The 64,585-nt window shown below is 33.8% G+C and overlaps 1 protein-coding gene and 1 long non-coding RNA gene across 7 annotated transcripts; one reads left to right on the top strand and one right to left on the bottom strand.

Annotated features, from left to right (window-relative positions):
• Positions 1 to 10,323: 10,323 nt before the first annotated feature.
• On the bottom strand, positions 10,324 to 15,042 carry LOC107469383 (uncharacterized). Of its 6 annotated transcripts, none has more exons than XR_002368509.2 (7): positions 14,942 to 15,042; positions 12,936 to 14,057; positions 12,360 to 12,419; positions 11,697 to 11,762; positions 11,533 to 11,619; positions 11,297 to 11,316; positions 10,324 to 10,480 (listed from the first exon to the last, which is right to left on the bottom strand). It is a non-coding gene; the product is annotated as an uncharacterized LOC107469383 (long non-coding RNA). The 6 variants fall into 6 exon arrangements; XR_008003709.1 differs by having other exon boundaries at positions 12,360 to 13,066; positions 13,995 to 14,057; XR_008003713.1 differs by lacking the exon at positions 14,942 to 15,042 and adding an exon at positions 14,786 to 14,927 and having other exon boundaries at positions 12,360 to 13,066; positions 13,995 to 14,057.
• A 1,209-nt stretch (positions 15,043 to 16,251) lies between these two features.
• Positions 16,252 to 21,839, top strand: LOC107469364 (SNF2 domain-containing protein CLASSY 1-like). Its single transcript, XM_021133911.2, has 6 exons — positions 16,252 to 16,280; positions 16,587 to 16,860; positions 17,457 to 18,387; positions 18,893 to 19,371; positions 19,466 to 19,615; positions 19,905 to 21,839. The coding sequence occupies exons 1-6, from the start codon at positions 16,252 to 16,254 to the stop codon at positions 21,837 to 21,839; spliced, it is 3,798 nt and encodes a 1,265-aa protein (XP_020989570.2).
• The last annotated feature ends 42,746 nt before the right edge of the window (positions 21,840 to 64,585 follow it).

The raw sequence follows: 64,585 nt of genomic DNA, 5'->3' as shown, positions 1-64,585 counted from the left end.
ATTTCAAATTCGCGTGTCCGTGTGTTCGTGTCAGTTAGGGGTGGCAATTGGGCCGAAATTCGCTGGACTAGCTCGCGTAACCTGCCAAAAAAGACGGATGGCTGAGGTGAAAATTTAAGAACGCCAAACTTTAAAAGTCAACCTAGCCCACACTGCCTAATCTGTGGGCATTGGTGTTCTAAGTTATATTTTGGATTATGTTTTATGTTTGATTGATTATAAACTTGGAGATGTTTAATTATATGTTTTCGACAATGTTTATTTTGTTTTGGACAATATTGATTTTATTATTTTGTTTCAAGAAATTTGGTTTATAATTATGTTTATTACATATTTATGATTATAAAGACTTTAATGTTTGTGAATTTAGAAATTATAATTTTTTTATGTTTTTAAAAATAATAAATTTATTGAACTGGTTATAAAATTATATATATTGTTTAATATTTAATAGTTTATAAAAAGAAAAAAATTTGAGAGACTTTGCCTACCAACTCGTCAACTCGCCGTTAGGCAGGAGAGGAATTTACCTAGTGTCAATGTCTGTATATCATACGTACCCGCAGTAGAGTAGAGTATATCTACACTTCTAATATATTATATAATATATATTTAAAAAATATATATGTAGTGAAGGAAGTGGATATTGAATCCACGACCTCCTTTTTGTAGATACTCAAAATAACCACTAAACTAATCATTTAAATTACTAATTTAGTATGTTTTTTTTAAAGTTAACCTAAATTAAAAATAAAACTTAAAAATAAAATTCATATATCACAATTTCACAAACTAGCAAGTAAATTCAAAAATCCTAAATTAATTTTATCATTTATCAAATTCTCTTCACTCAGAAACAATAAATTCTTCCTTCTTCCTCGATCGCTGTAACTCTAAGTTTTTCTTCCTTCCTCCATCAGTGTAATTCTACCGGACCTTGCTGCAACTCTCAGCATCACTACAACACCCCTCGTTGTTTTCCTTATTCATTGCACTGTCACGTCTCACTGCGTCATTCTCTCTGTTTGAGGTGTCCATTCTCTTTTATGCCGTTGTTCTGTGATCTCCTTTCTACTATGTTGTCCCCCACCTCATTTGTTGTTCTATGCTCTGCATTGTTGCTCGTTGTTTGCTCGATAGAAGTTGCCGTCTGTCGTCAATAGCATCGCCAACTAGCCGTCGGTTGTCCCTCCTCCTCCACTTCAGGTAAGATACTCTCGCCCTCTCTGTAATTTATTGCGCTGAATGTTTATTCTGTATTTTTTGTACTTGTTTATTCTGAATCATGGTAATTTTTAGCATGCTTGTGCTCTAATCTTGCTTGATTTTCCACATTCGCTGCAAGCTTGGGCAAATTTTGTGCATCTTTTGTTCTTGTTTTGTTATTGATGCTAAGAACGTAGAATGCCTAATTTGTAAACTTGTAATCATGTATAATAAGTTATTAATTTTGTCTCAATTAATTTTTATTATGTTTTACTAATTGTGTAAACTTTTAATCATGTATAATAAGTTATGGAATAATTGAATTTTATATTTATTTGAAAAAAAATTATTTTTTTTGCGGATAGAGTCATATAGGATAAGGTTGAGAATTTTAGGATGCGGGTAGAGTTAAGGTTGAGAGATTCTTAACCCACAGATAGAGTATAATTAATTAAATTTTAAAAAAGGTTTTCAACCCACAAAATTAAAATAGAGTCTAAATTCTACCTTACCTATTACCAGTATTATTTATGGCACTACTTGACAATTTTAGGGATTAATGTAGTGAAAAGACATTAACAAAGGCACAGAGAAAAAAGAACATGGTTAATTTTAGTTAAGATAATAACACAATTTTAAAATTGAAGAGTATTAAACTCGCTCCCAAATAGCAACTACAAAAGAAAAAAAATTAGTATCAATTTATTTTTCCTTTAATGGTAATAAAAATATCTGCTAAGATTTTAATTTTACAACTAATAATTATTCATTATTTGTGTTATATATTGTTATTAAAAATAAATTTATTGACAATTATAATATTCATTGGTAAATATTCAGTCTATTAATTTCATATTAAGCTTTAATATACCTTCTTTTAGTCAACAGAGAATTGTAGGCTCCTGCAACATTAAACTTTTTCTGATTTTTTTTAACAAGATGAATCAGGTTATTCTTCATATATAGTACCAATTATTGCATAATATCAAATTATAGTTTTAATATATGATTCTTTTAAGCCATACAAATTATTTTTGTGTGAGAATAATGAAATTAAATTAGAATTTTTACCAGGACCTACAAGAATAGTCATATTGAACTAAAGCCAAAGATAAAGGTTCGATTTTGTTTCGCTCTTCTTTTTTCTTTTAATCTTATTATCCATGGTAATTATTAATTTCATCGTCATTATCTTTTACCTATTTATTTTTTTCTTGAATTTTTTATTTAATTATTTTGTATGACTTTAACTTTATTTATAGATATTATAAAAGTATCTTTTTTGGTGTCCAACATGCCAAAAGATTCGATGATCCCAAGACGTTTGAACCATTAAATGGTTCTATAATAAAACATGTTTTTTAAGTGTTTTAATAATTGTTAAATAGTCTTTATCTAATTTTAATTACAAATTAATCTCTTATATATTATTTAATTATAAAATTTATTTTTTATTTTATAAATTATTATTTTATCATTCATCTATCACAATCAAAAACAAAAATAATAACAAATTAGATCTTCCATTAATCGTAATAACTTTTTGGCAATCCTAATCGATTAAAATTGTATCTTTAATTCGTTACATCCGTATAGGGTTGTGAAATTGTGTTTCTTATAAAATCAATCGATTGAATTTTAGATTTCTCATAATTCAATCGATTGAAATTCATGTTTTCACAAACAATCGATTGAATGTTGGACGATAGTATGGTTTTCTCAAAAAGCAATCGATTGTAACTTTTACACAATCGATTGAACGATGATTAGAATGTGAGTTTTTTCTAATTCAATTAATTGTTCATGTTACCCAATCAATTTAAGTCTTCAAAGCAATATGAATTTTCACAATTCAATCGATTGGATTGTGCATTACGTTATATGTTACACCGTTCTCAAGTTTTCTGCTCATGTTTATAAATTATTATTTTATTATTCATCTATCTTATCTTTAAAATTCTACCTTCAACTTTTAAGTTTTTATTTTGATTTAGATACTCTAATCTTATCTCTTCATTAATATTAAGATTATAAATTGATGAATGCAGAATTTTCACCTTCAACCCTAACTTTTTTTGTGTTTTTAGTTCTGGCCATTTTGGGGATATTGGTTCGATGAGTTTTTTATAGGGATTTGGATGAGGATTAATAATATATATGTAGTTTAGAGTGGATATTGATGAGATTGAAGAAGAAGAAGAGAGAAGTTTTCTGGATTTAAAGAGAGAAGAGAAGTTATGCAAAAATAGAGTTGTAAAATTTAAAAAAGGGGAGGGAGGTTGAATACGGATGGTTATCAGGCTTAATATATAACGCATATCAAAATTCAATCGATTGTATTATCATACCAATCGATTGAATGCAGGAAAAAACCTTATTCACGTCACATTTAAATCGATTGAATGCTCATACCAATCGATTGAATTGAAAAATACCATTAGTTGTCTACAAACTTCAATCGATTGTATTATCATACCAATCGATTAAACTTTCATATATCATTCTAATAGCGTAAGTCAATCGATTGGGTAATAGAACCAATCGATTGAATTAACTAAACCCAGATTGCTTTGATGATTTCAATCGATTGGGTAATATGATCAATCGATTGAATAAGAAAAACCCACATACCTTGCAAAATTCAATCGATTGAATTTTTAACAAACACAATTTTTCCAATCAAATACGTATGTAACGGATCAATAATAAAATTATGATCGATTAAGATTGTAAAATATTTATTACGATTAATGGAAGATTTAATTTATTATTGTTTTAGTTTTTTATTATTAATAAATATGATAGATGAATGATAAAATGATGATTTATAAAGTAAAAAATAGATTTTATAATTAAATAATATATAAGAGACTAATTTATAATTAAAATTAGATAAGGACTATTTAGCAAGTTATTAAAATTTTTTAAAAAATATGTTTTGTTAATGGTCCCTAACAAAACATATTTTTTAAGTTTTTTAATAACTACTAAATAGTTCTTATTTAATTTTAATTAAAAATCAAATCTATTTTTTATTTTATAAATTATTATTTTATCATTCATCTATCATGTTTATTAATAATAAAAAATAAAATAATAACGAATTAGATCTTCTATTAATCGTAATAAATATTTTACAATCTTAATGGATTGAAAAAATCGTATTTGTTAAAAATTCAATCGATTGGATGCACAAATCAATCGATTGAATTTTGCAAGGCATGTGGGATTTTTCTTATTCAATCGATTGGTTATATTACCCAATCGATTTAAGTCTTCAAAGGAATATAGATTTTCACAATTCACTCGATTGGTTGTGTTACCCAATTGATTAAATTGTGCAATGCGTTATAGGTTACACTTCTCTAAATTTTTCTGCTCGTGATTATAAATTTTTATTTTATTATTCATCTATCTTATCTTTAAAATTCTATCTTCCATTTTTAAGTTTTTATTTTGATTTAGATACTCTAACTTTATTTTTTCTTTAATATTAAGATTATAAATTGGTGAATAATCTATCAACAATTACTCAATCCTACAATTAGAATCGTTGATCAATCTGATTGATTATCAATTTTTTCATTGTTTTTGTTCATTGTTTATCCATCTACTTAATATCAAATTTTTTTTCATTGTTTATTCATCTCTTTAATATTCAATATTTGCTCATCATTAATTGATAATCACAATTGACAATAGAGATCCAATCAATTTTTTCACGGTAGTGTTTAGAAAACAATCCATTATTTTTATTACAAAATCAATATTAGTAAATATAATCTCTAATTTTACAATTTTTTATTTTAATTTTTTATTCATGAAATTGATTGTGTAATAAAAAATATATTTTTTTTATCTTTTAGTAATGGATTTTTTTCTGAAATAAAATAAAAAATTATTATTTTTCAAAACCCAATTTTTTAACTTTAATTTCTCAATTACTAAAACTTTTTATGCAGAGCAACGCAAGTTTCACTTCAAATTTAAAAAAAATGACTAACTCAAATTATTAAGCTTCACAATAGACAATGACAACCATTATTATCGTCTCCAGAGTATATAGGAGTACAATAATGAGTTTTTTTAATTTATAATAAAAAAATTCTTGTTAAATATGATTTATTACCGTGTATGTATGTATTTCTCAAATTGCTTTGATAATTTTAATCGATTGAATAAAAAAACCCCACATGCCATACAAAATTGAATCAATTGTGTATCAATTCCAATCGATTGAAGTTTATGAAACCGAAATTTCAATCCATTGAATTTCTAACAAACATGATCTTCCCAATCCAATATGTATGTAATTGATCAATAATAAAATTATGATCTTAAGATTAAATAATATATAAAAAATTAATTTGTAATTAAAATTAAATAAAAATTATTTAACAATTATTAAAAAATTTAAAAAATATGTTTTGTTATGGACCAAATATTCTAGAACATCAAATCTGGTGCCGTTAGACATAAAAAAAACACCTTATATAAAATCTTACACATTATTATTCTTGTCAATATTAGATTTTTTACGTTAAATACGTGAGATTCGAAAATAAAGGTTAAAATCATATTTTTCATATATAAAGTAATTGCAATCAATTTTTTTTGGTATTTGCTCTATGGTCTCTCTAATGTCTTCTCCGCGATCTCCATCCATCATCTCCATAGCTCTAAAAAGGAACCAGGTACAAACTAAATGCTCAAACTCTGCCAAATGTCTGCTGATTTTAGGTAACTAATTAAACAATGGCCAAAAAAATTGAGATTAAATCTAAGTCCACTTTTTATGTTATTTAACTTAAACACCAAAAATATATTTGAAACTTAGTTTCTGTAATTTTTGTTAAAACGATATTATGAATTAATTGTCTCGTAACGTCGGAATAGAAAACAGAGCAGAAAAAAAATTTTGCACCACTATTATATACTGCTTCAACCACTTAGTGCGTGTTTGAATTTACGTTGGGCAAATTAAAATTTAAATAAAAATAATTTTATAGAATTAATTTTGGGTAGAAATGAGTTTGTGCCAACATTATTTATGTTTGATCATTTTTTACTAAAATTGATTTTAATAAAATAAATATTGTTTAGATAATATTAGTTAAAATCACTTTTAGATAAATAATTAATTAATTATTAAAAAAATATAATATTAAATTATAATATTATTTTTTAAGTATATTTATTTTTTTTATTTTTTTTGGTATATTTAACATAAAAATTAATAACTTTTTAAGTATTTTTTATAATAAAAATTAATATTTATTTATTAAATTAAAAATAATATATAAAATAACATATTTTAGTACTCTTTTTAAGTACTCTTAATAATCTTATTTTTATTATTATTTTAGGTTCTAATTTTTTACAAGTTATATTTTTATTATTATTTATAATTAATTTTTTATTTAATTTATCATTTTTAATAGGAATAATAATACATATTATAAAAAATTAAAATAGTAAATCGTGCACAAAAATTAGAATAATTGTTTTAATATTCTCAGTATTTATTTTAAAAAATTATGGAAAAATCAATAATAACTAGCAACAAACCTAAATGCAGACGTTATAATTTCTTGCTTCTAGTGAATCAACTTTTGGGATGCAGAATCACGTTGGTGTTTAGAGAAGAAAAGTTGCCAAATATCAAAGAACAGCGTTCAAAGCATTGAAACGCCATTTTTATCCTCTCCAATATATTTCACAAACACACTCTAATGCAATATAATTTACATCTAATCTCTATTACAACAATAATAGAATTTTCATTATAATTTTCAGAAATTACAAACACCAATTTTTTAAAATTATTCCTAATTCTATCAAAAAACACACAAATTTTTAACTAAACTTATATTTTCAAGTTTTCTAACCTAAACTTTAACATTAAGTACTCTACCAACTTAATAAGAGAAACTTCTATATATGTTTTTTTTCATTGATAACAAAAAAAAGATGAATATATCAAGTCGTATTTAAAATATTTTGAGAATAATATTTTTTTGTTAACAAATTTAAATTATAAAACATCCTTTATCAATGGTTTAACAATTTGAACTTTGAAGACTTGTGATTTATCCTTTTGTTTTATTTCTTTCCTCTTTCAAGTCGTTGACATTTTATCTCAAAAAATAATTAAAAAATATCAAAAGTCAAACTGTGTGCTTTAGCGGATTCTCATAGGTTGTTATCCCCCGAATTTATCTCCCAATATTCTTGGCGAATTTTTTTTAGTTAGTTTTGCTTATACCTTATATACCATACCATTTTATTAAAAAAATATAATAATCCCAAATTAATGCACCACTTCTTCCCTCTTACTAGTCGATCATTCTCTTAACCTTCCATTCCATGGAATTTGCAAACAACAACAAACAAAACAAGCACATGTGAAGTACGTTTTATTATTCTAATTCCAATGCTTGGTTTATATGTTATTGTAACCGGTCATGTTTTACATACATTTTCAGTACCATATTTAATCCTACCGAGCCAAATAATTAATGTCTATATTTTTTTTCTTTGGTACTGATGATCAATCCAATTTTAACTCAGTTCCTATGTTATAGGAATTAAGTTATGTTCTGATTATCTAGTAAGAGATGTTTACTAAGGCGTAATTGTGAGAGTGCGTTAGAGTCCAAAATGAGTACTTGTTATTATTAATTTATTTTATGATCAGCATCTTCACTTGACAAAAAAAATATAGGATTCACAACGATAAAAAAACTCAAAAAATCTTATTTAATTGATGTTTAGGGTTACAATTTTTTATATTTTGATACCGTTTTTATTTCATTAGGTGAAATTTACTTTTTTTTTTCTTTTCTCTTTTTTCTCTTTATTTCAGTGATTTTTTTTCCCCAAGATCAAGCTATTTTCAAAGTGAAGGAGCGGCTGAAGGAAAGAGTTAGGTCTAATTCAAAAGTGTGATGAATTAGGGTTCGAATAGCAAAACATTATTTTGGAGGACGAACAAGTAAGTTATAACTCTGAATTCAAGCCTTGAAGTTTTTTTTATGTTCTCACTTTTGATAAATGTGGCATTCATTTGTTGATGAAAGAGTAGTGGTTCCTATTATTATATTCACTTTTTATTAGTTTGGTTTTCAAAAATAGAAAGAAGAAAATAGATATGATATTTGTATTTTTCCATATCTCTTAATATAAATAGATGGTGCTTATCGTATGAAATGAGTTCCTATCACAAGGTATTTGTTCTTCTATTTTATTAGAAATTAATTTGTTTAATATTTTAAAATTTAAAATATTAATTTATCAGTTTTTTATTAGATACTAATTTATCTAAAAAAAATTATAAACCAATTAAAATATCAAAAAATCTTAAGAGTCAGCAATTTTTTACTAATTTTGATTAGTACTTGGCTTGTACAAGCCCCAAATTCTCTGGTTGCATAGGAGCCAAATTATCTTTAAAATTGATTTATGTGTACGAATTTTAGTAAATATAAATATAAACTGTATTAATTTATATGTACAAATTTTGATAAATATGAGTATAAATTATGTATCTTATGAATATATATTTCTTATAAATATAGGTAAAACTATTATTAGTCCATTGCTGATCCAAAATAAAAATATTTACTGACTTTGGAATATTTTTTTAAAATATTACTTTAAAATACTTTTTAAAACTAACAATTAAAAGGAGCTTATCTGTTATTTTCTACTAACAAAGAGCTACGAAATATTCATAGCTTCTGACATCTTTGTTATGTTAATAGGTAATAATAACCAAGGTTATAAAATAGTGTTATGATTTGATTATTACTTATGAAATTTCTGCAAGTATTGCGATTCTAAAGATAAACATTATTGTGATGATTAGTGTAACGTAATTTTATGTGTGTATTCGCACAACTTGAATTTGAGTATATTCTTTGGTCAATACTCACATAGAGATTAATAATATATATAAAATACAGAGACCAGTTATATTTGATAATAGAACCATATTTTATTCAAATAAAAACTAATAGGACTTGCATAATTTATCATTTTCTCTTACCTTCTCAGTATTTTCTATATACAAACTTTTATTATGTATCAGACAAAGACCGATATGGACCCACTAACAACAATGGGACTATGTTTTCAATTTTTTTTATTTAAAATATAGTTATATATAGACTTAGTTTGATAAATTTTTTTTTAAAAATATTTGTTCTTTTTAAAAAATATAAGCTTCTTATTTTGTGTTTCATAAATAAAAAAATCATATGCTTGTGTTTGTAATTTTTAAAAGATCGTAACACTTTTAAAAATAATTAAGGTGAAATTTTTTAAGGTTAACTTGTATTTTTTAAATTTTAAAAGCCTAATATAACCTTATATATTAACTAATTTTTAAATTTAATCCTTAAATTTTATGTTTTTTATAATATTTTTAAATTTTAAAAGTTATTTTACCAAACGTAATTATTATTGCTTGTATTTATTAAAAGTCATTTTTAATTTGATTTACCAAATATAAATGCTACACTTTTTAAAAAGTAAAAACTTTATCAAACTAAGCCATAATGTACTTCCACTTCAAATTTTAAATGCATTATAACAAACTAGCATTTTGGCGACACCTTTTTTTAATGTTTAGTGTTAGTTTTTATCGTCGCCATGTGACATAGTGACAGTTTTGGACTACTGTTGATAAAAGTATAACTAAATTGTTTGTGACGATTTTTTAAGTACAATTTGACCACTAATTTATAACACTTGTCAAGGTGTTATTTTATGCTAAATTTTGCGAGGGTTTAAAACCGTCACTAAGTTAACAAATTCTGTGACAATTTCTCCTTATATTTCGTGACTTTTTTAAATCATCACACTATTTTTTCCGACGGTTTAAAACCATCATTAAGCTATTAATTTTTACAATTTTTTCTTATATTTTGTTACTGTTTCTTTGGTATCAAGTTTATTATTTTTTAATGCTTGTGGCACTTCAAAAATGGCACAATCTTTATAGCAGCATCATTTTCTTTTATTGATTTTTACCAGAATTATTTTCATTGTAAATAATAATAATTTATATATATATGTATATAAATACTTTAATATCAAAAATTTCTTTCACAAAAATAGAATTCCACAAACATACCAACATTGTATTTCATAACATAAAATAAAAAATAAGAAAAACTTAAAAATAAAAAAATTCCTCTAGGATCAACAACATTTGGTTCGAGGTGTTCATCTTCTTCCTCTTCGAATTGTACAAGCTTTCTCCTTTTAATACCTGCAATAATATAGAAAAAATAAGAAAAAACTGAATATATGTCAATTCAGTACACTCTAAACAAATTGACCTATAATATGAAAATTTTATCATGGATGTTAGACTCCACTAAAAAGATAGAATCAACCCAAAAAGAAGTGATTCATCATCATCAGTTTTAAGTGATTTCAAGTATTCAACTATCGAGGCTACTTGGTTTTGATGTTGAAAACGCTTTCATAGCGAGAGAAACTGCATTACATTGCACGTCATCTGCCGGCCTCTCAGAGTCAATAGCGACACGTTCTATAGTCGAAGAGACAATAATTTCTTCTGTTCCTGAATAACTCAATCTACAATAGACCATTTATGCACCAAGCTCTTAATTAATTTTGAAAGAAAAAGCAATACTAGCTCTCACCTTGCTAATCTAAAATTTTCTTATTCTAATTCTTTGAGAAGCTTATCCCAATAAATTACACAAATTCGAGAAGCATAAACAAAACACAATCTAAACACGCAATTGCTTCCTAAATCATGCACTAATTGCTCAGCAGTGGCAATGTCATTCTCTTTATCAACCAGGGCACTATCCAACTGCCTCGCATTTAATTTTAAGAGCAAGTTGGTGAATTTCATATAAACCAAAAGGAATCATTACATTAGACAAAAATATAAAAGTATATCAACAAAATTCGGACATGAGATGTCTTTTCATCCTTATACATACATGTGCAGAAGAGATTTATATTCATCACACAGATCTTGTAAAAGAACTAAGGTAGGAAATTGTTGTGCTGAAATGCTAGAAGAACAAGAGAAAAATGGGAGACTGACCTGTTCGCAGAGCGCCAGAACTGCACATTAAAGAGCACAAGCATGTAAGAAGACAATTTCAACTCACACAAATGCATTAAGTAAATCAAAGAGAAAGGTTTAGGTGACAATTAGGAATAAATCATATCCACAAATTAGCAAAATCATTATTAAGACACTTGCAAAATAAAATAATTATATAAAGTAATTTTCTTTCAAATATGATTACTTGCTATGCAAATATATAATTAAGTTACATCATCTGCCTCTTGAGATATATCAGCATCTTTTCCCCTAAGTGTTCTCAATGCTGCCTCGAATTCTTTTCCTCAGTCTCTCTTCACCTGCAGTAGATTTTTGGTCAGTATTCTCTGGTGTTTTCACTTTTGAATGACAATGTAACTGAAAATTAGTTTCTTACCAGCCATCTAGGAGACTCTGGAATGATAAAAAAGACCCAAAAGCAACACAAAAGTGGGTATGAGGCCTGCAAAAAGGTGCAAACACTAACCTATTGAGTCTTCCAGCATAGTATCTTATGTTTCAATTTCTAATCTTCTCGGAATTAACATTCAAATAGGGAAGTAAACTAACCAATTAAACCTAAAATCTTTCATGAGAGTACATTTCCAATTACAAATGAAACAGATACTGCACCACAAATCATGAACTACAATAATTTCAAATGTCCCAGTTTGAGTTCCCTTTTCTTTACTTTACAGTAATTTTTATCCATATATTAACAATGAGCCAAATGCACTCCAAGACAGAAAAATGGGAAGATCCAACAGTAGATTAATTAATTAATAATAGTAATAAATAATATATTATTAAATAACTACAACAAACAAAAAAATGACAAGCATATTCTATCCTATGAAAAAAACTATAAATATAATACACAAATTCAGATATGCAATAAAGCTTCTATGTCTCTGTATCACAATTTCAGAATTACAATCTAAAATAAAATTCTCTTCATTATTTTCTTTTTCCTTTTATGATTTTTCTTTTCCATACACAAAACCTAGCTAAGAATCAATCATAGTAAAGTGAATTACTGCTGTAGGGTGACAGACCAGACCTTCAGAGCTTCACCATGGAGAACTAGACTTTCATTTTCTCGCAAAGCTCGATTCAGCAACTTGGAAAAGTCAAAGTTCCAAATCCAAATAAAAACAAAACAAATTAAATATGGTCAAAGCTCCAAATCAAATGAAGCAAAGCAAACGTGTTTGAAGTTTGCATTACTATTTTGTTTCAAGTTTTGTTCATTCGAACTTCAATTACACAATAAACTAGTTAGCTATTGTAATAATAAACTTTCCTATTCAATTCAATCCTATATGCTACCTTTATATCTCTTACCTATTATTAGGATAAGAAACAATGATTTGCTTTTAAGAATTAAAATAAAAGTACAAAAGAATTATTACACACAGCAGCAGAGGATTAATTAAACATATAAATTAAGAATATATGTACACCTTATTCTTTCTCATAATAAGCTTTTACATTTTCATGACTCTCAAACTATAATGCAGGACAAATATTAAGTTTACAAACAAATGAATAAGAATTTCATGATTGCACAAACCCTAAAATTGAAACTTAACATACACTAAGATAGAGACTCAAAGGAATAAGCATAAAGGTTTACCTTGATTTCCTTAGATGGACGAAGCATTTCGCCGAACAGGTCAGATGCATAAAGACACAAATGCAAAAGTTCAACCATAATTGTTTCACTTAGCTGCTCTGTTCGTGATGGGGAAAGAGAAGAAAGGTTTGCTAGTGGAAGGCAGAGAAGATGATGGCATGTCGAACAGATTTCACAGTAAGTATAATTCGAACTACTAAATACTAATGGTAATGGTAACCATTATTTATTGATTTCAATGTGCTGACCTTAGAGCTCTTGTACATTAATTATTTCAAATAAAAATAGAGACTATAATTAATAAAGTATACCAATCCAACGAACAAGAAATAAGCAATATGAGATACTAATCTTAAGATTTAAGATCCTTTGTTAGGGACCAAACAATAAGCAGTCTTGGTTTTCTTATTAAAAAATAAGAAAAAAGACATGGAAGCAACCTATAAAAGTCATCAATACTGTTATAAAGAATTAAAGATTCAGGCTAATGAATATATTATTATTAAGAAAGAGCTGAAAGTTAATTAAGTTCTATCCTAGTTAACTAGATGAAGAACAAATTAAAAACAATAGTCCAAAAAGTTTAATTAAAAAGGAAAAGTTTAATTTATTATTTTATAATAATTATCAACATTCCAAGATATATACATGTAATTTTCTAGTTCACCTGGCCCTTATTATTTTATTTCAGTTTACATATATAGCTAAGATTTTTTCTGTTTTGAAATTATTGAAACTTATGGTTTGACATTGACTATTTTACTAGCTAGTGGATAAATGATCATGTCCTACTGTTAGCTAGCAACAGCAAAGTAATTCAACAGCAAAATAATATAATAGACTAACCACAAAATTTAACCATAAAAGGACAATTCACTATTGCTTCCAATCTCCAAAATTTAATCATAAAGAGACTAACCACTATTTTATGGAAGGCATCAGTTGAAACAGTATAACTTTCTAGCCATATAACCAATCAGATGTAAATTGCTGATATAAATAGATTAGAGAAGTAATTCAAAGCTCAATGAGTTAAAGAACATATAATAGTAATTTTACCTCCCTGTATGCACAAATGCATTGAAGAAGTGGCTCCTTAGCCTCGAGGTTACTGTTTCCTTCCTGCTTTGCAAAATAACACCAAAAATTATTTTTGTACCTCATAAAAGTAAAATCCTAGATATGTACTAAGGCTTAGAAACTAGTTTGAGATATGTACCATAAAATTGTTCTATTGCCATCATGCTCTGCAAGCCTAAAACTTAATTTCTTACAGCATAATTAAGTTATTTTCTTTCTTTTTATTTCTTTGCTTTGGCTGACAAATGTCTAGTAAATAGAGAGACAGTCCATCAAAAGTAGATATCACAGAAATTAAGTTTTAGAAAAATTAGATACAAAAAACCAGCGAGAAGATGAAGGAACAGCCACTAAGTTCATGAATCAAATTCTACTTGTCCTTAAAGCAAGAACTAGAATAAGTCAAGGGCATTATCATTAAATTGGCCCTTCTACTCTAAGTCTAACAATTCATTCATTAAACAAGAGAATTTAGTATGCAAACTTGACCAACCAGAAATAATAAAACCAACTAGAAATTTGGTTAAAGCATTTCATCGAACATGTTGAGTGCTATTAAAACTAAAAAGAAATAAGAGAATTTAATTAACCAGGAAAATCAGATTTGAAATGCACCAAACCGTCAATTACAAAAATTGAACAAAATTGAACCAGAAATCGAAAGAGCAAATGAAGAATTGAAAATCGCACAACTGCATAGAGGTTGATTGAATTGCTAGTAAAATTAAAATGAAATCAGAGAAACAAGGAGGGAAAAAGAATCTACTTACCCTTACAATATGTGATATGTGATAGGTGAATACGAAGATTTATCCCAGAATATAACAATCCTAACCTTTAACTTCAGTCTTTGAAAAAATCAAAATCATTATCAAATCAAATAGCTAAGGGTCGAGGAAGAAAATGAAGAATATAAAGAACCTTACCCCCAAAATTGAAGAAATCGGAAGAAGGAGCCTTGTCGGAAAAAGGTTCTACCAACACTCTTCCCGGTGGTGAATGGCGCAGCTAGCTTGAGTAGTAATTTCAATGGCTAAAAAATTTAGATGAGAGCGGGATCAGCGATATATTTTAAAATTGTAATTTTTTTATTTTTTTTTGTTAAAAAATAAAAAAAAATTGGAGTTAGATCCTCTAATTTGTATTCTCTAAATTAAATTATTTTATATTTTAAAAAAATACTACAACAGTTCATCATTTAAAAAAATATCATTATTAATTTAATATTAAAAATAAAAAATAAATTTCAATCACAGGAGCTGAAAAAAAGACAGAGCAAATTTTAGTTTGGACTAGTGAGCTATCCACTAGACCAACCCATTACAAATAGATTAAGGCCAACTTCTAAAACCCTGATTCACTTTTTTATTTTTTTTGTTCTTTTGACTATTAGTTAACCTAATCAACTTTAGTTCTTGTGCCGTCATTCTCTTATTCTCTTAAACATTTCTCTTAATCTCATATTTTCAATTTTCTTTTTCTATTCTTTGTCTAATAGTCATCTTCTTTTCATCAAAAGGTAAATTTCAAATTCTTTATATTTTTTATATAATTCTCTATGACTCTGTATCTTTTAATTTCATTGTTTTTTTTTAATTACAAATTTTAATTCAAACAATTATGATTTAGGTATTAATTTAATTTTTAATCCTCTCTTAGCATATGAAAATTATGGGCTAAATCGATATAACTTGTATCAATTTATTATGGGTGAAGTCAAAACAACGTGCTCTCTTGGTAAATATAGTAACACAAATTGAGACATTCACATAAGTTTTTGACATTGGATGATCTATGTAATATTTGCATGACTTTGGTTTATTGGAGTACCTTACCCAAATCTTTATTACTTGTTTTTTTTTATCTTTTATTTTATTATATGTATTTATATTGCATATAAATTTCTAAAGTGAATTTTTATCTCTACTCTTGAAATATGCTGTAGCTATCGTCATTTATTCCTATGTTAATGAATGAACCTGAGACACATTTGCCAATGACTTTGAAAGACAAATAAAATATAAATGCCATGATTAATTTATATCTATTCATGCAAAGAATTTTCATGTTGGTCTTGCAAAACTTGTTATGGAAGGAACAAAAATTCATGTCAAGGGCTATTTTTTCTTTTCATATTTTGCTACATAATGCAGATGCACATTACAAAAGATCACTGAGTTGGTAGCTGTTAAAATCGAATCCAAGAAATGCCACAAAGGAAAAAGCCTATACATCAATGGAAGCATCCAATCCATGCTTATTATCGTAAGCATTTCCTATTCTCTCTGTTTTAATCCATAACCATGCAAAAAATTTCTCTCATGATAAAACAAAAGAAAGAAAAAATAATGGGAACAAAACGTCAAAGAAACCAATGAATAATATTTACACCAACAAATTAAGTTTGGATCAAGAGAAGAGGAAATAAAGCCAACAATTTAATGACTATAATTAAAATAAACATTTAAATAAAGTCTAAAAATAAAAAAAAGAATATTATGTAAACATTTTTATAATTTTACTAATAATATAATAATACATTATCGAATTATTAAATCGTATTTTTTACAGCATAAATCCCTTAGCAAAATCTTCTTTTTCAACAGCTTTTGAAGGATTTTTGTTTGGATCATGGCAACCAGTGGAGCATATGAAAATAGAGTCAGGAACTATGATCATATATTTTAAGGAAAACCAACGTTTGGTTTTGAAGAGAGGCCCCACTTTAGACATTCGGATAAAGTCAAGAAAAGCCACTTCATCAGATTGTTCTTCTTTTCTACGGCCTGGAGTTGATATATGTGTTCTTTCAACCCCACAATGCACTGCTAATAATAATGATCCTGTAAGTTGAGACAATTTTTCATTCAACTAGATTTTCAAAAGTAGTAGTCTTTGAACAGTTGAGTGGAGTTTACTAATTGACTTTTGATGATGCATTAGATTAGTACAAATTTTTGTTTTATTTTTCAATTAATTTTGATATTCATGTTAATTAATCCTCAATTTCATCCCCAGTAGAAATATACGGATATTCATGTGAAATACTATATTAGAATTTCAGATTGCTTTAGAGAATGGGAGATATAATAGAACAAATATAAATATCCTCTTGATGTACTTTTGCTCACATCACATCACTTAGCTTGAGTTAAAAGCTCTCTTAATGGCCATCTAACTTGGATTGGTCTAGTAGTTAGTTTACTAATTTTCGCAAGTGTGGAGACTTTGAATCTCGCTTTGTGTATGCAGCAACTCATTGGCCAACGACAAACTTTTAAATAAAGTTCTGATCCGCGACAGATTAGTTCATAGTTTGCCACACTGAAAGATACCATAGGCAACCAAAAAAATCTCCCTATATGGCCAAATTTAGGTAAATAATCTGCTGTTGTTTCAAGGCATTAAATCTGACCCTTTATTCCTCTTGTTAAAATGTAGGTGTGGATTGATGGTAGAATAAATTCCATAAAGAGAAACCCCCATGATTCTGATTGTTCATGTCAATATTATGTCAACTTCTATCTTAACCAAGGTTCATTTGGTACACAAAGAACACTTAGCAAGGAAGTTAAAGTAATTGCATTGAATCAAATTTCAATCCTCCAGAAGATTGACCATAATAGTTTCTCTAAAGATAACTCTTCTAGGTGGGATTCATCAATGGACTGCTCCTCAGTACCCCAAAGTAAATTACTCTTGGGGAAATTCTTATCGGATATTTCATGGCTAGTTATTGCATCTTTTTTAAAGAAGGCTAAATTTGATGTAAGATCTGTGGATAACAAGATTGTGTATCAAGTTTTGGGAGGTAGTAATGCTAATGATTCTTACATAGATGTTGTGAATTTCAAAGTAGATGATGATGGCATTGTGCAATCCATGGTCTCTCAAATTGATACACATGATGCTATTAAAAGAATTGGTCATAAAAGATGTTATGATTATTCCCCTGAAGATGAGAAAGCAGATCCATCCTGTAATGTTGAGGGATTAAGGCGTTCGAAGCGACGGCATGTACAACCGGACCGGTACCTTGGTTGCGAGGTTCCTGTGATGGATGTTAGTACTCTTAGAACTTGGCCTCCCAAGATGAGTGTATCGAAAGACGAAGACAAAGAAGAAGAGCCTGTTCCATTAGCATGGGAGCCTTGCTTCCAAGAAAAGTGTAATAAACAAGATGTTAACAGTGGCAAGAAAATTGTAACGTACCAAAGAAGGAAGAAAAGAATGGAAGGGAAGTTAGGTGATGCAGATCAAGATGGAATTCAACCTCCAATTCTTGTTCTTCCTCCTCCCAAGAAAGATGAACCAATTCCACTTCCCCAGAGCCGTTATAATCTCAGGAACAAGCAAAACACGCAAGAAACCGGTGAGTTTTCTCTAAAATATTTGGCTATATTTAGTAAGATTTTAATTTTGATACACTATTAGTGTAATTTTACTTGTGTATTCGTAACCCCACCTCATCAAAAATAACTATCTTTTATGTTAGAGATAATAGAGAAAGACATTGAGATAATACAAAAACATTGAGATAATAGAGAAAGACATGAGACTGAAATGATGCATCTCTATAACAAATATTTCCAGTGTTTAAACAAATTTTAGCACAGAACATTGCAAAATTTCATCTGTCTTTCTATCTGTCTCATTTTCTAAACAAATACCTGTCTCATTTTCTAAACAAATTTATGTATCCCATTATCTTGAAAAGAGTCTTGTAGATCTTGTTTCGAGACTTTTGCAGAAAAAATAGTACAAACAGCAAATGAAAATTAAAAACAAGATTTTGTATCTTGAGTAATTTTTCTATGGTAAATAGGAAAAAACTTTGATGAGTTAACTTTTGATCCATACAATGTCTTCAATTTCAGGGAACGAAGAAAAAGTGGAAGAACTTTCTTCAAGAATCTATAGCGGTTATGGCGCCGCAAAGTTACACAAGAAGAAATCAGTTGATCTAGATGATATAGACATCGAACTTGGATGGGAAGGTTTAAGTTCGAAAAGAAGAGTTCAAGAGAAAAGAAACCACCATTCAAGTTCAACAACATATTCAAAAAGTAGTAGGAATCTTGATGATGAAGAAAGATCTTACAAAGACAGAACCTTAAACGCAGTTTCATACAAGGAAGTCATAGATTCATATCTGAGGCAAATTGAAGAGGCTTCTAATATTGAAAAAGAGCAACCAAGTATAAGGGAGCAGTGGATGGCTACAACAAGAGAATGTGAACAAAAGAATGAGATGGCAAAATCTCAAGTGGAGAAAGAAGAAATTTCTGAAACGGCTATGTTATGGAGAGAAATGGAAATGTCAATGGCATCAAGTCATCTTGTTGAAGAAACAAAGGTGAAGAAAACCAACACTCTTTGCTACATGTGTTCTATTATATATAAACTTTTTTTTCTTAATGCTTATGTATTCAGTTCAATTGTTGAATCAGGATTCAAGTTCAGATGCAGTTCTTGCTGAAACTACAGGAAACTGCAACAAAGTTTGCCAACATGATTATAGATCGGATGATGAAATTGGAATTTACTGCATTAGATGCGGCGTTGTTAGGGTCGACATCAAAGACGTCGCAACAGAATTTGTGAGTTGTTTTTCTTAATTGTGTAAATGAACATGTTTTTTCAAGGAATTATATTAAGGTGAAAATTCACGTCCAGTTGTCTTCCTGTAAAGTTGACAGCTGAGAATGGTTAGATAATTTGACAGGTTTGATTAAGTTATCATCTAACGATTCTTAATTGTACATGAGTTTCACCTCGTCATAATTGTATAAAGTAGCTTCATAAAAAAATCAATTTTCAGTTTTTCTACATAACTTTTATGTTTCTTTTTTCTTTTAAATTATAATATGACCTTGTTTATGTTGACAGTTGCCACAGAAAACAAGGCACAGGCAAGAGGAGAATCAGCGGAGTGATTCAGAGAAGCTGGAGGCTGAGGAAGACTCCAGCGACTCCAAGTTTTTCTCAACCGTTGATGCTTCTAGAGATGAACCTATGCATGAAGAAAATGGCAATGTGTGGGAACTAGTTCCAGATTTGAAAGCAAAAATGCATGTCCACCAAAGAAAAGCATTTGAGTTTCTTTGGCGAAACATTGCAGGGTCAATGGAACCATTACAAATGGAGTCACAATCCAAAAGCATTGGTGGTTGTGTGATATCTCATTCTCCGGGAGCCGGAAAAACCTTCCTCATAATCGCGTTTCTCGTCAGTTATCTGAAGCTTTTCCCAGGGAAAAGGCCATTGATTCTTGCTCCAAAAACTACACTCTACACATGGTACAAGGAGTTCCTCAAATGGGAGATTTCTTTACCGATTTATATCATCCATGGCCGCTCGTCGCAGAAGCAGTTCAAGGAGAATACCGTGTCCATTCCTGGCATTCCAAAGCCAACGAATGATGTAAAGCATGTTCTTGACTGTCTAACAAAGATTCACAAATGGCATGAGCATCCCAGTGTCCTAATCATGAGCTATACTTCGTTTCTTTCGCATATGCGCGAAGATTCCAGATTCTCTCACGGAAAGTATATGGCAAAAGTCTTGAGAGAAAGCCCTGGGATCTTGGTTCTCGACGAAGGGCACAATCCTCGCAGCACGAAATCGAGGTTGAGGAAAGTTTTGATGAAGGTAAATACAGAGCTCAGAGTTTTGCTCTCTGGAACCTTGTTTCAGAACAATTTCTGCGAGTTTTTCAACACGTTGTGCTTGGCCAGGCCTAAGTTTGTTCACGAAGCTTTATCAGAGTTGGATGGTAAATACCGGACGAATCAAAAGATTGCCGAGAAAGCAAAACATTTGCTCGAGTCACGGGCGAGGAAATTCTTCCTGGACCAGATTGCCAAGAGAATAAACTCAAGCGATGACGAAGACACGGAGCAGGGTCTGAATTTGTTGAAGAAACTAACAAATGAATTCATTGATGTGTATGATGTCGGCAACTCTAATATTACTATGCCTTGTTTACAGATCTATACATTGGTGATGAACACAACTGATATACAGTTCAAGATTCTGTTTGAACTGCACCAGAAAATGGGTGAGTGCCATGGCTACCCTCTGGAGTTAGAGCTTCTTATAACACTTGGATCAATCCATCCGTGGCTGGTGAAAACGGTGGAGTGCGTAGCTAAGTTCTTGAGTGTGGAGCGATTGAGGGAGTTAGATGAAGTCAGGAATGATTTAAAGAAAGGCTCTAAGGTGAGATTTGTTCTTAGCCTCATAAGCCGCGTTTTCGCGAAGGAGAAGATCTTGATCTTCTGTCACAACATTGCACCAGTGAAGTTGCTTGTGGAATTGTTTGAGAGAGTTTTTAGTTGGAGAAAAGACAGAGAGATATTGGTACTCAACGGGGAACTTGAATTGTTCGAACGCGGGAAAGTCATCGATAAGTTCGAGGATCCTCATGGTGTTTCGAGGGTGCTTCTTGCCTCAATCACGGCCTGCAGCGAAGGGATTAGTCTAACTGCGGCTTCTAGAGTGATCATGTTGGATTCGGAATGGAATCCTTCCAAGACGAAGCAAGCGATTGCGAGGGCTTTCAGACCGGGGCAGCAGAAAACGGTTTATGTGTATCAGTTACTAACTTCAGATTCATTGGAGGTAGATAAGCATAGGAGAAACAAATGGAAAGAGCGGGTTTCTTGCATGATATTCAATGAGGAATCTGCGGAGGCTCCTTCGCAGTGGCTAGCCGAGAATATTGAGGATGATGTGCTTAGAGATATGGTTGAGGAGGACAAGTCTAAATCATTCCATATGATCATAAAGAATGACAAGTATTCAGCAACTATTGATCGGTAATAAGTTGGTAAGAAACAATGCTGTCAATGCCGCATTCCTACTTTGATAGGTCGTAATTCGGTATTTTTATAAGAAAAAAGTACAGAGAGATAATGAAAATATTAAATAATATGAATAATGAATGTATGGAATATTTATTTTATTAGTTGTGTGAATGATTATTCTAATATTAATATTAAAATTTAAATATATAATTTAAAAATATAGTGTATTTTAATTTAATTAGTAATTATTTATATTGTTCAAAAAAATTATTGATCTAATATAACTTTTTATAAATATTTTTTAGGATATAAAATATAGGCTCGACAAAATAGAATAGCTGCGTATAGTTTTTAATAAAGACGTTTATACTTTGACCCTAGTCAAATGCTTCGTGTCTAATTTATCTAAGTTTTATTTATAAAAGCTTATGTGTTAGATGCTTTTTTCAAGAGTTTATTTAGTTTGGATTATTGTTTAATTAGATGCAAGTTACATTAGTGTCAAATGCATTACTAAGTGCTAACTGATGATGTAGTAAAAGTTAAATATATTTTTGGTAGTTAAAGTATACAGAATCTTAGGAACAGACAGTTTTTAGTAATTTTAGTTAGTGTTTAGTTAATATAAATATTAAATTATTTTAGTTAATATAAAGCAAATATGTCAGGCTCAGGCCAATTAACTACATGATAGGTTAGGCATTTTTGCTTTAAACAGAAAGTAATAACATATTTGAGCGTTTTGATATTTATTTTGATGTCTGTTATAGCCGATCTATAACGTTTATAGCCAAATTATAATGTATAACCGATTTATAACTTTTATTGAGTTGTAACTTAGCGTTTTGATGTAAAAATATGAAGCCCACAGCTCAACATATTTTATGAAAATAAATATAAAATCTGAAACAATAAAATAGAGAAGTTTTAGTTTTTCTTGAAAAAGAAAAAGAAAAGGTCTTTTTATTAAATAAAAAGTGGCTAGCGTTTCCATTTCTAATGTGATTTAGTGCCGTTAGTTTTGAGAGAAACAACGGTTGTGATTGATTGGATGGAACTGAACCAGTTTTTATTGAATGTTGACATATTTATTTGGAATTCTAAAGGTTTTTATTAAGGGAAGTGTAGTTTTGTTAAGATGTTTGGGAAGAGTAAAAGCATAAGTAAAAGAGGTTAGTTTTCTCTCTCTTTTCAGTTCTGATTTTCATTCCTTCTTCTTCTTTTTTGTGTTGTGAAAAATAATGGTGGAGAAAAAGGGTAAAGAGTTACAAAAGGATGATGATGATTATTCGTATAAGTGGGTGAGTGAGAATGTTAAAATTCATAGGTCTCTTTTCGTAGACAAAAGATAGCGTTGATGAAATAGATGATTCAAAGATAGTAAGGTCTGGGATTCAGATATAACTATTACCATGTACAAGGATTGAGCGTGTCTTTCATAAGGAGAACCATTTTGAGTATTTTTATATGTATAGCTGTGTCTTAGAAAAGTTTCGGGTGAAGCTTTCCATTACAGAATTTTGAGTATAGTGTGCTGAAGTAGTTGAATTGTGCTCCGTCTCAGTTGCACCCAAATGGTTGGGCATTTTTTAGGTATTTTGAAATATTAATGGATTTTTTGGAAGTTAAAACTTCATTAGAGTTGTTCTTTTCTATGTTTCAAGCTAAATGGGTTTAGATAAATTTGAATAGCACCCTTGACTTTGCGATTTTCAAACTTTATAAATCTTCATTAAAAGATTTTAAAAAAATATTTTTGAAAGTATAATCGGCGAAAGAATATTTTTCCTTTTATCTCGATGAATATCTCGGTGAGAAGTTTTTTCTCTGGTGGTGTTCACAACTACAACACGTTTTGGGTCTAGAAGAAATAAATCCGAGAAATAAGTGTATAATAGACTATCTGTTGGATATTGTTAGTAGAAAAAAGTTAATTTTTGTTTTTGATTTACTCCCGTGGGAAGAAGACAAAATGTCAGTGGTGAACTACTTCGGAAAGGTTTAATAGAAGATGTCTTTATGATTAGAAATATCTTGTATTTGTATCTTAATGTGTGTTTTTCTCTTTTGTAGCTGAAAAATATCTAGGAGTTTTGGTTGCGAGCCTAAAGGCTCATCTCAAAACTAAAAATTTAGAAAAGGAGAATTCGTCATCAAACCCTGGCAAAGGGGATGGAAAAGGGGAGGTTAATCAGCCAACTCAAAAGAAGAAGAAGATCATTTTTAAAAAGAGAAAATCCGACCTTATTGATGTAGATTTGTCGGACGACTTAATAGAAAATGCAAAGAGATTCCTCTGGAAGAGCTAACTACCTTTGTGAGTAATCAAGAAAAATTTTACGATTTTGTTGAGGATGGTGATGGATCCTCGGTATGGAACAAAAATTTTCCTTTCATGGTTGTTACTGATGAGACATTGCAGTCATCATCGGAGGTGAACTTAGTGATATGCTTGGAGATGTTGCTATTGACCAATTCTTACAGGTACAAGGTTATTGATATATGTAGATTAGATTTGTAATATTTTGGTTAGCTTATACATCTACTGTTTTGTAGGTGCTTGGATTCTGACTGGCGAGCATTGGTCAGAGTCGGGAGGTAAAGCATAAAAAGTTATTAGAAAAAACTGATGAGCTGGCTAGTTTGAAAAGTGATATAGATGCGAAGAATGATTTGATAGCTGAGATGAAAAAGAAATTCTCGAAAAAAGAAGAACTCAAGTTGGTTAAGAGCAGATATGAGAAAGAGTCAGAGTTGCTGAATAAAAAGGAGAGTGATCTCTCTAATATGAATAATCAAATGGTTGAAGTTACTGTGAAGCTAAAAAATTTGGAGAATAGTAGGCAAACTGAGATTTTAGATGCCTTTGCTGAAGGCTTTGAACGTGCTGTTACTGATGCGTGAGCATCTTGTCTATCTTTTCCTAGTGAATTTGCATCTAAATTGTTGAGTTTAATTGAGAATTAATTATATTTTAGCCACTATGGATGCTATTTTGAGTTCTGGGTAATTTTATTTATTTTAGGTAGCATTTGGATGGATTTGATGAAATTTCTGCAGAGAAAAAGAAGAAACCAAAGAGATGACCAGCGAAGACCGATGCGGACGCATGGCTCACGCGACCGCGCGGAATGGAGAAATCGCAATGACGCGATCGCATGCCTGACGCGAACGCGTGGACTGGAATATGCACAAATGATGCGAACGCATGGATGATGCGGACGCGTCACATGCGCGATCTGCAAAAATACAAATGACGCTGGTTACGAATTTTGGGCTGTTTTGACCCACTTTCCAGCCCAGAAAACACAGATTAGAAGCTGCAGAATGGACAAATCAAGTGGTCCCCAACCATCAACTGAAGATCTGTTAATTAATTCGAATTTAAATTCAAATCTTATCTTTTAGGAAAAGATATTATTTTTAATTAGATTTTAAATTAATTAGGATTAGTTATAAAAATGGAGACTTTTCTTCTATTAGGACATTAGACTACATTAGGGGGATTCCATTAGGGAATTCTATACAAATTTACATTCTACATTCCATGAGTAACAAAACCTCTACTGTTAAGGTTAGGAGCTCTGTCTATTTGTAATGGATTAATTCGTTTGATCTTTCTAATTTATTCCATGCTTTGATTTATATTTCAATAATTGTTTTCGCTCTTTATTTCATGAATATGGGTGGAACGGAAGTATGACCCATGTTCTAATTGAGTTCTTGTAAAACTTGGAAAAGCTCTTTACTTGAACAACAGCTTGAAAACATATTCTCCTAAATTTTAATTATTTGGATTTAATGGGATACGTGACATATAATCCCCTTATTTTTGGGTAATTAGAATTTTTGTGGCATATAAACTGAAAATTGATTTTTATCCTCTAATTGGAATTAACTGACCAAGGAATTGGCAGTTAATGAATTTTAGAGGAGACTAGGAAGGTCTAAGGAATTAGAACCTAGTCACATATAGTTTGCCATGAAATTATATCTTGCATGATTAAATTAGTTAGTAAAAAAAAATTAATCCGGAAAAAATAGATAACTCTGAAACCTTAACTATCTTCTCATTATATTATTCCCAACTTATTTATTTGTCTGTGTTTAATGCTTTTTGATTACCAAAACACTGTTTTCTGCTTGCCTAACTAATCTTATCAAATACTATTGTTGCTTAATCCATCAATCCTCATGGGATCGACCCTTACTCACGTAAGGTATTACTTGGTACGACCCGGTGCACTTGCCGATTAGTAAGTGTGGGTTATAAAATACCGCATCAAGTTTTTGGCGCCGTTGTCGGGGATTGATTGTGATTAACAACTATTAGTTGTTTGATTGCTTAGATTAGGCGTTTTATTTTTAATTTTATTTAAATTTTAAATATTTTCAAAAAAAATTATTTTAATTTTCTTGATTTCGCTATTTATTTATTTTTTCCTTTTTTCCATTTTTTTCCCTTTCGTTTCCTGTTTCCTTTTCTTTTCTTTTTTTGTTTGTTCGTTTCGTTCCCTGTTTCTTTTTTTATTTTACTTCTTTTTATTTTATTTTTTTCTTTTTCAAAAAAAAATTTTACGTTCTTCTTTTTAATTTTTTGTTTTTATTTTCAGTTTGTTTTTTTTAAAAAATTCAAAAAAAATATTTTTGAAATTTTTTATTTAAATAAATAGGACCAATATTTCTTTTAATTTCTGAAATTAAGTTTGGTGTTGACTATTTATTATTTTATTCAATATTTTTATCTCTTTACACAGGTTACCTCACTGGAAATTCTCTACACTCTTACGTAGAGATTCCCACTCTTTCTTGTTTTCTGTTTGTTTATGCGCAGGAACAGAGACAAAGAACATCTCTTAGACTTTGATCCTGAACCTGAAAGGACTTTCAGGCGGCGTTTACAACAAGCAAGAATTTGCAAGGCTGCAGAATCCACTATGGCAAATAATAATGCTAATGCCAATGTGGTAAATCCGAATGGGGATGATAAACAGAGGAGAGTGCTTGGCTCTTATTCTGCCCCTACTGCGGATCTTTATGGAAAAAGTATTGTGGTGCCTCCTATAAATGCAAACAACTTTGAGTTGAAGCCACAATTGGTCACCTTGGTGCAACAAAATTGCCAGTATCATGGACTTCCTCATGAAGATCCAAATCAGTTCATATCTGATTTTCTGCAGATATGTGATACTGTGAAGACACATAGAGTGAATCCAGAGGTGTACAGACTCATGCTTTTTCCGTTTGCTTTGAGGGATAAAGCAAAGCTATGGCTAGATTCCCAACCAAAGGAGAGTTTGGATACTTGGGACAAAGTTGTTACTGAGTTTCTCACAAAATTTTTCCCACCTAAGAAGCTGACTAAGCTTAGGTTGGAGGTTCAGACCTTCAGACAGAAGGATGGTGAAACTCTGTATGAAGCTTGGGAGAGATACAAGCTACTGACTAGGCAATGCCCTCTAGACATGTTCTCCAAATGGACCCAACTGGATATCTTTTATGAAGGCTTGGGTGAGATGTCCAAGATGAGCCTAGACACTTCTGCAGGTGGTTCATTGCACAAGAAGAAAGACACCAGAGGAGACTATTGAGCTGATTGAATTGGTTGCAAGCAAACAATATTTATACTCATCTAACAGGAATCCTGTGAACTCTGAGACCCCTCAGAAGAGAGGCGTGTTGGAAGTAAAAGCTGTTAATGCTCTTCTTGCTCAGAACAAGCTGATGTCTCAGCAAATAAATTTACTTACTCAACAGATGGGTGGCATGCAAGTCTCAGCTATCAACACCCAAAATCCAACACAGGAAGTCTCTTATGACATGGCAGGTAATTTTATGCAAAATGATAATTATGATTATGCTCAACCTTCTTCTGAACAGGTGAATTACATAGGGAGTGGTCCTAAAAATCCCAACAATGATCTATATTCTAAGACATACAATCAGGGGTGGAGGAATCATCCAAATTTTGGATGGAGGGATCAACCTCAGAGACCTCAGAACTTCAACAATAATCCTCAGGGCAGTTTCCAACAGACCAATGATTTGGAAGCAATATTGACAGGTTTTAGACAGGAAACCAGAGCATCCATCAAGAACCTGGAGATTCAAATGGGTCAAATAGCCACCAGAGTTAATGAAATTGATCAGAGGACCACTAATAGCCTTCCTAGTAACACAATTCCAAATCCAAGAGAGGAATGTAAGGCTATCACTGTGATAAGTGGACAAGTGGAAGGTGCAGAAGCACAAGTTATGCAGGAAACCAGAGCCTCCATTAAAAATTTAGAAGTGCTAGTGGGTCAACTGAGCAAGCAAATACTTGAGAAGTCTGCAAGTACATTTCAAGGTGATACATTGGTGAACCTAGGAGAAGATTGCAAGGTTATTCAATTGAGAAGTGGCAAAGTAGCTGGGTCTGAGACCAAGGCCAATGAAGAGCTAGTTGAAAAGGAAGCTCCAGAGAAGAAGAAGGAAGAAGAAGAGCACGCCCCTCCAAAGCGTGCGGACAACCCTTTCCTAGACTCTCTTGACACTTATCCTACACTGCCAAAGGCTCCTGGGTACAAGCCTAAGATGCCATATCCTCAGAGACTTCAAAAGGAGACCAAGGACAAGCAGTTCTCAAACTTCTTGGAAATCTTCAGAAAGTTACAAATCAATATTCCTTTTGCTGAGGTTTTGGAGCAAATGCCTCTCTATGTCAAGTTCATGAAGGAGCTGTTGTCAAAGAAAAAGCGTTTAAAGGGAGATGAGACAGTAGTCTTGACTAAGGAATGTAGTGCTGTAATTCAGAATAACTTGCCAAAGAAGATGCCAGATCCAGGGAGCTTTCAAATTCAATGCACCATTGGGAGCACAACCTTTGAGAAAGCCCTATGTGATCTGGGGACAAGCATAAATCTAATGCCCTTATCTGTGATGAAGAAGCTGCAAATCCAAGAAGCACAACCCACAAAGATAGCATTGCAGATGGCAGATAAATCTATGAAGCCTGCATACGGATTAGTGGAGAATATCTTGGTCAAAGTGGGTAAGTTCTTCCTCCCAGCAGACTTTGTGGTTCTGGACACAGGGGAGGATGAGAATGCCTCTATAATTCTAGGAAGACCATTTCTAGCCACTGGAAGAGCTCTGATTGATGTAGAAGTGGGTGAATTAGTGCTTAGAGTGCATAATGAGCAACTGGTCTTTCATGTTTTCAAAGATATACATCCAACAGGTGAAGAAGAGAGGTGCATGCAGGCTGAGCTTATTGATCCAAACCTTCAAAAACCGCCTAATGATACACATCAGAATCTGCAACTCAAACCTCCCTTGGTAACAGTCAATAAAATACCTCCTGACATCAAACCTAAGTTTGGTGTTGGGAATGCATCATCTACCAAGGAAGAGGTTCTCAAAAAGAAGAAAGTACCAAGAGAATGGAGAAACAAAAAAATCCCCACTGAAGGTTTCTCCCCAGGAATGAAGGTAGTATTGACCAGCAATCCAGCATGGGTTTATACAGTAATCAGAATCCTCTCTCTAGAGCATATTGAGCTACGTTATGGAGACACAGGAAAGAAGTTCAAAGTAAGGGGTGAAGAGCTGAGCCCCTATGATCCTCCTTCTTAGAGGAGCTGACCGTCAAGCTAGTGACGATAAAGAAGCGCTTGTCGGGAGGCAACCCGATAATTTCGTATCCTTAGCTATTTTTCATAGTAGTAGTTTTCTTATTTAATTTTTATTAAGTTCTTTCTAATATTATGACCATGCAGCTATCTTATCTTAGGAACCGAACACCTCAAGCTATATTTCAAAAAAAAAAACGCACACACGATGCGAAAGCGTCGCTGACGCGTTCGCGTCAGATGGATGTGTGTGAAAAATAAATTTAACAGAGAGTTGCGCGGGAGTGGCGCGAGAATGGAGCCTTTCGCACAAAGAAGCCCACGCGATCACGTACCCCACGCGTTCGCGTCGCTTGTGATTTTTCGCTATCCACGCGGCCGCGTCACTGACGCAGACGCGTGACCTGCGAAATCGACGTAAAAGAGTGTTTGGGCAGAGAGTTGTGCTGGCTTGGGGCAAGAGTTGTGCTAAACACACGGAATTGGTCACGCGGATGCGTGACCGATGCGATCGCGTCGATTGCACAAATGGCCATCCACGCGTTAGCGTGACCGACGCTATCGCGTCGTATGAAAATAGGCATCCCAAGCCATGCGAACAGAAAGTCGCGCGGGCACGCTGCTGGCTTCGCGCGAATAGCATGAAATCCACGGCACGCGATCGCGTGCCTGACGCTTCCGCGTCGTTTTGGAAAGGTGCGACCCACGCGACCGCGTGCGTCACACGTTCGCGTCGCTTGCGCCACACTAGTCCGCCGCCAAGTTTTCTTTTTCTTTCTCTCCCAATCCTAATTCTCTTTTATTCTTTTATCCTTTTATTTTTCTCTCCTCATAATAATTGTCTCTTCTATTTTCAGTTCTTATTTGCTTGAGGACAAGCAAACCTTTAAGTTTAGTGTTGACGCTGCGCTTATTGGTTTTCTGGCATAAAAGGGAGGCGAATCATCTTAATTGAGGAGCACAACCTGAAGAATAAAGCGACTGCTAGGATAACTAAGGTGGTTGAGTTCCTTTCATTTTTATTCCTCCTTTCTTTTTCTATGTTATGTTCCGGTTTTCTGCTATTTTACTTTGTCTGTTGCATGATCTTTTATTAGTTAGAATCCTAGGATTAGTTTTCTTTTAATTGCTTTAATTCTGAAAAGATGTTTCATGTACCACTCACTGAACTCGAATCTAAAAAGAAAAGAAAAAGAAGTGATGTATTGCATGAGAAATTGAGTTTAATTCTAAGAATAGTCTTATTTACTTAAATGTGGTGGTATTTTCTGTGATTTTTGAATGCATGATATGAACAGTGCATATTTGAATTTGAATCAAGGGATGTTAATGTATAAGGAACAGGAATTTAGAGAATTATTATGACTTCTCTGAAAATTAGAAGAATTTAATCCTTGAAGCAAAAGAAACAGCAAAAAAAAAAATTTTTATAATTATAATAATTATTTAGGAATAAAAGCAAGGTCCAAGGCTCTGAGCATCAATGACTAGGGAGGTCAGACATGATTAAAAGCTCAAAGAGTTGTTTCCCTAGTCATATGCTTGTGGTGTGATTGTGTCAAGTAATCCTTGAGACAGAACACTTAGAGTCGAGATCAATTGCATTTAACAGAGTATGCCAAAGGCTTTGAGCACCACTGTCTGGGAGTAACTGAAAAAAAATCAGAACTCAAAGAGTTCCCCAGTTAAGTGCTTATGGTGTTTCTGTGTCAAGTAAAGCTTGAGACAAAACATTTAAAGTCACGGCTAGGCTCAAGGTGCAAAGCACCAAAGAAAAATAAATTAAAGTAAATTTTGATGTATTCAAGGATTAAACTGAAATATAAAGATCAGAGAATTCATAATATTATCCAAATTCTAATTCCGAATGACAATGACATCCTCCTGATTCAAAGAAGAGTGAGATGCCAAACCTATTCAGGATTATAGTTATAAACCCCACTATAAAAAGAGACATGAGCTTAATCGAACTCTCATTCTCATGCAAATTCACACCACGAAGTTACTGTGAAGCTAAAAAATTTGGAGAATAGTAGGCAAACTGAGATTTTAGATGCCTTTGCTGAAGGCTTTGAACGTGCTGTTACTGATGCGTGAGCATCTTGTCTATCTTTTCCTAGTGAATTTGCATCTAAATTGTTGAGTTTAATTGAGAATTAATTATATTTTAGCCACTATGGATGCTATTTTGAGTTCTGGGTAATTTTATTTATTTTAGGTAGCATTTGGATGGATTTGATGAAGTTTTTGCAGAGAAAAAGAAGAAACCAAAGAGATGACCAGCGAAGACCGACGCGGACGCATGGCTCACGCAACCGCGCGGAATGGAGAAATCGCAATGACGCGATCGCATGCCTGACGCGAACGCGTGGACTGGAATATGCACAAATGACGCGAACGCATAGATGATGCGGACGCGTCACATGCGCGATCTGCAAAAATACAAATGACGCTGGTTACGAATTTTGGGCTGTTTTGACCCACTTTCCAGCCCAGAAAACACAGATTAGAAGCTGTAGAATGGACAAATCAAGTGGTCCCCAACCATCAACTGAAGATCTGTTAATTAATTCGAATTTAAATTCAAATCTTATCTTTTAGGAAAAGATATTATTTTTAATTAGATTTTAAATTAATTAGGATTAGTTATAAAAATGGAGACTTTTCTTCTATTAGGACATTAGACTACATTAGGGGGATTCCATTAGGGAATTCTATACAAATTTACATTCTACATTCCATGAGTAACAAAACCTCCACTGTTAAGGTTAGATTATATTTAAGAATTGTTTTCGTTCTTTATCTTATGAATTTGGGTGGAACGGAAGTATGACCCTCTTTCTATTTGAGTTCTTGTAAAACTTGGAAAAGCTCTTTACTTGAACAACAGCTTGAAAACATATTCTCCTAAATTTTAATTATTTGGATTTAATGGGATACGTGACATATAATCCCCTTGTTTTTGGGTAATTAGAATTTTTGTGGCATATAAACTGAAAATTAATTTTTATCCTCTAATTGGAATTAACTGACCAAGGAATTGGCAGTTAATGAATTTTAGAGGAGACTAGGAAGGTCTAAGGAATTAGGGCCTAGTCGCATATAGTTTGCCATGAAATTATATCTTGCATGATTAAATTAGTTAGTAAAAAAAAATTAAACCGGAAAAAATAGATAACTCTGAAACCTTAACTATCTTCTCATTATATTATTCCCACTTATTTATTTGTCTGTGTTTAATGCTCTTTGATTACCAAAACACTCTTTTCTGCTTGCCTAACTAATCTTATCAAATACTATTGTTGCTTAATCCATCAATCCTCGTGGGATCGATCCTTACTCACGTAAGGTATTACTTGGTACGACCCGGTGCACTTGCCGGTTAGTAAGTGTGGGTTATAAAATACCGCATCAGTTACCCAAGCCAAGCTATTGGCTCCGAATAGTGACCTTTTGACAATATATCCGGGTAAAGTTGATCAAGATGGAGTCTTAGTGGATGATGATGAGGCTGCCGAGGATAAGGATGACAACCTGGCAGACTGATAATTACTTAAAGTTTGATTTTAGTACTTTTGATCATCAATGATTTGATGAATTTGGGCTTGACTTTTGCCAATTTGTTTTGGCTATTTTGGATTGTAATAAGTAGTTTTTGAACTTAACCTTATTTGGATAATATCTTATGACTGTTTGATATATTATGATCTTTTGATCTACGGATTGATGGCTGGGCAATGACTATTTTAGATTGCCCGGAGTTGGTATCATATTATACTAAACTTTTGGTTCCTATTTATCATAAGTTTGATAAAAGTGCACTTATATTTGAGAATATCTCGTTTGTTGAACCTTGTTTGATAATTAAATATCATTGAGTTTGATTGTTAGTCATTGCAATTTTGAAGTGAAGAGTTATCACTGGTGGATAAATCTTTCGGTGTTTATTTAGTATGGGATTGAATGATTTAGTTGGCGGTAGATAGTCATAGTTCGGATTGATAGAGATCAGATGAAAGAAGATAATGATATAGATCAACCTTTCCGAAGCTTCAATGAATTGTTATATGACCTTGTTTACAAAGGTGCAGGTAGGCTTGCCTCGTTAAAACTTCTTCAAGCAAAATCCTCTTTGAAAAAAAAAATCATGTGAGTAGGAAAAAGAGTACAAGCCTGTCCATGTCTTTTAATTATAATATTGCTTTAAAGATGAAATATTCCAAGTGTTAGGTAAAAGTGTACCATCTAAAGATTGGAGTCTATATGCTCCATTTCCTAGGACTTCATCAACTCGGAATGGGCCATCCCATTTGGCTGCAAGTTTTCCATGAGATGAAGGTCGTCTGGCTTGCTCGGTTTTTTTTTAGCAGTAGGTCGCCGACTTGAAATGAGCGACGATGGACCTTTTGATAGTTTACATTCTTAGCGAGGATTGAGAGATCTCGAGAAAAATCATAGCATTAGACCCATAAACTAAATGGAACAGGGTTTCCTTAGTAGTAGTATGTGTAGTGGTGTTGTATCCCCAATGGATTTCTGAAATCAGCTCGGCCCAAAGTCCTTTTGCATCATCCAATTTCTTTCTCAAAGCACGTAAGACGACTTTGTTTGTGGCTTCATCTAATTCGTTGATTTGCGGATGTTCAACTGAAGAGAAGTGTTGCTGGATTTTTATGTTCTATAAAAAAAGATGTAAAATTATGATCGACAAACTAGCACCTATTGTCAGTGATAATATATTGAGGTATACCAAATCTGCATATAATATATTTTCAAATAAAGGAAATCATTTGCTATGATGTGATTTTGTCTAATGGTTGTGCTCCAATCCGTTTGAAAAAATAGTCAATAGGTATAACTAAAAATTTTATCTAACCTGGTGCAATGGGAAATGGCTAAGGATATCAATTCTCCGTTGATAGAAGGGCCAACTTACTTCAAAGTTATGCAATAATTTGGCTAGTACATGTATTATTGGAGCATGTTTTTGACAGTTTGTACATGTTTTTACCTTTTGATAACAATCTCTTTGTAAGCTCGACCAGAAGAAGTCGGCACAGAGAATTTTGGAGAATAGACTCCGTGCTCCTACATGCGTACCACATATTCCCTCACAGGCCTCGGCTTGGTGATTTTGTTCCCTTGAAATATGATGAATTTCAAATTTTGAAAAATGAGATATGAGTGATTTGACAACATCTAAGTATTTTGTTAAGAGAGGATCTTTGTCTTGAAAAGATTGATTTACCTATTGTACTACTAATAAAGAGTCATAGTGTACCTTTATTTCAGGAATATTTAACTCAATAACTAACCTTAAGCCTACAATTAGTACTTCATATTGGGTCTGATTGTTGCTGGCCTAGAAGGAGAAGCGTAGAGAGTGTTCCAAAATAATTTCAGTACCATCTTCAAGAAGAATTCTAGCTCCTGGCCCTTGAGAGTTAAAGGCGATGTCGACATATAGTGTACATTCTGCTGGCATATCATCGAAGTTGGGAGCAGTAAACTCAGCAACAAAGTCGGCAATGTATTGTGATTCGATGGATCCTCGGGTTTGATATCTAATATCAAACTCAGATAGTTCAATAGACCATTTTATTAATCACCCAGCTAATTCAAGTTTTGTCAGCACTTGTCGTAGCGGTTGCTCAGTTCGAACATTGATGATATGACTCTAGAAATAAGGTTGGAGACGCCTAGCTGAGAATACTAACGCAAGGGCGAGCTTTTCTATCTTTGGATAGCGAAGCTCAGCATTTTGCAAAGATTTACTAATGAAGTAAACAGGATTTTGCATCTTGTCCCTTTCTATAACAAGAACAGAATTAATTACCCAGTCAGTAATGGATAGATAAAGATAAAGTTCTCCAAGTTCATGTTTTTACAAAATAGGAGGTTTTGAAAGAATAGTTTTTAGATTTGAAAAAGCAGTTTCAACATTCATCATCCTATTTAAAGTTATTTATCTTTTTAAGTGATTGAAAAAAGCAAAAATGATTTAGAAGCTAAACAAGGTAAAAATCTTGATAAAGCAACAAATCTTCCTGTTAATCGTTAGACCTCTTTTACTATTTGAGGACTTTGCATTTCCAGAACAGCTCGACATTTTTTTAGGGTTTGGGTTTGCCTCTATACCTTGGCTTATAAGAAAAAAGCCAAGAAATTTACCTCCTTGGACACCGAAGGTGCATTTCTCAGGGTCTAATCTCATGTTGTATTTTCTGATTTGTGCGAAATCTCCACAAGGTCGTTTACGTGAAACTTGTCGATTTTGGTTTTGCGATCATGTCATCAACATATACTTCCATATTCTGACCAATTTTCTTGGCGAACACTTTGTCCATAAGTCGTTGGTAAGTAGCCCTTACATTCTTAAGGCCAAAAAGGCATAACTTTATAGCGAAAATTACCGTATTCAGTTATGAAAGCAGTTTTATCTTGGTCTAATGGATACATCAAGATCTGGTTATAACCAGAATATGCATCCATAAAATTTAAAGTGCCAAATCCAGATGAATTATCAACTAAAGCATCAATAAATGGTAAAGGATATGCATCTTTAGAACATCCTTTGTTTAAATCGGTGAAGTCGACGCACATGCGCCATTTACCATTATGTTTCTTTACCATGACAACATTAGCTAACCATGTTGTAAACTTGATTTTTCAAATGAAATTGGCATCAATAAGCTTTTTGGTCTCCTCCAAGGATGCTTGTTTCTTTTCCAAGCTGAGGTTGCGCTTTTTCTGTGCTATAGGTCAGACTGATGAGTTAATTTCCAGTTTATGAGATATAACAAAAAGATCGATGCTGGGCATGTCGGCTGACCTTCTCTTTCTTGTCTTCCTGCATGGCTGAACCTACAAAAGTGAACTTATTTGGATCGTTAGTTAAAGGGATTTTTTGTAACTTCTCCATTGGGGTGGGACGATCTTGAAACTCGGCTCGTGGGTCTAACTCGGCTAAGGATGGAAGCTCTATCGAGTTGTGGACGACATTTATTTGTGCACCTGTAGTTCGGTTAGATATAGGCATTTTGAGACTGATGTTATAGCAATGCCGAGCTTCATGATGGTCACTGTGAATTATTGCAACAAGTTGTCTTGTACATGAAACTTAACACAGAAATGAAATGTAGAGACAATTGCACCGAACTTATTCAAAAAAGGTCGGCAAAGGATTAAGTTATAAGTACTAAAACAATCAACCATAAGGTATTGAACATCGAGAGTTTTGGTTAGAGGACTCTCACCAAGTGTGGTTTATAACTACACTGATCCCAACACAAGTACTCGTTTACCTGAAAACCTCACTAGGTCTCCAAGTCTCCAGTGGATGGTTGCAGTATGATATCACTCAACTTTATTTTCTAAAATGTGGAGTAAAATAAAACATCGGTGCTCCTTCCAGGGTCCAACAAGACTTTGCAACCTATTAAATCTCCTAGTTGAATAGAGATAACAACCAGGTCATCTAAGTTAAGCTTGGTTGAATTGAAATCGAACGGTTAGAACGTCATTTCAGGCAAGTTGGGCAAAGGTTGATGATTGTTAATGGTGCCCTCTATAGCGAGCATCGATAGGTGCATTTACGAGCCGAGCTTGAAACTCCACTACCAGCAAATCCCCTAGATATGCGATTAATCATGTAAGACCCGATTAATTAACGGCTAATTAACCCATAAATGAGATTTTATTCTAGAAAGTCAAAAATGTGATTTTTATGGCTTAATATGATAAAGGAGATTGAGACGAGAATTTTGGTACCAATTTTATAGAAATCGGAACAAGATTAGACCGAACGAGCCAAATCGGGTCAAACCGGGCCAATCGGACCCAAAGTGGGCCCTTGGCCCAACTAAACTAAACCAAAACCCTAGTTTTCAGCACTCTCTCTCCTCATTAGACACATACACACGCTGAAATAGTGGAGGGAAAGGGAAGAACACACTCTCAAGTTCTCTCCCTTGGTTAATCTTCAAACCACCATAACTTTTGATCTAGAGCTACGATTGTCGCACCGTTTATGGCCACGCGTTCACCATGGAGAGCTCTACAAAATCCATACAATCAATTTTGAGGTAAGCCACGTTTTGCTCTTCGAATTTCCAGCTTTGATTTCGAGTTTCATGAGCAAAAATGTTGAGATTTTGGGCTCTTTGATGTTATAGGACCCAACTCTCTTGAAGGAGAAGGTTAATCTTGTTTCCTTGGACCTTGGGTATGGTAAGATTCTCAATTCTAGTGTAATTTTTTGTTCTATGATGTTTGGGTATTGAGATGTTGTGTATGGGTATGATGATTGTGGCTTAGGTTGTGTATGTGTGAATATTGGAGCTTGATTGGTGACTTTGAAAAGCTTAAAAAGGAATTTGGTGGTGAAAAATCTGTTCTTGAAAGTGTTGAGGCCTTGAGAGCTTGAGGAAAAGTGGTTTGGAAGTGCTCCGGTTGAGCTTGGAAAATTGGCTAAGGTATGATCTCGATTTCCCGTATCTAATATGTAATGTGGTAGGAAATACTTAGGCTAGAGGCCCTAAGATAGGCATTGAATTGTTGGTGTTGTTGAATGGTTGATGTATATGATGTGGTCATATATGTGATGATGATTATTGATGTCTTGATGGTATGATGTATGAGAAATATGCATGTTGTGATATATGCTTGATGATTGATTAAGGTTGAATTGTGAGTGAAACCACGTTAATGGTGATTATGATATTGATTTCGTATAATGATGGTTGACTAGAAATGGTGTTGTTGAAAATTGGCATGAGGAAGAGTATATTATATGTCAATGTGTTTGAGTTTGAGCCACTTGGGTGAAGTGGGTTAAAATGATGGGATGGTGATTTTGTGAATTGTGGTATGGTATCAATGTGTGAATTGAGGAGGCTTGATGTTGACTTTGATATGTTTTAATTGATTTCAAAAAAGGGATGAAATTGACATGTTTCGATTGATTTTGAATAGAGTTAAAAATTGACTTGTTTTGAAAATGGCACTTTATGATTTTGTATGAAAACATAGTTTTTGGGCATACTTTGACGAGACATAACTTGGGCTATGAATCTTCGTTTTGTGCCAATTCTGTTTAGAAATGAAATTGGATCCGGGATGTCCATGCCGTTCGAAGAACGGGCGAAAGACGATTTAAAATGAGAAAGTTATGTCCGTCGGAAGATTGGGAGTTGAATTTGTGAATTCTGCAGCTTTTAACTTAGAAAAATTTTAGCAAAATAACCCCCCGCGCGTAGGCGCACATGGCGCGTACGTGCCGTTTTTCTCGAAAGTGCCATCCACGCGTGCGCGTGTTGTGCGCGGGCGCGCCGATGCACTGCACCTAATGCCCAGTTATTTTCCCGAAAGTTGTGCCAGGATTGTGCCAGTTTTGTGCCTGGGGCGCAAGAGCACCCACGCGTACGCGTGGCTGACACGTGCGCGTCGTTGGCTATTTTTCAATCCCCGCATCCGCGTGAAGGGCGCATACGCACCGATGAGTTTTGTGGCCATCCACGCGTGCGCGTGGATCTGTTTTCATCCCAAAGTTGTTTTTGAGTTTTAAAAGCTAAATTTCATACTTCTAAGCCTCCGATCTCACCACTTATGTCTTAAATCATTATGATATGCCTAGCTATGAGAAAGGGAGCTAGTAAATATGGTAACTTGCGAATGAAGCAAGGGAAAAATGAATGATCAATGAGGATCAAAGATGATTATGTAAGATGCGGAGGATGGCGGTGGAAGTGCTTGTTATGCCATGGGCCGAAGGGCCGTAATTGTTAATAAATTGGTTGGTTATGGATTTAACCGTGAGTCGGATGGCTAGATTATTGCCGTGTTAAGGCGGAGCCATGATTATGGCTAAGTATAAATGCATATATGCTGTTGAATGAATTGTGAATGTTGCACTTCCACTGCTAGAGATGAGAGTTTCCCTGGAAGGAAGCAGTGGCTAGCCACTACGTGCTCCAGATTGAGACTCGAAGCTCTTTTGACCCTATGTCGTAAGGGTGGCCGGGCACTGTGAAGGCCCCGGATGAGCTTACCCCCGTAAATATTCACCAGTGAGGGTGATGGATATGGATCATGATTATGATCAAGTTTATGATGAATATAACTCGAGTTGGGGATGCACGACAGAGGGACAGTCCAATGGTTAGCTACCAAGACTTGTCGGGTTGGCTCTATAACCGACAAATGATATCATCAGCCATTAAGGACAGGCATTCATCTTATGCATACCATGTGGAATGATTGAGATTGCCTATTTGACTGCATATTACTTGCTATTTGTCTAAATGCCTTACTTGTTCCTATTTGTATATCTCTTGTCTGATATAACTGTGTTTGCTATATTATACTTCTGCTGGTGGTTGGGATGTCTAAAAGAATTGGAAAGGGAAGTATTAGTTAGACTGAAGGATCTTTAGTCAGATGCCCTTTATGATTTAGCTTGTTTATAAGCTATGAATTATCTGGAGGAAGTTCTAGGATTGCCTTCGGCTTTCCTCTATTATTATGTATTATATATGTGGAAGCTGTTACCATGATGGGGACCTCTAGTTCTCACCCATGCAGATTTTGTGATTTTCAGAAGCTGGACGTGAGGTTTCTTGCTGAGGCATGCTGGAGACTTCTGGATTAGCGGAGATCCTTTGTTCCCAGGACTCTGTCTTGGTTTATATGTTTTGTTTAGATACTTTTATCTCCATTAAATAATACAAACTGTGATGACTCCTCTTATAGGAGATTTTGGAGAATAGGTTCTCAGTTTTTGTGTCCCTTTGGGTTTTCCTTGGGGTTTCCTATTTTATTTACTTGTATATATATATATGTTGCTATGCTCGGACCGGTTATCTTCGCCACCGGCTTTTGAGTTTTGATATTCCCTTTTTGACACTCTTTTGTATATATATAATCTCGCATTGGTTTATCCTTATTCGTTACGTCATCGATCGAAGTGTTGCGTTTTTGAGTTACGATTTTTGTTTACCCCTTTTTCTTAAAAAGGCTCCTAGTTATAATCATTTTTCACAATACTATTCGTACTAAGATTTTATTTTAGCGGTCATAATACCTTGTCATCTCTGAATTATGACTTAAGCATAAGACTCTGTATGTTAGGGTGTTATATTATGGTATCAGAGCAGTTCGTTCCTGTAGAGCCCGAGGGACGGACTAACTATACTTCTCTGCATTCTCTATATGTGTGTTATATGCTATTAGTATATCTGCTTGATATAATTGCCATAAACGTTCATGAGTATGCATTTGGGACTTTGAAGCACTAAACTTCCGGTATTGAAACTGATCAACTTAATATCGATTGTTTGGTGGGTATAGGAACCAGATGGCGCCTCGTGGACACGGTAGAGGCTGTGGAAGAGGTCGTACTAATGCTCGTGCACCAAATATTAACCCTAATAATCCGGTGAACTTTATGACGGCGTTGGAGAATATGGCTACTGCTATGCAAGCCACTGCTGAGGCTCTTGGTGAACAGATGAACAACCATGGTAATGATGGAGGTGGAGTTCAGGGCCCGATGACACTGGCAAACTTTTTGAAGGTTAATCCACCTAAGTTCAAGGGATCTACTAGCCCGACTGAGACCGATACATGGTTTCAGGCTTTGGAGCGAGCACTACAAGCGCATGTGGTACCTGAAGGACAGCGTGTTGAGTTTGCTACCTATTTGCTCACTGGTAAAGCGACGCATTGGTGGCAAGGTATCCGACGTCTTCTACAGCAGGGTGATGACTATATCACATAGAATGTCTTCCAAGAGGAGTTCTATAAGAAGTACTTTCTGACTTCTGCCAGGACGGCTAAGGAACTTGAGTTACTACAGCTGAAGCAGGGTACCATGTTCGTATCTAAGTACACTGACAAGTTTGAAGAGCTGTTCAGGTTCTCTCGTATGTGTCAAAGGACTCTGGTGGAATATGAGGAATGAAAGTGTGTTAAATATGAAGGAGGACTCCGGAGCGACATCTTCAGCTTAGTGGGACCAATGGAGATCAAAACTTTCTCCGAATTGGTAAACAAGTGTAAAGTTGCTGAAGAGTATGTGAAGAAGGCAGCTGCTGAGAGAGAGAGTCTCAAAGGTTCATTCCCACAGAACCGAGGGAAAAGCTTTACACCTAGAGGTCTGCCTTTCAAGAGGGGAAGTTCTTTCAGGAGGCCCAACAACAACAACTCCCAAGAGAAAAGGTTTGGAAAGCAACCTCAGAATGATCAAGCTTGTACTAGGTGTGTGAGTCACCATCCGGGAGCACCATGCAAGGCCGAATGATGTTTGTGCTACAATTGTGGAAAGGCGGGGCATAAAGCCGTAAGTTGTCCAGAGAAGCAGAAGCAAGGCGCTGGAAAAGCACAACAAATTGGTCGGGTGTTCACCACCTCAGCTATAGGTGTCGAGGGATCTAAGACACTCATTCGAGGTAACTGTGAAATGGCTGGTCAAACTTTAAATGCTTTATTTGATTCGGGAGCATCGCATTCATTCATTGCATTTGAGAAAGCCCATGAGTTAGGATTGAAGATTGTAACCTTAGGTTATGACCTAAAAGTGTATAATGCTACCCATGAAGCCATGGTAACTAGGCTAGGATGCCCAAAAGTTTCGTTTAGGTTCAAGCAGCATGATTTTGTCCATAATTTAATCTGCTTGCCGATGATCGGTCTTGATCTTATCTTGGGATTGGACTGGTTATCTGAGAACCATGTCCTGCTTGATTGTTCTACAAAGTCGATGTACTTTATGTCGGAAGATACAGAAGGGCCGGTCGTTGTGAATCATTATTACTTGAATTCGATGATGGTTAGCTGTTCCGGAATTGAATGTCAGGGTATCCTGTTGTTAACCGCGGGTGTTTCAGGTGATGATCAAAGGTTGGATTAGATTTCGGTAGTGTGTGAGTTTCGAGAGGTGTTTCTCAATAACATTGATGAATTTCCACCTAACCGAGAGGTCGAGTTTGCTATTGAATTGATGCCTGGGGCGGGACCAATCTCAAGTGCTCCTTATAGGATGTCACCATTAGAGATGGCCGAGCTAAAGTCTCAGTTAGAGGATTTGTTGGGTAAGAACTTTATCCGACCAAGTGTTTCCCCGTGGGGTGCTCCAGTGTTACTGGTAAAGAAGAAGGATGGGAGTATGCGGCTCTGTGTGTATTATAGGCAGCTGAACAAGGTCACAATAAAGAATAAGTACCCATTGCCGAGAATTGATGATCTCATGGATCAGTTACAAGGAGCTGGGGTTTTCTCCAAGATCGATTTACGATCTGGTTATCACCAGATAAGGGTGAGGGATGAGGATATCCCTAAGACCGCTTTCAAGACTCATTATAGTCATTACGAGTACATTGTAATGTCTTTTGGGTTGACGAACGCTCCTGCAGTGTTTATGGATTACATGAATATAGTGTTCTGTTCGTTTCTGGATAAATTCGTTGTTGTCTTCATTGACGACATACTGATTTACTCCAAGACTGAAGAAGAGCATGCATAACACTTGAGGACCGTGTTGCAGATTCTAAAGGAGAAGAAACTCTATGCGAAACTGTCTAAGTGTGAGTTTTGGAAGAGTGAGGTGAAGTTTTTGGATCACGTGGTGAGTAAGAAGGGAATAGTCGTAGATCCAGCTAAGGTGGAGGCTGTGATGGGTTGGAAGCAACCAACCACAGTAACTGAGATAAAGAGTTTTCTGGGCTTAGCTGGCTATTACCGAAGGTTCATCAAAGGCTTTTCGGAATTAGCTTTGCCGTTGACAAAGTTAACCTGCAAGACACTCCATTTGTTTGGTCTCCTGAGTACGAGGAGAGCTTTCAGGCATTGAAGAAAAAGTTGACCACTGCACCTGTGTTAGTGTTACCTGAGCCGAACGAACCGTTTGAGGTGTACTGTGATGCCTCGTTAAAGGGTCTAGGGTACGTGCTGATGCAGCATCATAATGTGGTGGCATATGCCTCGCGACAATTGAGACCTCATGAAGTTAGTTACCATACGCATGATTTGGAACTCACTGCGATTGTGTTTGCCTTGAAGGTGTGGATGCATTATCTATATGGGGTTAAGTTCCAAGTCTTCACCGATCACAAGAGTTTGAAATATCTCTTTGATTAGAAAGAGCTTAATATGAGGCAGAGGAGGTGGATGGAATTATTGAAGGACTACGACTTTGAGTTGAATTACCATCCGGGAAAGGTGAATGTAGTGGCGGATGTGTTAAGTCAGAAGTCGTTAAATGTGGCTTGGATGATGCTTCAAGAGGAGAAGTTGCTCAAGGGATTTGAGAGTCTAAAAATTGGTTTTCGAGAAGTATCCGGAACTTTGTGTTTGAGCCAATTAGAAATCTCAAGTGACTTTAAGTTCGAACTCCTAAAGGCTCATCAAAATGATGAAGCGTTATGGAAGGTGTTACCGGCTATTGAGCAAGGAAAACAGTGGAGAGTGTCAGAAGAAAAAGATGGGTTATGGAGGTTCAAGGGTAGGATCATTGTGCCGGATGTTGGCACTTTGATGCAAGATATCTTAAAGGAGGCACACAAAAGCGGATTCTCCATTCACCCGGGAAGTACTAAGATGTACAATGATTTAAAGGCGATGTTTTGGTGGCCGGGTATGAAGAATGATGTGGCGGAATATATTTCAAGGTGCTTAACCTGTCAAAAGGTAAAGATTGAACATCAAAGACCTTCCGAGATGTTGTAACCTTTAAAGGTTCCGCAATGGAAGTGGGAAAGTATTGCAATGGACTTTGTGTCGGGATTGCCAAGGACTAGGGCTGGTTTTGATGCTATCTGGGTGATTGTGGACCGACTGACGAAGTCAGCTCACTTTTTACCCATTCGGGTGACTTACACCCTTGAGGAGCTAGCACGGTTATACATAAAGGAAATTGTGAGACTTCATGGTGTACCTGCTACTATAATCTCTGATAGAGATCCTCGTTTCACTTCAAGGTTCTGGGGTGCATTTCAGAAAGCTTTTGGAACCCGATTAAGCTTGAGTACAGCTTACCATCCTCAAACAGATGGTCAATCTGAGAGGATAATCCAAACACTAGAGGATATGTTGAGAGCTTGTATTTTGGACCAACCGGTGAGTTGGGATCGGTATATGCCGTTAGTGGAGTTTGCATACAATAATAGTTACCATGCGAGCATTGGAATGGCTCCGTATGAGGTCTTGTATGGGAGAAAATGTCAATCTCCGTTATGTTGTATGAAGCTGGAGAGAATGGCTTGTTGGGGCCGGAGATGATAGCTGAGACCACTGAACAAGTCAAAAAAATCCGAGATAGGATGCTTCCGGTGCAGAGTCGCCAGAAGAGTTACGCCGATTAGAGGCGAAAGCCCTTGGAATTTGAGAAAAGATATCATGTTTTCCTTAAAGTTACTCTAACTACAGGAGTAGGTATGGTGATTAAGACAAAGAAGTTGAATCCTAGATACATTGATCCATTTCAGATCCTGGAGAGGATTAGACCGGTGGCGTATCGGATGGCTCTACCACTGCATCTTTCGAACCTGCACGACGTGTTTCACGTGTCACAACTTCGGAAGTACACTCCTGATGCTAGCCATGTGTTGGAACCTGAATCAGTTCAGTTAAGAGAAGATTTGACGCTTCCAGTGGCTCCAGTTAGAATTGATGATACTAGTATCAAACGGTTGCGTGGAAAAGAGGTTTCATTAGTCAAAGTGGCATGGAGTCGAGGCGATGTTGAGGAACACATTGGGAGCTTGAGTCAGAGATGCGAACGGATTATCCGCACTTATTCTTAGGTAATTGAATTTGAATTTTGTGGGCAAAATTCCCAATTAGGTGGGTAGAATGTAAGACCCGGTTAATTAACGTCTAATTAACCCATAAATTAGAATTTATTCTAGAAAGCCAAAAATGTTATTTTTATGGCTTAATATGATAGAGGAGATTGAGACGAGAATTTCGGTACCAATTTTATAGAAATCGGACCAAGATTGGACCGAACGGGCCAAACCGGGCCAACAAGAAATAAAGTGGGCCCTTGACCCAACTAAACTAAACCAAAATTCAGTTTTCAGCACTCTCTCTCCTCATTAGACACACACACACACGCTGAAATGGTGGAGGGGAAGGGAAGAACACACTCTCAAGTTCTCTCCCTTGGTTAATCTTCAAACCACCATAACTTTTGATCTAGAGCTCCGATTGCCACACCGTTTACGGCCACACATTCATCGTGGAGAGCTCTACAAAACCCATACAATTAATCTTGAGTTAAGCCACGTTTTACTCTTCGAATTTCTAGCTTTGATTTTGAGTTTCATGAGCAAAAATGTTGAGATTTTGGGCTCTTTGATGTTATAGGACCCAACTCTCTTGAAGGAGAAGGTTAATCTTATCTCCTTGGACCTTGGGTGTGGTAAGATTCACAACCCTAGTGTAATTTGTTGTTCTATGATGTTTGGATATTGAGATGTTATGTATGGGTATGATGATTGTGACTTAGGTTGTGTATGTGTGAATATTGGAGCTTGATTAGTGACTTTGAAAAGCTTAAAAAGGGATTTGATGGTGAAAAATCTGTTCTTGAAAGTGTTGAGGCCTTGAGAGCTTCAGAAAAAGTGGTTTGGAAGTGCTCCGGTTGAGCTTGGGAAATCGGCTTAGGTATGGTCTCGGTTTCCCGTATCTAATATGTAATGTGGTAGGAAATACTTAGGCTAGAGGCCCTAAGATAGGCGTTGAATTATTAGTGTTGTTGAATGGTTGATGTATATGATGTGGTCATATATGTGATGATGATTATTGATGTCTTGATGGTATGATGTATGAGAAATATGCATATTGTGATATATGCTTGATGATTGATTAAGGTTGAATTGTGAGTGAAACCATGTTGATGATGATTATAATATTGATTTCGTATAATGATGGTTGACTGGAAATGGTGTTGTTGAAAATTGGCATGAGGAAGAGTATATGATATGTCAATGTGTTTGAGTTTGAGCCACTTGGGTGAAGTGGGTTAAAATGATGGGATGGTGATTTTGTGAATTGTGGTAAGGTATCAATGTGTGAGTTGAGGAGGCTTGATGTTGAGTTTGATATATTTTAATTGATTTAAAAAAAAGGATGAAATTGGTATGTTTTGATTGATTTTGAATAGAGTTAAAAATTGACTTGTTTTGAAAATGGCACTTTACGATTTTGTATGAAAACATAGTTTTTGGGAATACTTTGACGAGCCATAACTTAGGCTATGGATCTTTGTTTTGTGCCAATTCTGTTTAGAAATGAAATTGGATCCGGGATGTCCATGTCATTCGAAGAACGGGCGAAAGACGATTTAAAATGAGAAAGTTATGTCCGTCGGAAGATTGGGAGTTGAATTTGTGAATTCTGCAGCTTTTAACTTAGAAAAATTTTAGCAGAATAACCCCTCGCGCGTAGGCGCACATGGCGCGTACGCGCCGTTTTTCTCGAAAGTGCCATCCACGCGTGCACGTGGTGTGCGCGGGCGCGCCGATGCACTGCACCTAATGCCCAGTTATTTTCCCGAAAATTGTGCCAGGATTGTGCCAGTTTTGTGCCTAGGGCACAAGAGCAGCCACGCGTACGCGTGGCTGATGCGTGCGCGTCGTTGGCTATTTTTCAATTCGCGTGTCCGCGTGAAGGGCGCATACGCGCCGATGAGTTTTGTGGCCATCCACCCGTGCGCGTGGGGTATGCGTGCGCGTGGATCTGTTTTCATCCCAAAGTTGATTTTGAGTTTTAAAAGCTAAATTTCATACTTCTAAGCCTCCGATCTCACCACTTATGTCTTAAATCATTATGATATGCCTAGCTATGATAAAGGGAGCTAGTAAATATGGTAACTTGCGAGTGAAGCAAGAGAAAAATGAATGATCAATGAGGATCAAAGATGATTATGTGAGATGCAGAGGATGGCAGTGGAAGTGCTTGTTATGCCATGAGCCGAAGGGCCGTAATTGTTAATGAATTGGCTGGTTATGGATTTAACCGTGAGCCGGATTGCTAGATTATTGCCGTGTTACGGTGGAGCCATGATTATGGCTAAGTATAAATGCATATATGCTGTTGAGTGAATTGTGAATGTTGCACTTCCACTGTTAGAGATGAGAGTTTCCCTGGAAGGAAGCAGTGGCTAGCCACCATGTGCTCCAGGTTGAGACTCGAAGCTCTTTTGACCCTATGTCATAAGGGTGGCCGGGCACTGTGAAGGCCCCGGATGAGCTCGCCCCCGTAAATATTCACCAGTGAGGGTGATGGATATGGATCATGATTATGATCAAATTTATGATGAGTATAACTCGAGTTGGGGATGCGCGACAGAGGGACAGTCCAATGGTTAGCTACCAGGACTTGTCGGGTTGGCTCTATAATCGATAGATGATATCATCAGCCATTAGGGACAGGCATTCATCATATGCATACTATGTGGATTGATTGAGATTGTCTATTTGACTGCATATTACTTGCTATTTGTTTAAATGCCTTACTTGTTCCTATTTGTATATCTCTTGTCTGATATAATTGTGTTTGCTATATTATACTTCTGCTGGTGGTTGGGAGGTCTGAAGGAATTGGAAAGGAAAGTATTAGTTAGACTGAAGAATCTTTAGTCAGATGCCCTTTATGGTTTAGTTTGTTTATAAGCTTTGAATTATCTGGAGGAAGTTCTAGGATTGCCTTCGCCTTTCCTCTATTATTATGTATTATATATATGGAAGTTGTTACCATGCTGAGGACCTCTGGTTCTCACCCATGCGGATTTTGTGATTTTCAAATGCTGGACGTGAGGTTTTTCGCTGATGCATGCTGGAGACTTCTGGATTAGCGAAGATCCTTTGTTCTCGGGACTCTGTTTTGGTTTATATGTTTTGTTTAGATACTTTTATCTCCATTAAATAATAAAAACTGTAATGACTCCTCTTATAGGAGATTTTAGAGAATAGGTTCTCAATTTTTGTGTCCCTTTGGGTTTTCCTTGGGGTTTCCTATTTTATTTACTTGTATATATATATGTTGCTATGCTCGGACCGGTTATCTTTGCAACCGGCTTTTGAGTTTTGATATTCTCGTTTTGGACACTCTTTTGTATATATATAATCTCGCGTTGGTTTATCCTTGTTCGTTACGTTATCGATCGGAGTGTTGCGTTTTTGAGTTACGATTTTTGTTTACCCTTTTTCTTAAAAAGGCTCCTAGTTATAATCATTTTTCACAATACTATTCGTACTAAATTTTTATTTTAGAGGTCGTAATACCTTGCTATCTCTGAATTATGACTTAAGCATAAGACTCTGTATGGTAGGGTGTTACAAATCACGCCTCATGGTTAATTGAGTTGAGCATTGTTTGCTTTGTCCTTGTCCCGAGAAGATTATCTTGCAGAAGATAAGTTAGATGGATATGTGAAGGATGAAAATTGTCGGTTTAGAATTTTCACAAAAATAATCTCGTCGAAGTATAGATCCAAACCAACAATTAAACCTCAATCAAAGTCATTTTTGTTTGTCACAATTCAAACCAATAAAAATCAAGAGTATTTAAACCTCAGGTCGTCCCTCAAAGGAATTGCAGGGAAGTGTGCATGCTATTGGTTGTGAGAATATTCGGGGTTTTGATAACATGAAATAAGAAATTAAATGTGCTAGAAAGTGAATATAAATGCTAAAAGGCACTCATAGTAAGAATTAAGAGTCAAAGCTTCCTATTTAGATCATTGACCACAACATGGTAATTACAAAGGGTTAATTCCACTTAGTTTTCCTTTAACATCAGAGGGTGAAGTCAAGTGAACATAATTGATCTTAAAATCAATTAAAAATCCTAAATTACCAATCACACTGGACATCAATGACATCAAGGCAGTCCTCAATCTCAAGTCAAGAGTGCTAAAATCTACTCTAAAATCCAACCAAGCATTTTATCAAACACTTGGTATACATAAAAATAAAGCATGATAAAAGTGCAATAATAATAAAATTTAAGGCTACCAAATACAAGATAACAATAACAACAACTCAAATAAACATCAATAACATAAAAACATCAAAATTGCATTAAAGAAATTCCAAATCCAACAATAGGGCATGAACATAAAAGTGACAAAATAAAAGAAATAATAAGTAAAACTAAAAGTGCAAAGATGTAGCAACAAGAAATCCTAAGGAAAACTAAATCAAGACAAGAATTAAAACCTAAACCTAAGAGGAATTTAATCTAATCTATCCTAATTTTAGAGAGAAAAGAGAGATTCTCTCTCTAAAATATGACCTAAAACATGATTATAACTAAGCCTAATTGTTCTCCCTTTCATCCTTCTTGAATTTGGCTTCAAATAGCTTCAGAAATGAGTTGGATTGGATTTCGGAAGGTCAGAAATCGCGACCCATGTGTTGCATTAAATGAACTCATGTGATTGAATTCGTGCGTACACATGTCTGACCATGCGTACGCATGGTTGTACAAATTGCAAACGTGCGTACGAATGAATTCTTGTGCGTACGCATGAATTCTTGTGCGTACGCATGGTAGTAAAACACTCTAAACTCCATTTCTTCATGAATTCTTCACTTTTGCATGCTTTTTCTTCACTCCTTCAATCTATATTTGCCTTGTAAACCTGAAATCACTTCATCAAACACATTAAAGCATCTTATGGAATTAAAGTGAATTAAATTTGGCAAATTAAGGGTCTAAAAAATATGTTTTTACTCTTAAGCATAATTTAAGAAGAATTTACAAAACCATGCTATTTTAGTGAATAAATGTAGGAAAAGTTAATAAAATTCACCCAATTAAAGCAAATAAATACCATGAAATGTGGATTTATTAATGTATGGTGCGCTTTTGGATATGGCCGCCGATGTATTTGTCCAAATGACCTTGCCGAGCTAAGCGCTCGAGCAAGTCTTTGGCTACGACGCACTCAACGTACTATGCCCGTGTTTTTTATGAAAAGCGTAGTACTTTATTTTGTCCACATTCTTCAAATATTGATAGGTTCCAACTTTTCGAGGAGGTTTGATTAGCTTTGAATTTAGTATTTTCTTAATGATTTCCTCCCATTTGGTGTTGAATTGAATGTAAGAATCATAATGGGGGTGTTAATCAGAAAAGTTTCTTGTTATCTCAATTTTTGTCATCATCCTTGTTGGTTTGAACTTTTTCCGATCTTTGGGTTTGGCGAAACTCCTCAATCTCCATTTGGCTGTCGGCTTTCTCTCGAAACTTGGCTAAGGTTCGAGGTTTGGCTATTGTGATAACCTCTTGGAATTTTTCTGGGCAAAGGCCTCTTTTAATATCATGTAGGTGTACCTCTGGATGAAGGTTTGGGATGCTTATTGCTACTTTAGTGAAGCGAGTTACATACTCTTTTAAGTTTTCTTGCTACCCTTGCTTGATGGTGTTCAAATAGTCAGAGTCATGCAAATATATGGAAGATGCAGTGAACTGATATTCAAATAACTTAGCAAGCTCCTGAAAGCATGAGATAAAATCTGTAGGCAAAGTGAAAAACTAATCAAGTGCAGGACCGTCTAAAAAAGTAGAGAAACAACGACATAAGATATGATTAGAAGCACTGTTTACAATAATCATGGAGCGGAATTTCTTGATGTTCTTTTTTGGATCCGTCATGCCGTCATAGGGAGCTAAGTTAGTGTCATTAGTAACGTAAAGTTCCTGGGAAATTTAAAATCCATGACCTCGGTTGTCAATGGTCTAACTGCGTTGTCCGATTCATTGCCTTCATTATTTTGTTGATCTTTCTCTAGTGGTTGAGTTTCAGAGACATGCGTTGGATCATAGTTTTCTTCCTCATCATGTTGTCGTTCATTGTGATCATCGTTATGAGCAATCCGAGCATTGGTTAGCTCGGCTATCTGATTTGACATTCTTTGGTTTTCTTCCACCATGCACTAATTAGTTTGTCGTAACTATGTTACCATCCGAAGAAGCTCAGAAGGTGTGGGAGGAGGTTGGTTAGCCATATGCAGATCTGGAAATTTTGGGACTTAAAGAAAACATGGCTTTTGTTTCTAGGCCCCATGGTGGGCGCCAATTGTTCTTGCGGAGGTTGACCGTTGTATAGCTCATTCGCCGATGAGCAATTGTAAGCTTTTTTGTCAGGATGAGTTATATTTCGGCAATGAGAGAATAGAGGTTGGGTATCTGTAAAAAGCATTTCGACGCTCAAGTTAGTAAGTGAATAATAAGTTTTGCAAATTCCAATATATCAAAATGATTTTTTTACTTTTTTTTATATCTATAATGAAAAGTAACAGTTGAGTCTTTGAGTAATTTTATTTTATACGGAGAATAATAACACATTTAAACATTTTAATATTTATTTTAGTATCTATTATTGATAATCAATTTATAATATTTATAACCGAGTTATAATGTATAATCGATTTATAACGGTCATATCACGTGTAGGTGTTGCGAAGGAGAGATGCCATGTTTAGTTAGTATGGTTGAAGTTTCACAGGTTCTCCAGCCATTATCATAAGGAAAACAATTGTAGAATTGAAAATAATAAAAAGTAAAAATTCAATAACTGACATGAATTCAGAAAAAAACAATTAAAGAAACATCGAATTTACTTTCCAATATATATAAACAAATATATTTAAAAAAGTGATATATATACAAAAGTAATATAAAAAATTACGTAGGTGCAAAATGAGAGCTCTGGCCCATATTAGTGTAAATAATTCTAACACATTAAGATCTTTTAAGAAGTGAAAAAATTAAATAAAGTAATAAAAGTAAATAGTTAATTATTTTTAAATTAATATTATAAAATATACATTTTATAAAAATTATAAAATTAATAATAATTAATTTTTTATTTTATTACTCTATCAATATCTTTATTTTTGAGGATCTAAATTCATCTCTAATATACTAAAATTAAAAACTTTTAATCTCACAAATGAAATTTTTTATTAATAAAAAAATATATGTGCATGTCAAAATTTAATCATTAAATTATTTATTATATATTTTTTGTATAAATACATATGTTTTAAATTCGTAAACTTGTACAATCAACTTTAAGTACCTAAATTTGTAAACTCTTAATGAGTTAGCATGAGAGTTTGATAACTATAGATCCAAAATGCTAATTCAATTCTTCCATTGTAATAAAGTTAGATCATTGGCTGGAACCAAATTTGTTTTTCACTCTATTCCTGTAGGCATGACTTGGAAGTTAAATGGAGGGAAATTAAATGTGTTATTGTGGATCCAAGAACGAAATATGTTTACCAGAGACCAATATGAAATCCTATTTTCATTTGATGAAATGAGATCATTTTTGCAATTTTTTTTAAGGAGGATACTCTTCTAGTGATATTCATGAATTGGGTTAAATTTGTATATCTATGATTTTTATCTAAAATCGATCCAAAAATTAGAAATATTGATCCAATCTGCAATACTATTTAATTATATTGCAAATTTTAGGTAGGTATCTGCATATTTGTAGATTCATAAAAAATAAAAAAATAAATAAGTAAATATTTTTTATATTTTATTTCAATTAATAATTATTATATATGTTATATTATTTTATTTTTATTATTTTAAAAAGTATGTTTAATAATATTTTAGGAGTAAATATATTTAAAAGAGTGAAAAAAATTATAGACAATTTTTTAAAAAATAAACTTCTTAAATTATTTTTATGTTTTGCGGAATAGATCCAAGTTTAAAAACGCAGATATTAGATCCGATCTAATAATTTTAGAAAGTGGCAAAAATCCCAGAGGCAAATGCCTAATTAAAAGAAAAAGGAGGAATCTGTAAAAGAATAAACAGAGCTAAAAAGTCTAATTATTGATTTTTCAAAAAACAAAAAAACATGGTCCTCTTTATAAATATTTTTATGGTGGTTAATGTTGTTCCCACATAAAAGTGGAAGTAATGAATCCATATCCATACTAATATAGTTGTTAGCTCATTAGTCTATTTAAATAAGTGTTGGGACTTCGAATCCTGCTTTCTGCATGCAGCAACTATAACACTATAATATTTTCAATCTAGTCTTAAGCCTTATTTGCATTATTATTTGTTGTTGATATTCAAATTTTACAAAATTTTTGAAATAAAATTTACATAAAATAATTTATAAAAAAATAGTGGATAACTAGTTTTTATTAGAATCATTACTAGTTGAAAAATATAAGTGGACTTAGTGATACTAATACGGTAAATGGGCATTATAAACTATAAAGACAAAAACAATGACAAACTTTACTCATATCAAATAATCATATAAATAAAAAACAAACGTCATAGCCACAATTGTAGTCACTTAATAAAGATAAAATCACACACGGAATCCTAATTCTCTTAATTTGCATAACTATGACTAAAACAATCGCTTACCTCCATACTTATTAATTTGAATTTCAACAAGTGCTTAACGCTTCGTATCTATGTCATTTGATGAGTTTGAAAACTCTATTTTAAATTGATGATGATCAAACATTATTAACAGCAAAATTATTAATTCAATTTTGATTCATATATGTTAATTAAAATAATTATTGTTGTGCAGGTCTTATTCTTGTTTGGGCCGAATGGAAAAGAAAAATTATTGCAAGCCCAATTTGATTGTAATTCAACATTGATACAAACTGATTAAAATCACTGTGATTATTTGGGCCAGTCCGAATCACTATTACAGCCCAATGTGCTTATAATCATTCAGCCTTGTTGAAAGTTTTCCATATCAAGTGGCTGAAGCAATTTGTGAACATTTGGGCCAGAATTCAAACATTACCATAAGCTCAAATTATCCCTTATGCATGATCTGAAACCAATTGAGTAGGAAGCAAATGCTTTTATTGCTTTATGCCTCCAACGGATCTCATGCTTCACCATGTGATGAAATTCAAATCTCATTAAAGTGAATTTAATAAATGCATGGGAACTATAAGAGAGATTGTCATTGACATGATTGATAGCATTAATGCTACACGCTACTCAGGAAAGTAAAAGCAATTCCTTTTCAATTAATTTGTTTAATCTCATTTAATTACTTTTTCTTCCAATACTATCTTCTCTCTCATCTTTTCTCTCTTCTCTTTCGGTCGTATCACTCAACAACCATGGAAGCTATAGCAAGCTACCATAGAGAAGAAGAAGCACGCCTAAAGACCATCAAAATGATGGCAAGAAAAAGAAAACTAAAAGTATGTTGTGGCTAAGAGTCTCATTCACTTATGATAAGATTTGGTGATGAGATATTGGCTTCTTCATACCAAAAATAATTGAACAAGATTTCAGCCAGCAAGGAGAAGATCCTTGTAGGGATGGCTTGTCTCTGATCTTGTTCAACCACCACATGAGGTAGCTACAGTGGCTACGTGATGGAAGAGGCAGATATAGAAGCAGATGAAGTTATCATCATCATGAAGTATCAAGGGCCAGGAGTTCATCTTGAAGAGCAAGAAAAGATGAAGGGCTCGAATTGATGAAGATTGGTGACCAAGGAAGGACTAGAGGTAATTACATGTTGGGTTTTGCATGGGTTATCTCTTCTCTTTCTGGCCAAACCGGTTCTGTTTTGAAGAAGAAGAAGTTTAGCTTGGTTTGTTTGGTTTCAACTTTGAAGGCTTCTCCCTATAAGTAAGGGTGAATAGTCAGGGTTTGATTCAAGGAGAAAGAAGTGAGAGTGCAAGGCACAGGATTCTCAGAGCTACCTAAGCTAACAGATTTTCTTCTCCTTCAATGTATTCTGTTTTGTATTTTTCTGTTTAATTTTGTCATGTCTTGAGTCTCATGGAAAAAGACAAACAGTGAGATTTGTATGAAAAAGCCATAGAGCGGAAAAAGACAGAGAGTGCAAAATTAAAAGAAAAAGCCATAGATGTCCTTAGAGTTTCTCTGTACATCTGTGTTGTGTTTCATGATTTTGTGGGAATCCCCTTGTAAGTTGGGTTAGCACTTAGCAGTTGGAAAGCTAGGCAGTGACCAAGTCAAGTTCAGGATTGGATTTAGAATCCTGGACTTGTCCCAGATAGGAAAGGTAGTTCCTAGGGAGAATTGGTGTATGTAATCAAAGATTATTATAGTGAAATTCCATTATTGTTATGATGGAGACTAGATGTACGCTACACTGCACTTAGCAGCTGAACCAAAATATATCTGGGTGTAATTCTCTTTCTCTTCTACTCCATTTTCTGTTTCTGCTGCACAGGAGATAAAACCGCAAAATATCTCATGCCAAGTGACGAGACAAAAAGAAAAGTCTCGTGACTAGGGACGAGACAAAAATCAAATAAATCTCCAGAAGTTGTTTCAAAGACCAGCAAGTGTTCTGAAGTGAAAAAGGGGCTAAGATTCAACCCTCCCTTCTCTTAGCCACTGAAACCATCATCCTTAATATCCTGTCTCTAATGATCTTATAGTGTATTGGATTTTTCAACTCAATCGAGTAGTGTATTGTTTCGTACTGCGTCATTCCTGAAGATGGTATGGGGAGAGCGGCTGAAAAATAAAAGTTTCTCATTAGTTTATCTATAAAGTATCATCGTATCCATCCCCAACCACTCCAAGCTTTAAAATAAAAATAGTAATTGTAGGGTTGAGAACACAAATAATTTAAATGATTATTACAAACATTAAGTTATTGGGTTAAACAACCAATTGGATTCTGATTGTTTAAATTAAGTTATGCAAACCAAAATGATTGTAGCAGCCCAAACCAAAAGGAATAAAGAAACGGAAGTTGCTGAAGTGTGCCAAATCCACAAACAATGCCCAACAGAAAAGTAACAAAGAAATCACTCGGCCTGAAAGGAAAGTACCCAATCCAAGCCCCAAGGAATTTATACAAGTTGAAGCCATCCAAAGCCAACATTCACAAGGCTTTCTTCGGGCAGATTCATGAAGAAAGAGAGAGAAAGCTTCTTCCTGGTTCATTTACCAGAGAAGAAAGAAAGAGAAAAGTAAATCTAGAAAGCAAAGGTCTAATCGTCCAAATCAAGTCAGATTAATCTAAATCAGAGGATAAAAGTGATTTATTACCATTTGCATGCAATTTATTTTCTTCACTCCTTTTTCAATTTTCGGTTTAGTTACTCTGTGGGTCCCTATAGTTTCACCGAATTTTTAATTAAGTCCCTACACTTTTTTTCTTTTCAATTGAGTTCCTATACGTTTTTTTTTTCAATTAAGTCCCTGCCGTGAGAATAACATTTAGGATAACAGAATATTCTGTTTAAAAAATGAATATTCTCCTGTTTATATTTGGAATCCTAATTGGACATATCTCTATTTTTTCAAAATACCCAAAAAACCCTTATCATTTTGGCACAAAGGAAAAAAAACCCTACCTATCCCCTAATTTTCTCTCTGAAAATCATGTAAAGTGTGTTTATCCTCCGTCGTCTTTGTCCATAGCCGTCGGTCCATCATCTTTATCCAAAGCCTTGTCGATCTCTGAAGATCTGCAGTGATTGATTTTTGAAGCCCCGTCTACCACTCGTTCCGCCTCGCATTGCCTTGCTGCTTGTACACTCGATCTGCCAGAACAAGTGAGTTAGTTTCTGGTTGTACCATATATTAAGGTTGTACACTTTGTGCCCTCCATCATGAACTATATATTCTTTGCCACAAACACACACACAACAACAATTTTGTTTTACTATCAGAGTTAAATGAATTACAAACTGTGATATTCAATGGATAACTTTGGAGTTTGCCATAGTTAAGCTTTATCACTATTTTCAAATGCAAATCAATACACAAAAATTTGTTTACAGTTGTACAATTCTAAAATATGGGCAACTCCTTTAGTTTATTTGTTCACTAATCTTGAGTTACTTTTTTGTATGCCATTCCACATTTAGTTTCGGAAAATTTTATTTAAAACACAAAAATATATGAATATATGTGATTAATTGACATATGAATTAGTTTTGCTTATTAGAATTATGAGATTGGAATAGCTTGAGTTTCTACATTTTCTGTCAATTTGTTTCAGGATCTGAAGTATTGTTAATTTTGTTGGAGCTACTAAAGCAAGGAAGCCCTAAAATAGTTCTAGCATTGGTTGGTAATAAAGCTCATCTTCATGAGAAGCGAGAGGTGGCTGTTCAGTTATTGCAATACTCCTCAATATATTTCTATTTTTCATTAGAGACTCGAGTCTCTTGTTTTCTCATAGAGTATACTTCATTGTTTCTGTAAAGGATATCATTGACTATGCAGAGAAGAACGGAATGTTCTTTATAGAGACATCTGCAAAGACAGCAGACAACATAAATAAACTCTTTGAGGTACTTTGATGTTTTTCCCTTTCCAATTTATTAATTTTCAAATTAATCATGACTTTTTTTATAAGAATGGGAATGGATGAACAATAGTATAAATATTCTAATTATTAGGATGTCCGTGATTGAATGTAACATTCAATAAGTTGTTGATTGTTTAGAATATGTATTATTGTTGTTTTATTTAAAGAGATTTGACTATTTAAGTATAGATGGGTTTAAAACAGTTATGATCTATGAAAGGCACCCTATTGTCATTTGGTCTATTTAGTTGACTCTACTAAGTGGGATAAGACTTCTTTGTTATTTTAGTAGTAGCAGTAATAGTAGTGACCATTTGGATGTAACTGGATTTCAGAATTTCCTGCAATTTGAGAATTTACATGTAAAATATGTATGGTTACAGTTTTATTTGGATGTAAAATTCTAATTGAATATAAGGTGCAAAAAATAAAAGGGTAATGCTTCAATATTGTTCATGCGAGATGAAGCTTAGTCTGTTTAGTCGTAAATTGTACATAGCAGGCCACCATGCTCCTGTAGCCTGAAGGTAGCTGTGCCAAAATTTTATATAATATATCTATATATATTTGACTGTCAATTTTTGTAAATAATTTTAGTTATTATTGTATCAATGATTTTTGTTACCATATGCCATATGAAAGTTCTTTCATTATATTGATATGATCATATATGGTTGCATAGATTTGCTTTTATATGCAATAAATTGCTCTTGCATACATTTCTTTTTTCTAATTATTATGGTTACAATAATAGATCTCACAAAGATGATCTTGCTCCAACTTCCTTTGTTCCGAAAAGAGGCTACCATGTTTTGATTAAAACTTTTGGTGGAAAGAACTATCTTGTTAGGACACATGATGAACTCAAGTATACTCTTACAGAATCTTTCTCGGCTCGAAAACCGGCCGTTATCAATGTTATTATTGATCCCTATGCTGGTTTAGAGAGTGGGAGGCTGCAACACAAGAACTGATTTGTAGATTATCTGTGTTATATTGAAACTATGTTTTCTATAGTTTTCGTTTTTAGATTTCAAATTTCAATAACACAAATTACATAGTCTTGTGGTTTTTTATGGTATACCATGATATAATAAAGACATAAACTATATTCTATGAATCCATACAAATGTAAAATATTACATGATCATAATGATACTTAAATGACGGAAACTGAATTTGATGTATACTTATTACTACTATTTTTGTTTCATTTTATTCATTCTTTTTTTGTTCTGTATGTTCTTAAGATAAGGTATTTTGAAAGGGAAAAAAAAGGTATTTTTGGTACAATTTGATATAAATAACTAAATAAGCAAAAGAATGATAGTGACAAAATAAAAGGGATTATAGAAATATTTTTTATGTCGTAGAATCATTGAATAGGGATTATAGAAATATCTTTTATTGAATATTTATAGTTTCATCGAATTTTCAATTAGGTCCCTATACTTTTTTTCTTTTCAATTGGGTCACTAAGGGTATACAAGTAATTTTACAATTCACTAACATTTTTTTGACGTTTAACGTTAATAGGAACTTAATTGAAAAAAAATTAATGTATAGGGACCCAATTGAAAAGAAAAAAGTATAGGGACCTACTTGAAAATTCGGTGAAACTATAGGGACATGCAGATTAATTAAACCTCAAATTTTTGCAATGCCAATTTGGGATATATGGAGAAAGTGATTTCTGATAATCACTGCTGTGAATCAAAGGCTCAAATTGTTTCTTGAGGATAAAGCATTATCTCAAGGGTTTGGATTTAGATTTATCACTAAACAATTTTTTCTGCTGCTTTGAGGTCTTTGGTCAAGCAAAAGGACCAGCTTTGAACTCCCTAATTTGAGGGTTAAATGAAGAAAGTGAGATGACAACCTAAGGAAGCTCAGAGTTCAAAGAGTTGATTTAGGAAAAACCTAAAATGTGACTCTTCACAAAGTACAAAAGGAAAAAGGTTTTCTGTTTTGGGGGTAAAGAGAGAGAGAACCAGAATCTGAATTTGTTTGAGAGCTTCCCTGTGAAGAGTTCAACGCTTTGGACAGTGTTTCTAAGCTAAAGAAACATTTTGCCAAGATGAAGAGTTTCATCAGAGATAGCTAAATCCGGTTCAACTTATAGCAACAAAGGTTGTTATATATCAACCTCCTTCATGTTTTCAATATTGTATTTCAGTTTCAATGTATATCTTTCTGTATTATCTTTGAGAGGTAAAAGGCTGAGTTTTATTTCTTGCACATAAAAATGATGCCTTCTTGACTTTTGAAATTTTTAGCAAGAAAGTTTAAAATGAAAAGGATTTAAAGATTGCCTCAATAAGAAGTGATCATAGAACTGAATTAAAAAATCAATCATTTGAATCCTTTTGTGAGAAATTTGGAATATCAGACAGTTTTTCTTGTCCAAGAATACCACAACAAAATGATGTTGCTGAAAGAAGAAACAAAAGTATTCAAGAAATGACAAAAGTTATGCTTTATGAAAGTAATGTTCCAAAATTTCTTTGGGCTAAAGCTGTTAAAATGGTTTGCCACATTTTGAATAGAAAAATCATAAGGAAATTTTTGAAGAAAACTCCTTATAAACTTTGGAAAGGTCACCCACCAAATTTGAACTGCCTACATATCTTTGGATGCAAATGTTTTGTCCTAAATAACAAAAAAATTTAGAAAAATTTGATCAAAAGGCATATGAATATTTATTTGTAGGATATTCCACAACTAGCAAAGCTTATAGAGTTTATCATCAAGATGCTAGAATTATTAAGGAGTCCATATATGTTACCTTTTGTGACACTAACTTGGTTCAAAGTATCCTAGAAGATTGTGATGCAGGAAATCAAGTTCAAGGCAACAAAAGAGAAGCCCAAAATCTTGAGAAAGAAATTTTTGGGCTACCTAAATCTGAAACTGCTGTTGTAAGAGATCATGCAGGACACAATTTTATTTTGTCTCCTGAAATAGGCAAAATTCCTGAGAATATCATTTCCTTGGTTCCCTTAGTGACTGATTCTGCTCCTAAGTCCACTAGACCCCGTGAGTGGAGATTCTTAAAGAATTTGTCATTGGGGACGTCTCTCATGGTGTCAAAACTCGATCCTCCACTAGAAAAACAAAAGAAGAATCAAATCTAGCATTTCTCTCTCAAATGGAGCCTCAATCAAGGAAGCACTTGATGACCCCTCTTGAGTAAAGGCTATGAAGGAAGAGCTTTGTGAATTTGAAAAGAATCAAGTTTGACACTTGTTCCAAAGCCAAATGAAAAGAAAGTGACCGGCACCAAGTGAATTTTCAGGAACAAATTGGGTGAAGATGGAAGCATTGCTAGAAACAAAGCAAGATTAGTGGCACAAGGATATAATCAAGAGGAAGGAATAGACTTTGATGAATCATTTGCCCCTATTGCCTGAATGGATGCCATAAGACTTCTTCTTGCTTATGCTGCTCATTGTGGTTTCAAATTGTATCAAATGGATGTGAAATATATATTTTTAAATGGTGTAATAGATAGAGAAGTGTATGTGGCACATCCACCTGATTTTGAAAATAAGAAATTTTCTAATCATGTTTTCAAACTTTCAAAAGCCCTTTATGGACTAAGACAGGCACCTAGGGCTGGGTATGAAAGGCTCGGTTCTTTTCTTTTGAAAAATGAATTTCAAAGAGACACCACTGACACTACTCTATTTATTAAAAATTATAATGATTCTTTTATTTTAGTCCAAATTTATGTTGATGACATTATTTTTGGATAAGCTAATGAGACCCTTTGTATTAAATTTGGAAAACTCATAACAGGTGAATTTGACATACATGAGTATGATGGGTGAACTTAACTTCTTTCTTGGGCTTCAAATAAAGCAAACTGAAAATGGAATTTTTATTCATCAAGAGAAGTATGCCAAGGAATTAGTTAAGAAATTTGGTATGAAAAATGTCAAACCCATAGGAACACCCATGCAACCTAACTCAAAGTTAGAAAAGGGTGAAACTGAGAAAGATGTTAATGACACTAGGTATAGAGGAATGATTGGATCTCTTATGTATCTAACTTTCTCTAGACCTGATATTGTGTAAAGTGTTGGAATGTGTTCAAGATTCTAATTAAAACTGAAAGAATCTCATCTTTCTGTAGTTAAAAGGATTATTAGATATGTTCATGGCACATCCAATTTTGGTTTATGGTATCCTAAGACTAATGAGTTTTCTATAGTTGGTTATTGTGATGCAGACTTTTCTAGAGATAGAGTAGATAGAAGAAGTACCTCAAGCATTTGCTATTTTCTTAGAAAGTCTTTAAATGTCTGGTCTAGTAAGAAGTAGTCTACAGTGGCATTATCTACTACTGAGGCTGAGTACACTGCTACCTCCTTCCTATTGTTCTAAGCTTCTTTTGTTGAAAACTCAACTTGCTAATTGTAAATTAAATGTTGAAAATATTCTTTTGTTGTGTGAAAATATGAGTGCTATAAATATTTCCAAAAGGTTAGTTTTACACTCAAGAACTAAACATATTGAGGTGAGATTTCACTCAATAAGGGAACATGTTCAAAAGGAGAATATTAGCATTCAATTTATTAAATCAGAGGATTAATTACCAGATATTTTCACCAAACCTCCAGCTGAAAATAGATTTTGTAAACTTAGGACAAATCTAGGGATTCTAAGTTATGATTCATTATTTGCACCCTGCTGATGTGTTTGTTGAAGTTTTTGTCTCTTAGGTTGGGATGAGACAATTCTGGGCAAATGAAGAACCATAATCCTAAATATTATTTTCTGGGCTCAATGGCAAGTTCTGAATCTTCTGGGCCAATCTTTCAATTCAGAGTTATTATGGTCCAATATATTTCCTTAAACTTTATCATCTTTGAGCCCAATGAGTGTTACATCATCCTTGTGTGAGTTTGTATTTTGTCTTTTAGTGAAAAAGATTTTATTTTTAAATTATTTTTGTTTTACCTAGTATTTTTTAATAAAATCAATTCACTTTTTATTATGTCAAGTCTTTTCAAGGTCTAGTCATAGGTGATGCAGTTGCATGTTTTCAAGAAACCTCTTTTCTTGTTGCAATTACCAAATTTCTCTCTTCATAACTCCTTCCACCACCTCTTCATTTCTTCCCTACAATCATTAGTGCATTGTTTGTTTGCAACTTTTGTCCACACCAATGAGGAAGAAAACTGTTATTCAAAAGAGTCTGACAAACGGATTAATTGATGGTAAAGAAATTCTGAAATATAATCGTGTTGTAGGTATAGTTTCTAAACCAACAGAGAATCCTTTCGTGCAAAAGTTTTGGTTGTCACAAGTAACAAACCCCTAATAAAATTGATAACCGAAGTATTTAAATCTCGGGTCGTCTTCTCAAGAAATTGCAGGGAGGTGTTCTTATTATTGGTTATGGAAAAACTATCTTTTTGGGGTTTTTAAATAGGTTGAACAAGAAAAGTAAATTGCAAGAAATTAAATTAATAACTAATAAAGCTCTTGGAAATGTATGAGAATTAGAAGTCCTATCCTAGTTATTCTTATCAATTGTGATTAGAATTGGCTTTTGCTCCCACTTGGTCAACCTCTAACTATGAAGGTATGTTAAGTGGATAAATCAATTTGATTCCTCAAGTCCTAGTCAATTCCTAAGAAAAGACTGGAGTTAGGGGAATTCAAAGTAATCAGCAAAGAATTCTAATTTTCAATCATCAGCTGAGTTTGATAACTCAAGAGTCTCTAATTACTCAACCAAAGCTAAGAGTGTAAAAAGCTAAATAAAAATCATATATCTGAAATACCTCAAATTGTATTAATAAAAGAAATCAAATCTAAACATAAAGAGTTCATAAACCCAATTGAGAAAATAAATAAAAGGAACATTGAACCTGGAAATTGAGAAGAAGAAATCCTAAATCCTTTAAGAGGAATCATAATTCTAAAACCTAAGAGAGAGGAGAGAGCCTCTCTCTCTAAAAACTACATCTAAACCTAAAATTGTGAATTATGAATGTTATTTCTGTATGGATGCATTCCCCCACTTTATAGCCTCTAATATGTGTTTTTTGGGGCAAAAACTGGACCAAAAATAGCCCGGGACAATTTTTGGTTCATACAGGTCACTGCAAAGTCACGCAGAAGCGTCGTCCACATGTTAGCGTGGGTTGGGTTTTTGCCAGGTCATGCGTCTGTGTGATCCACGCGTTCGCGTCACTTGGCTTCGAGGCAGCTATGTCAAATTATATATCGTTGTGAAGCCCTGAATGTTAGCTTTCCAACGCAACTGAAACTGCATCATTTGAACCTTTGTAGCTCAAGTTATGGTCGATTTAGTACCAGAATGTCAGGCTAGACAGCTTTAGCAGTTTCTTTAGTTTCTTGTATTCCTTCCACTTTTGCATGCTTTCTTTCCATCCTCTAAGTCATTCCTACCCTATAATCCCTGAAATCACTTAACGCACATATCACGGCATCTAATGGTAATAAGAGAGGATTAATATTAGCAAATATAAGGCCAAAGAAGCATGTTCTCAATCATATCACAAAGTTAGGAAGGGAAAATATAAAACCATGCAAATAGTATGAATAAGTGTGCAAAGGCTTGATAAAAACCACTCAAATTAGCACAAGATAAACCATAAAATAGTAGTTTATCAGAGTCCAAGGGCCAAAATCCTCAAACTCTCCGAAAAACCTAGAATCTCTCCTCACTCCAAAGATCAGACCTTTACACTGTCACCATCTCCTCCAATCTCTCCTCCTCGCACCGATCCAATGGCACGCACCAAAACAACTCCAAGTTATCCCTCATCCTCCAAACCGATG

This window comes from Arachis duranensis, chromosome 10 (assembly GCF_000817695.3).
Source record: "Arachis duranensis cultivar V14167 chromosome 10, aradu.V14167.gnm2.J7QH, whole genome shotgun sequence".
Taxonomy (NCBI): Eukaryota; Viridiplantae; Streptophyta; class Magnoliopsida; order Fabales; family Fabaceae; genus Arachis; species Arachis duranensis.
The sequence above is the reverse complement of the archived record's forward strand: the minus strand, read 5'-3'. Positions and strand labels throughout refer to the sequence as shown.

What these genes read in the sequence shown, in the direction of transcription:
- LOC107469364 (XM_021133911.2), top strand. Translation starts at nt 16,252, where the DNA reads ATGGAAGCATCCAATCCATGCTTATTATC. An exon ending in CTGCTAATAATAATGATCCT is followed by an intron (nt 16,861 to 17,456) that starts GTAAGTTGAGAC and finishes GTTAAAATGTAG; the next exon opens with GTGTGGATTGATGGTAGAAT. An exon ending in ATCTTGTTGAAGAAACAAAG is followed by an intron (nt 19,372 to 19,465) that starts GTGAAGAAAACC and finishes TTGTTGAATCAG; the next exon opens with GATTCAAGTTCAGATGCAGT.